The sequence below is a fragment of the Zalophus californianus genome, chromosome 1 (genome assembly GCF_009762305.2).
Source record: "Zalophus californianus isolate mZalCal1 chromosome 1, mZalCal1.pri.v2, whole genome shotgun sequence".
NCBI lineage: Eukaryota > Metazoa > Chordata > Mammalia > Carnivora > Otariidae > Zalophus > Zalophus californianus.
The window spans coordinates 196,816,417-196,888,505 of NC_045595.1; the positions used below are offsets into that span (position 1 = coordinate 196,816,417).

Below are 72,089 nucleotides of genomic sequence, written 5' to 3' on the forward strand. Positions count from 1 at the left end.
GTGACAACTGTGAAAAAGGTTTTCCTTTTGTTTCCATGCCTATATTTTTAATATTTTGCATTGTGATTCCATTCTGCTCTTCAAGATTTCTTCTTTAATGCTACATGGCAGTTTTAGCTTCCTTGCCCTTTAGCTCTGGAGAATGGTGTGTGTGTCTCAGTATGTTACCAGGCAGGGTGGAGGGTGTGACCTTGCATGTACCAAACACTGTGTAGAGAATCGTTGCCCAGAAAGTAGATTATAAGAGGGCAAAATCTGGTCACGAGAGTGCTCGGAACAGGAATCTCAAGCAAGAGATGACAAGCAGCCACTGAAAATGGATCTGTTGAACATTTAAGGATCCCTAGGCTATTGAAACTGACAAAGGATCTTCCCATGAAAGGTAGAAATTTACCGCCATCAACAGGAAGAGGATCCAAGCTGTGTTATGTTTTAGCTGCATTGAAAAGGGAAAGGTGATGCCGGAGGACATGAGAATTTGGGAGCATTCAGGTTTCATCATAGAACGACCTTAAGATTCAACAAGAATATTGAAACTCAGGTAGCCATCTGCCCCCAATGTCTCCCACCACTTGCCTGCATTTCCCCGGAAATAGAAGTATCAGAGTCCCCTGTTCCTGCTGGGATTGCTTTACTGAAGAGATACAGAGACCATTTACTTAATAGATCAGTTCACTTCATTTACTGACCAACATGCTCTTTTGAAATAACATTCTGGGGCACCTGGGTGGCTCAGTTTGTTAAGCGACTGCCTTCGGCTCAGGTCATGATCCTGGAGTCCCAGGATCGAGTCCCATATCGGGCTCCCTGCTTGGCAGGGAGTCTGCTTCTCCCTCTAACCCTCTTCCCTCTCGTGCTCTCTATCTCTCGTTCTCTCTCTCTCAAATAAATAAATAAAAATCTTAAAAAAAAAAAAAAACCAAGAAATAACATTCTGCAATTGGACTAGAAAGCTTATGGATGAAGAAAAACTTTTTAGGCAAATTATCAATTCAAAGCTTTTGATCTGTGCTTGTTTTTGAGTTTTCATCTACCATGTTGCTTTCGTCTACCAGTGATCCTGCCTGGCAGTTTAGCTACAGATTCCAAATCCTTTTTTTCTTGACATTTTCAGTGGTTTGTGGTTCCCTGTAAACAGTAAGGAAGGTGTGGGAACAATAGGAACCTGGGAATAAGCCAGTGATACCAAATCATGTTCTTAAATATCCACATAACAATAAAGAGGTATGTTTCCAGGAAAGTGGGTTGCTATTTATATTCACTCCAGTGTTAAATCACCCAAGAAAGGAACTTGTATTTCATGAATTGGAAAGAAAAAAAAAAAACACAAAACACAATGCTTTTGTTTTGTGTTGTTTTAGTTTACAAAACCCCTCCTTTAGTTAGTCACTGTTTAGATGCTAATAAAATGCTTAAAATTTTCCAATATTACTTGCTAATTAGGAGGACGATCATCATGATATATATATAATAGTGCACTTTAATCTGATTTCATTAAATATCTTGAAATGTATAATGCTTAATAGTCTGACCAAGGTAATTTGAAAATCTCTTCCATATTACTGTTTAACTAACTCTTCCCTCTCCATTTCTGTGGTAAGGAGATAATACCCTTTATTATGTGTTAAGAAAATACCAGAATAAATCAATTTTAAAATATTTATATTTTAAATAATTTGGAATCTGCTTTGGTTTCCTTTTGCTTCAAAATGCTCCTGTTTTAACTATTTTATGATCAGGATAGGAAAGATGCAATTTTACATTAATAGATTCCCTATCTTACTTGACTAATATTTATTTACAAATTCAAAGCAAATATAAAGGAACTAAAAATATTAGCACATGTGGATGACAGAAATTTGGAATTTGTACCAGATGCACTTTGCTATTTCTCTGTAAGTCTTTCCCCTCCCCTTGTCTTCCTGGCTGACAGAGCTGCAGCGTAGACCAAATGACCACTTCTACCCTCTAGTTAGCCACACCCTGAAGGAGGTTACCCCATCCTCAGCCTGATCAAGTTTTAATCTTGGGACTCCATTGTCCTGGAAAATATTTAATTTAAAAATTGATATGTGATTTTCCTTTCTACAAAAAGTCATTTGGGGGAGCCCTTTGATTAAAACAAATATTTTTGACAAGAATTACCATGAGGGAATGAGCTTGAGGCTAAAGCCAAGGTTCTGAGGACAGGTGAGCCTTCAGTAATATTGCTAAGCAAATGAACTAACAAGCCCTGCAACTGTTCTCTCCCAGACTTCATGTTCTATAAGATAAGTTCCAGTCAAGCTTTTTAAGACTTTTTTCTGTTATTTGAAATGGGAGCATCTTTATGAAAACTTATATATATATATATACACGAATAGATACGCATATAAATACAAATAAATGAAAAAACTGCAGTACTTATTTATATATATACAAAATATACATATATATTGCATTTATTTTTCATGATTTCAAGGAAATAATATCTGGTTATATATTGTATTGCTCCACTTCAAACTGTGTTTACAACAATTTCTCAATGTTTGAAGAAAAGGTATTAAACTCAAATGAACAGATAAATTTACTTTCTAACTTAAAGTTTACTGAAAAACATGTTTGTCAGCAAAATCCTTCTTAGAGCACCAGAATATTCTGCAAACTATGTTGAACTTCAAGTAATAAAGCTCAGAATAAATGTGTGACTACACTGAAGTACAGACTATCTGGCTCCTCTATAATTTGTGATGTCCTTTTGTTTCTGTTATTGTTGTAGTATTTGAGGGGGGAGCCTTGTTTCTTTGTTTAGTATATGTTTCAAAATTGTCTTCTTTCCGAACTGTGATCCTTGCAGTTGCATTATGTCTACTGAAAGTCCATTTCAAGTGCAGGAAGAAAAAAAAAAAGACATCTAATTCAAATGTTTCATAAAGTTATACCTTAAATGATTAATTTAAAATCACATTTATTAGACTCAAATACCTGTTTTGAACGTTTTCATAGCTTAGCATCATCTTTTTTTTTGCACCATCTTTTTAATTTTTTGTCTTGGAAAAAATTATAAGAGATAGAAAATGAGGTGATTTCAGGCAGAAATGAAAACTTCAAAGAGGTTATTGATCTCTTCACATCACATCACAATCACATGATTTGTGGACCAGAAAAACTACTGGCAATCAAGAGCAAGTTCAGGGTAATCTAAGAGAATAAAAGTTGGACAAAGTCTGCAAATGGAGAGTCAGAATTCCCAAATAAGACTCAGATGTAACATCCTTGCAATGCAATTCCAGAAGCCATCATACTTGCAGATGTGGCCTAACCCAAATGAGCACTCGTTGGATGGTCGGTTCATAGACTGTAGCCCTGCCAGCCTTGCTTTCAGTGGAGAGAGCTTTGCCATCCCCTTGAAGGCTAAATCTAAGTGCCCTCCAAGAACCCGAGAAAAGCAATACATATCAGGTATGCCAGACTATTTCATTTTTTGTAGATTAATAAATAAATTTTACAAGTCTCCTAATTCGCCATAGTACCAAATGTTTTTGCTTCTCCAGGTGAATTTCATAAGATTGATCTCAACAGCTACCTAAGTTCCCAAATCTCAGTTTTCACATAGTGTTCAGAGTTCAATAACAGTTGGCCGGCAAGAACCCAATATTTAAAATACAGAGGTATAAAGCAATCAAATTCTTTTGACTATCTGACTAAATGTGACATACTTTGATTAATACCACCACTGCATGGGGCCCCCGGGGGGCTCAGTTGGTTAAACTTCTGACTTTTTTTTTTTTTTTTTTTTACCATTACACATTTATTAGAATGGGAAGACAGCCTGGCAATACCAAGGGCTGGCAAGGATGTGAAACAATGGAATCTCCCCTACAGTGCTGGTGGGAATATAAATTGACACATCCGTTCTGAAAAATAGTTTAGCAGTCTTCCATAAAGTTAATAATACATTGACCAGTGACACAATAATTACACTCTTGGGTATTTATCTCAAAGACGTAAAAACTTACATTCACACAAAAACCTGTACACAAAAATTCATAGCAGGCCCAAACTGAAACAACACAATTTGCTTTCAGTGGTTGAATAGATAAGCAAACTGTGGTTTGCTTATGACAACAGAATGACATGACAACAGAATACTACTCAACAATAAAAAGGAACTATTGAAATACAACTGTGACTTGGGTATATCTCAAGGCATAAACTTCTGACTCTTGATTTCAGATCAGGTCATGATCTCAGAGTAGTGGGATCAAGCTCTACATCAGGCTCCATGCTCAACAGGGACTCTGCTTGAGATTCTCCCTCTCCCTCTGTTCCTCCCCCTGCCCTCTCTCCCTCTATCTCTTGTAACTCTAAAATAAATAAAATCTTAAAAAACATACCACCACTGCATGTCCAAAAGCCTAACACATTGCAGTGTTTGACTTCCTATATCATTTATTCATTCACTCACTCATTAAATCAGCAATATTTATTGACCTTTCCATGTGCCAGAAGCCAGGAATGTATAGTAGCAAGAAAGATAGAATTTCTGTCCTCAAATTTTAGAGTCCAGAGAAAGTGACAAGAATTCACATTCATGTAATTTATTACTGATTTATAAGATGCACTGGTCTAAGTTTTTTACACATATCTTCTGATTTATCTTTCAATCAGCCTCTATGTTATTATTAGTATTTTTTAAGTTTTTATTTAAATTCCAGTTAGTTAACATACAGTGTAATATTAGTTTCAGATGTATAATTTAGTGATTCAGCACTTCCATACAACACCCAGTGCTCATCACAAGTGCCTTCCTTAAACCCCATCACTTATTTCCCCCATCCCGCAGCCACCCTTCCTCTGGTTAACCATCAGTTTGTTCTCTATAGTTAAGAGTCTGTTTCTTGGTTGCCTCTCTCTCTTTTTCCCTACGATTCTTTGTTTTGTTTCTTAAATTTCAAATATGAGTGAAACCATATGGTATTTGTCTTTCTCAGACTGACTTATTTTGCTCAGCATCATGTTCTCTAGCTACATCTCCTTCACTGCAAAGGGCAAGATTTCATTCTTTTTGATGGCTGAGTGATATTCCATTGTATATATACACCACATCTTCTTTATCCATTCATCAGTCAATGGATATTTGGGCTCTTTCCATAAGTTGGCTATTGTGAATAATGTTGCTATATACATTGGGGTGCATGTATCCCTTTGAATTAGTATTTTTGTACTTGGATAAATACCTAGGAGTGCAATTGCTGGATCAAAGGGTCGTTCTATTTTTAACTTTTTGAGGAACCTCCATACTGTTTCCAGAGTGACTGTACCAGTTTGCATTCCCCCCAAGAGTGTAAGAGGATTCCCCTTTCTCTGCATCCTCGCCAACACCTGTTGTTTTCTGTGTTGTTAATTTTAGCCACTCTGATAGGTGTGTAACCATATGTTATAAATGAAAAAACTGATGCTTACAGACCTAAGATAACCCAGACAGATTTGCCAAGGAACAAATCACTGAATCAAAACTTGAAACCTAGTCCATTTTACCATAAAGTCTATGCTTTTAAGCGAAAACAATGGCTCTGACTATATATCCACTCAACAAATATTAACTGAGCCAACTAAGGAGCAAACATTATCATTTTCCAGAGAAAAAGAGTAGAGGGAAAGACAAGATCCCTGCCTCTAGAGAGTCATTCATCTCATAGGAAAGACAGACCATTAAAAAGTATACCAGTAAATCATTCAAGTCAAAGTAGAGATAACTTCTATAAAATACATAAAGCAGGGCGAGTGCATAGGGAGGGAAGAGAATGATTGTCTGGAAAGTACTCTCTGAGAAAATGACATAAGATCTGAGACATGGATGATTTGAAAAAACAATCATGCAAAGATCTGGGAGAAGCATCCATAAGTCCAGAAAATCGAAGAGCAAATGCAAAGGTCCTGAGATGGGACCAAGCTTATTGTGCCTGAGGATCATCAAGAATAAGGATTGGCAAACTGTGTTTTGTGGGCCAGTCTGGCCCACGGCCTGTTTTTGTACAGCTCATTCATTATAAATGGATTTTATATTTTAAGTGGTTGAAGAAAATACAAGTACAATACATATAATATTTTGTGATACATAAAAATTATAGGAGATTCCATTTCAATCCTGAAAAGCTTTTATTGGAACACAGCCATGTTCATTTGTTTACATATTGTCTATCACTGCTTGTGGGCTACAGTGGCGGAATGGAGAAGTTGTAACAAAGACCATATGACTTAAAAAAACTAATATATTTACTATCTGTTTCTTGGAGAGAAAAAAAGAAATATGATGAAGAGGGTCAGTGTGAATGAAGGCAATTGCATAAGGAGGAAAGAAAGGCATAGGAGATGTATGAATAGGGCAGACATAAGGCAGCTCATGCAGGGTCTTGCAGGCCACAATAAAGGGCTTTAGATTTGGCCGTTATTGAAAGGAGCATTTGGAAGGTACTGAATAGGGAATTTGACTAAAATTTTAAAAAGGCCCCTAGATGTTTTGTTAAGGAGTGGGGCAGCAAGGGAAGAGTAAGAATGAAAGCACAGAAAGCCGTCTGTGGTATTGTGCCATTTAGGGGAGATGTGATGGTGTCTTAAACTGGGGCAGTAGCAGAGCAGTTGGGTGAAGCGTCCATTTAGAGTGGACAGGATTTTTTGATGACCAACAAGTCAGATGTCAGGAACAAAGAGAAAGCAGGGAGGACTCTGAAGTTTCTAGCCTTATCAGTGCGACAACTTTTGGAGCTTTTTACCAAGATGGGGAAAACTGCAGAGTTGCTGGTTTAAAGGGAGAATCAAAAACTCTGTTTTAGACATAATAAACCTGACGTGGCTGTTAAACCTCCAACAGTTAATGCCAATTAGTCTAAAGAACATAAGAGTCTGAAATTCAGCAAAGAGATTAAAATTGCAAACATACCGTTTTGCATCACTCTGTTGATGGAATTAAAGCCATGGGGCTAGATGGGATCACTTGGTAATGTGCTATGTAGGTAGAGTAGAGAAGACAGCAGAGCACCGAACCCAAAAGATGCTCCATTTTTCAGAGTTCCAAAGGTCAGGAGCATAACTACTTGACCAGCGAGGTAGGAAGAGAACCATGAAAGTATTTCGTGGAGGAGGAGTTGTCAGATACTTCTTAGAAAATAAACAATATAATAGTTCTTAAGCTTTAAATTACTGTCTTAAAAAAATAAATAAAACCTTATCTTCTTATCATTATTTTCTCTCCATGGTGATCTGGTTTTCGTCTTCCTAACAAAGACCCCAAAATAATTTTTTAAATTATTATATTTTAGTGAATACAAAACTATGAACAAGATCAGAAAACTATCATTCCATGAGTTTAGGAGATTCAGAAATTTTTCATTTAACTACCTTTACAAAGACAAGCAAGGAAGCTTAGGTTCCATTCAATAACAAAACCTACTCTTGATTAAGTGACTTTTTTTTGTTTGTTTTGTTTTCTTTTTTCAATTTTTTATAATTTTTATTCTTATGTTAATCACCATACATTACATCATTAGTTTTTGATGTAGTGTTCCATAATTCATTGTTTGTGCATAACACCCAGTGCTCCACGCATAATGTGCCCTCTTTAATATGCATCACCAGGCTAACACATCCCCTCCTCCCCTCTAGAACCCTCAGTTTGTTTTTCAGAGTCCATCGTCTCTAATGGTTCGTCTGCCCCTCCGACTTATTCCCCTTCATTCTTCCCCTCCTGCTATCTTCTTCTTCTTTTTTTTAAACATATATTGCATTATTTGTTTCAGAAGTACACATCTGGTGATTCATCAGTGTTGTACAATTCACAGCACTCACCATAGCACATACCCTCCCCAATGTCCATCACCCAGCCACCAAATCCCTCCCACACCCCACCACTCCAGCAACACTCAGTTTGTTTCCTGAGATTAAGAATTCCTCATATCAGTGAGGTCATATGATACATGTCTTTCTCTGATTGACTTATTTCACTCAGCATAACACCCTCCAGTTCCATCCATGTCATTGCAAATGGCAAGATCTCATTCCTTTTGATGGCTGCATAATATTCCATTGTGTATATATACCACCTCTTCTTTATCCATTCATCTGTCGATGGACATCTTGGCTCTTTCCACAGTTTGGCTATTGTGGACACTGCTGCTATAAACATTGGGGTGCACGTACCCCTTCGGATCCCTACATTTGTATCTTTGGGGTAAATACCCAGTAGTGCAATCCTGGATTGTATGGTAGCTCTATTTTCAACTGTTTGAGGAACCTCCATACTGTTTTCCAGAGTGGTTGCACCAGCTTGCATTCCCACCAGCAGTGTAGGAGGGTTCCCCTTTCTCCGCATCCCCTCCAACATCTGTCGTTTCCTGACTTATTAATTTTAGCCATTCTGACTGGTGGGAGGTGGTATCACATTGAGGTTTTGATTTGGATTTTCCTGATGCCAAGCGATGTTGAGCACTTTTTCATGTGTCTGTTGGCCATTTGGATGTCTTGTTTGGAAAAATGTCTGTTCATGTCTTCTGCCCATTTCTTGATTGGATTATTTGTTCTTTGGGTGTTGAATTTGATAAGTTCTTTATAGATTTTGGATAGTAACCCTTTATCTGAGATGTCATTTGCAAATATTTTCTCCCATTCTGTCGGTTGTCTTTTGGTTTTGTGGACTGTTTCTTTTGCTGTGCAAAAGCTTTTTATCTTGATGAAATCCCAATAGTTCATTTTGCCCTTGCTTCCCTTGCCTTTGGCGATGTTTCTAGGAAGAAGTTGCTGCGGCTGAGATCACAGAGGTTGCTACCTGTGTTCTCCTTTAGGATTTTGATGGACTCCTATCTCACGTTTAGGTCTTTCAACCATTTGGAGGTTATTATTGTGTGTGGTGTAAGGAAATGGTCCAGTTTCTTTCTTCTGCTTGTGGCTGTCCAATTTTCCCAACACCATTTGTTGAAGAGACTATCTTTTTTCCATTGGACATTCTTTACTGCTTTGTCAAAGATGAGTTGACCATAGACTTGAGGGTCCATTTCTGGGCTCTCTATTCTGTTCCATTGATCTATGTGTCTGTTTTTGTGCCAGTACCATACTGTCTTCATGATGACAGCTTTGTAATAGAGCTTGAAGTCCGGAATTGTGATGCCGCCAGCTTTGCTTTTCTTTTTCAATATTCCTCTGGCTATTCGGGGTCTCTTCTTGTTCCATACAAATTTTAGGATTATTTGTTCCATTTCTTTGAAAAAAGTGGATGGTATTTTGATGGGGATTGCATTGAATGTGTAGATTGCTCTAGGTAGCATTGACATCTTCACAATGTTTGTTCTTCCAATCCATGAGCATGGAACGTTTTTCCATTTCTTTGTGTCTTCTTCAATTTCCTTCATGAGTATTTTATAGTTTTCTGAGTACAGATCCTTTGCCTCTTTGGTTAAATTTATTCCTAGGTATCTTATGGTTTTGGGTGCAATTGTAAATGGGATTGACTCCTTGATTTGTCTCTCTTCTGTCTTGTTGTTGGTGTATGGGAATGCCACTGATTTCTGTGCATTGATTTTATATCCTGCCACTTTACTGAATTCCTGTATGAGTTCTAGCAGTTTTGGGGTGGAGTCTTTTGGGTTTTCCACATACAGTATCATATCATCTGCAAAGAGTGAGAGTTTGACTTCCTCTTTGCCAAATAGGATGCATTTGATTTCTTTTTGTTGTCTGATGACTATGGCTAGGACTTGTAATACTATATCGAATAGCAGTGGTGATAGTGGACATCCCTGCCGCGTTCCTGACCTTAGGGGAAAAGCTCTCAGCTTTTCCCCATTGAGAATGATATTCGCTGTAGGTTTTTCATAGATGGCTTTTATGATATTGAGGTATGTACCCTCTATCCCTATACTCTGAAGAGTTTTGATCAAGAAAGATGCTGTACTTTGTCAAATGCTTTTTCTGCATCTATTGAGAGGATCATATGATTCTTGTTCTTTCTTTTGCTAATGTATTGTATCATGTTGATTGATTTGCGGATGTTGAACCTACCTTGCAGCCCAGGAATAAATCCCACCTGGTCGTGGTGAATAATCCTTTTAATGTGCTGTTGGATCCTATTGGCTAGTATTTTGGTGAGAATTTTTGCATCCATGTTCATCAAGGATATTGGTCTGTAATTCTCCTTTTTCATGGGGTCTTTGTCTGGTTTGGGGATCAAGGTAATGGTGGCCTCATAAAATGAGTTTGGAAGTTTTCCTTTCATTTCTATTTTTTGGAACAGTTTCAGGAGAATAGGTATTAATTCTTCTTTAAATGTCTGATAGAATTCCCCTGGGATGCCATCTGGCCCTGGGTTTTTGTTTGTTGGGAGATTTTTGATGACTGCTTCAATTTCCTTAGTGGTTATAGGTCTGTTCAGGTTTTCTATTTCTTCCAGGTTCAATTTTGGTAGTTGATACATCTCTAGGAATGCACCCATTTCTTCCAGGTTATCTAATTTGCTGGCATATAGCTGCTCATAATATGTTCTTATAATTGTTTGTATTTCTTTGGTGTTGGTTGTGATCTCTCCTCTTTCATTCATGATTTTGTTGATTTGGGTCATTTCTCTTTTCTTTTTGATAAGTCTGGGCAGGGGTTTATCAATCTTGTTAATTCTTTCAAAGAACCAGCTCCTAATTTCGTTGATCTGTTCTACTGTTCTTTTGGTTTCTATTTCATTGATTTCTGCTTTGATCTTTATTATTTCTCTTCTCCTGCTGGGTTTAGGCTTTATTTGCTGTTTTTTCTCTAGCTCCTTTAGGTGTAGGGTTAGGTTGTGTATTTGAGACCTTTCTTGTTTCTTGAGAAAGGCTTGTATTGCTATATACTTTCCTCTCAGGACTGCCTTTGCTGTATCCCAAAGATTTTGGACAGTTGTGTTTTCATTTTCATTGGTTTCCATGAATTTTTTAAATTCTTCTTTAATTTCCTGGTTGACCCATTCATTCTTTAGTAGGATGCTCTTTAGCCTCCATGTATTTGAGTTCTTTCCGACTTTCCTCTTGTGATTGAGTTCTAGTTTCAAAGCATTGTGGTCTGAAAATATGCACGGAATAATCCCAGTCTTTTGGTACTGGTTGAGACCTGATTTATGACCTAGGATGTGATCAATTCTGGAGAATGTTCCATGGACACTAGAGAAGAATGTGTATTCTGCTGCTTTGGGATGGAATGTTCTGAATATGTCTGTAAAGTCCATTTGGTCCAGTGTTTCATTTAAAATCTTTATTTCCTTATTGATCTTTTGCTTAGATGATCTGTCCATTTCAGCCAGGGGGGTGTTAAAGTCCCCCACTACTATTGTATTGTTGTTAATGTGTTTCTTTGCTTTTGTTATTAATTGCCTTATATAATTGGCTGCTCCCATGTTAGGGGCATAGATATTTACAATTGTTAAATCTTCTTGTCATCTCTTATTACAGTCTTTGTTTTAAAATCTAATTTTTATGCTATAAGGATTGCCACCCCTGCTTTCTTTTGGTGTCCATTAGCATGGTAAATTGTTTCCCACCCCCTCACTTTCAATCTGGGGGTGTCTTTGGGTCTAAAATGAGTCGCTTGCAGACAGCATATTGATGGGTCTTGTTTTTTAATCCAATCTGATAGCCTGTGTCTTTTGATTGGGGCATTGAGCCCGTTTACATTCAGGGTAACTATTGAAAGGTAAGAATTTAGTGCCATTGTATTGCCTGTAAGGTGACTGTTACTGTATATGGTCTGTGTTGCTTTCTGATCTATGCTGCTTTTAGGCTCTCTCTTTGTTTAGAGGACCCCTTTCAATATTTCTTGGAGGGCTGGTTTTGTGTTTGCAAATTCCTTTAGTTTTTGTTTGTCCTGGAAGCTTTTTATCTCTCCTTCTATTATCAATGACAGCCTAGCTGGATATAGTATTCTTGGCTGCATATTTTTCTCATTTAGTGCTCTGAAGATATCATGCCAGTCCTTTCTGGCCTGTCAGGTCTCTGTGGATAGGTCTGTTGCGAATCTAATGTTTCTACCATTGTAGGTTACAGATCTCTTCTCCGGAGCTGCTTTCAGGATTTTCTCTTTGTCTCTGAGACTCGTAAGTTTTACTATTAGATGTCGGGGTGTTGACCTATTTTTATTGATTTTGAGGGGGGGTTCTCTGTGCCTCCTGGATTTTGATGCCTGTTTCCTTCCCCAAATTAGAGAAGTTCTCTGCTATAATTTGCTCCAATATACCTTCTGCCCCTCTCTCTCTTTCTTCTTCTTCTGGAATCCCAATTATTCTAATGTTGTTTCATCTTATCGTATCGCTTATCTCTCGAATTCTGCCCTCGTGATCCTGTAGTTATTTATCTCTCTTTTTCTCAGTCTCTTTATTTTCCATCATTTGGTCTTCTATATCACTGATCCTCTCTTCTGCCTCATTTATCCTAGCAGTTAGTGCCCCCATTTTTGATTGCACCTCATTAATAGCCTTTTTGATTTCGACTTGGTTAGATTTTAGTTCTTTTATTTCTCCAGAAAGTGTTTCTCTAATAACTTCCACACTTTTTTCAAGGCCAGCTAGTATCTTTAAAGTCATGATTCTGAACTCTAGGTCCGACATTGTACTAATGTCTGTATTGAGTAGGTCCCTGGCAGACGGTACTACCTCTTGTTCTTTTTGCTGAGGTGATTTTTTTCATCTTGTCATTTTGTCCAGAGAATAGATGAATGAGTGAACAGAATGCTAACAGGTTAACAATGTCTCCAGCAAATATACTCTATACAAATCAGAAAAGACCTTCCAGAAACTGGTCGCTCTTCTGTTCAGAGTGTTGTTACTATTTTTATCTTCGATCTCCTGTTGAGTTTGTAGGTGTTCAGAATGGTTTGATCCCTATTCAGCTGAATTCCTGAGACCAGACGAAATCCAGGTCTCGTACTCCTCTGCCATCTTGCTTCACCCCCGATTAAGTGACATTTTTTAAAAAAACATAGCAAAGACAAATAACTCAATTTGCTGGGCAAGTCAATATCCTACAGACATGCCCATTACATATCCAGCACATTTTTACTGCTACTTTGCCAAGAATCTGAAAAATGGAGAAGTGACTAAAGAAAGGTGTAATATTTGAAAGCTCCAGAAAAGTCCCAATAGTTCATTTTAGCCCTGCTTCCCTTGCCTTTGGTGATGTGTCTAGGAAGAAGTTGCTATGGCTGAGGTTGAAGAGATTGCCTCCTAAAGTCCCCTCTGCTATCAACATCCCCTACTAGTGAATAACCTCAGTGTGCATCACTATTGCTCCTAAGGGGTCCTGGTAAGTGTTCTGCTATTGCATAAGGAACTAAGGGACAGTAAAGTAAATGATCCAGGCTCTTATGGAATTTGAAGAATTTAGCAACTCTGTATTTTGTAGCTGAGTAAATATAAATGTGTGTGTGTGTGTGTGTGTGTATGCATGCTTCTTTTTTCCATTACAATTTTGTTTGATTTTTATGGAGAAAAACATTGTCCCATCCCAGTTCTAAAAATTCAATCAATCTTCAAGATCATTTATAACTGAGGCATCTGGTGGCTCAGTCAGTTAAGCACCTGAGTCTTGATTTTGGCTCAGGTCATGATCTCAGGGTCCTGGAATCAAGCCCCATGTCAGGCTCCATGCTCAGCTCAGAGTCTGCTTGTCCCTCTTCCTCTGCCCCTCCCCCCCTTTCTAAAATAAATAACATCTTTTTAAAAAAATAAATAAACTACTAATCATAACTTTTTTAAAAAATATTTTAACCCTTTATTTAAAAATCCACAGAAAAAAATCCACAAAATATTTCTTTAGAATATTAAGTACTTGAAACACCATGGTTTATTTACTTTATATTCTCAAAACTCTTTAACGAATATATTTGTAGTTACCATGTAACAATTACTTACAATATGGGAAACAAATTACATTTTGCTTCTGTGCTTTCATCAACCCAATGCACAGACTTAAGATTTACAGATTATTTTTATTTTTTTATTTTTTTATTATGTTAATTACCATACATTACATCATTAGTTTTTGATGTAGTGTTCCATGATTCATTGTTTGTGTATATAACTTTTGAGTCACTTGCCATGTTAATTAGCATTTTAACGACATTAGTCTCTACCATTTATAAATATTTAAAGGAGGAAAGATAGCTAGCTTTCATGGTTGCTTTACTATAGCCAGGAGAATGAGCTATACAATATTTAATGGTTCAATGTACTAAAAATAATGCCTGAAACTCCTCTCTCAATGTATTTCACTCTATACCCATCAATCATAGGATTATATCTGATAAACATTAGATTAAAAATAATCTTTTGCAGGGACACCTCAATGGCTCAGTAAGTAGAGCATGCAAATTCTTGATTTTGGGGTCATGAGTTCAAGTCTCACACTGGGTGTAGAGATTACTTTAAAAAATAAAAAAGAAAAAGAAATCTTCTACAAAATAACCATTAAGCAAGTGATTTCCAAGAAAAATCAAACATGTACTGTTATTAAGTAAAACAGAAAAATGTTAAGTCAAGATAAATTCCCTTTATTGTTTCTGCCCATTACAGGAAAGGAATTATATTTGTTAGTGAGTTCTGTTCTCTTCAGAACTGCATTTATTATCTAGAGTCTTCTGTGATCACCAAAGTTGGTACGTAGAGTGGAAGTCAGCATTCAGAATCGATTACATGACTTCTAAGAGGCAGACTCTGTACTAAATGTTGAATAATTAGAGACAAAGGCTCAGTTCCTGCCCTGAAAGAATTGACATTCCTTTGGGGAAAACACTCAAGCCCTATAAGCCAGAACGGAAGGTCACATAATAATTCCCAAAGAAAATGGGTTGAGTCTCCCTAGTCCAGTGTTAGACACACTCATCTCAGTGGCTAAGTAAACAGAAATAACAGTTCTTCATTCAGACTGTATTGAAATGCCAGATAAATAGATACCTTGCCAAGTGTTTTAAACACTTTAGTACTAATCCTCAAACCAGCTTTTGGTTTATGAATGTGAGGTCCTAGAGGGAGAAAATATTTAATATCTCATTCAAGGTTACATATATAGAATTACAGGTTAGGATTCAACATCCCATCATATCACCCCACTTCCTCATCCATGCCTGCCTGGCATAAAAGCCAGCTTCTTCCTTCTAAAAAGCACAATGCCCCACCCCCCCCCATTGCTGATTCAATTTATTTCAACCAACAAAAGTAATGGAAAAAGATCAAACATAGATTAAACATTTGTCTGATGGGGTGCCTGGGTGGCTCAGTCAGTTAAGCGTCTGCCTTCAGCTCAGATCATGATCCCAGGGTCCTGGGATTGAGTCCCACATCAGGCTCCCTGCTCAGTGGGGAATCTGATTCTCCCTCAAACTCTCCCCCCTGCTCGTGCTCTCTCTCTCTCATGGTCTCTCTCAAATAAATAAATATAATTTAAAAAATTAAAATAAACATTTGTCTGATTATCTTCCTAAGTGTTTAAGTCTCTTTCTTTCAGATAGCTATTAATCTTTCATTAAAGTTCTACTCCAACTATCTTCTGACCATCATGTATACTCACACATCCCATGTAGGTGAAATTTATAAAATGAGGAGGATGAATTTCAAAATCAGGGTGTATTTTTTTTATTTAAATACAATTTAGTTAATACATAATGTATTATTAGTTTCAGGGGTAGATTTTAATGATTCCTCAGTTGCATATAACACCCAGTGCTCATTATATCAAGTGCCTTCCTAAATGCCCCTCACCCAATTACCCCAACCCCCCCCACCTCTCCTCCAGCAACCCTGTTTCTTTCGAATAGTTAAAAGTCTCTTATGGTTTATCTCCCTCTCTGTTTTTGTCTTATTTTATTTTTCCTTCCCTTCCCCTATGCTCATCTGTTTTGTTTCTTAAATTTCACATATGAGTGAAATCTTATGATATTTGTCTTTCTCTGACTAATTTATTTCACTTAACATAATACCCTCCTAGTTCCATCCACGTTGTTGCAATAAATAAATAAATAAATAATAAAATAAAATGGTAAAAAAAAATCAGGGTGTATTATAAATAATCCTTGCAGTAAAATGTCTCCCTCTGATTTTAATTCTCTATAATTCTATCATAACTTCTTCTACAACTTCCCATCCTCTGATAGAGTTTAATATCTTTGTCTTTAAACCAGTTTGTGAATTCATGTCATTCATAAACAGACTTGTGTCTTGAGTAGGTCTGGGGCAATTGCATGACCCTACAGTGGGTCACCCTGGACCTCAAGCTTGCAGGGTGTTGAAGGCATAGGGCATTGCAACTTCTATCTCCTCCCTGAATATCACTAAAATTCAATTACTAAATTTCTGTCTTCAATGATACTCTATGGGGCCTTTGAAAAATGTGACCATAGATCTTCACAGTTCACACTGATGATCTTGACTGTACCCTGTACTTATTCGGTTACCCAGGCCTCTATATATACTTCTTGGCACAAGGCAAGTTACAGATGCTCAGATGTTTGATAACCTTTCTATTTTACTGAGATTTTTAAAAAAAGATTCCATCTTATTTGTCTTTGCATTTTTAAAGGATAATACAAAGTATGACACGTGATAGATAATAACTATCTATTTAGTGGAAATTGGTGAAATATCTCAGTTTGTATTATCTAATTATAGTGGCCTTTACAGAAGGATTCGGAAGGAAGAACAGGCCTTCTGGAATTCTAATATGTTGCCAACACCCCCTCTCACTTAGTAATTCTCATATGTGGACCACAATTCTTTAGGCTAGGTTTATCAAGAATAACAAAAAGTAATAAGAATAACTTATTATGTGCTAGGTGTCTAATAACACATGTGATCTTCATAATACTATAAGAGGTAATATGATCTCCATTACAGAGAAAAAAACGGGGCACAGGGCAGTTCTAGAAATTTGTTCAAGACCTACAATAATGAAATGTAGAATTGGAATTTGAATTCAGCAGTTTGGTTTCAGAGTCCAAGGGAAGTTTAGTTGGAAAATTTAAAATAACTTTCCCAAACATGTAGGGATCACAAATAGAGAGTATCTCCCTCCATTTCTCCAGGAGAGTTTTTGGACAAACCAGAACTGGAGTATTAGAGTTATTATACAGTTACAGAAGTAGTTAAGCCTTCATTAATAAAATATTGATACTATAGTTAAATAATGTCATGTCTTTTAAAATATTAATTTTTTCAGAAACATAAACTTTACATTGTAATTGATAGAGTGTAGAATTTACATATTAGATATATAAAACATATCAAAATGAAGAAGCTGAGGTACAGCTTTGAAGTCCCAATGCCTACTCACCCATTGTCTCTTATAAACTACCAAAGAAAGACCATTAGCTGAATTCATTCACAAAATACACAGCATGGTCCTTTTATTGCAGACATCTTCACAGTCAATTCAGCCCTATGAGGAAAGGGCCATCAATCAATCAACCAGACAGTTAATCAAAACACACACTGAAAGATCTATCAAGTGAGGGTTCTGAAAAGAATTTAAGTTTGATTATTTGAACACTAAAAATACCTGGATTTTAAGTGGTGAGTTTCTTTCAAATAGAAGATGGAGCTCTCTTTTTTTTTTCTATAAAATAGATGGTCCTATTTAATTCAAAACGGGGCCAGCCAATCAATCAACTTTCTGAAAAGCAATTCATCCTAAATGTTTATAAATAACCAAGTTTAAAAAGGAGATAGTACAATAACAGTGTTCATTTTGTTCTTTTAAAATTTCTGCAGAAATGTGTTACATACAGAATGGTGAGAACTTTAAATGAATCCAAACCACTAAAACCAATTATACTTCAAAGAAGATGAGGTAAAATTGTACCGGCCTACTTGACTTCTCTTGTCACTTACCATAAATTCAGGCAGCAAAATTTGTGCTTTTACCTGAAGTCTCAAATTTTTGTGTCTCTTTCTTAAAGCAATATCCAAAGTTTGACTAAGCGTTACACTGCCGGGAAGAAAAAAAAAATCATCTTAAACCTCATCAATTCTTACAAGCTAACATCACATTATAAATATTTTTTGGATAACAAACTTTTTGTTTGCAAGTCAATAAGATCACAGACATTTATAAATACCTATCCAAATAAACTCTAAACTCCATCATACCTCACTTCTGATAAGGACAATATACATTCCTAAAATCAATTGAATGATTGTCCCCAAACCAGGGGATACTTAGAATTAGAGGTAAAGAGCATATAAGATTTTAAAAGATAATTAATGTGGAAAGTGAAATACATTCATCACTAAGCAATTCCAATCTACTTTTTAAAAAAAAATTTGAATAATTTAATTTTTGTAACTTAATGACAATAACATGTGATGGATTTCAATCTGATTCTCAGAATAATCTTGCAAAACTAGCCTCAAGAATTACCAAAAGAGCTCTTTTTCACTGGCACGTTGGAGGTTGTAGCCTGCATGAGGATGAAGATGAACATCTCTTTCCCAGATCCTGACTGCCAGAAACTCACTGAAGTGGACGATGAGCACAAACTTCGTACCTTTTATGAGAAGTGTATGGCCACAGAAGTTGCTGCTGATTCTCTGGGTGAAGAATGGAAGGGTCATGTGGTCTGAATCAGTGGTGGCAATGAAAAGCAAGGCTTCCCCATGAAGCAGTGTGTCTTGACCCAAGGTTGTGTCTGCCTGCTGCTGAGTAAGGGGCATTCCTGCTACAGAACAAGGAAGACTAGAGAAAGAAAGCACATATCTGTTCAGGGTTGAATTGTGGATGCCAATTTCAATGTTTTCAACTTGGTCACCGTAAAAAAAAAAAAAAAAAAGCATGGAGGATATTCACCAATACTGCTGTGCTTTGTCACCTGGGGCTCCAAAGAGCTAGCAGCATCCATAAACATTTCAATCTCTCTAAAGAAGATGTTCTCCACCACTAAGTTGTGAGAAAACCCCTAAACAAAGAAGAACTCTGGAAACAAAGTGCCCAAGATTCAACGTCTTGTTACTCCATATGTCCTCCAGCACAAACTTTGGTGTATTGCTCTAAAGAAACAGGGCACTAAGAAAAATAAGGAAGAGGCTGCAGAATATATTGAACTTTTGGCCAAGAGAATGTATGAGGCCAAAGAAAAACTCCAAGAACAGATTACCAAGAGACAGAAGCTGTCCTCTCTGAGAGCTTTTACCTCTAAGTCTGAGTCCAATCAAAAATGAGATTTTCTGGGAGGAGAAAGATGGCGGAGGAGTAGGAGACCTAAATTTTGTCTGGTCCCAGGAATTCAGCTATATAGAGATCAAACCATTTTGAACACCTACGAACTCAACAAGAGATCGAAGAAAAAAAATAGCAGCAACTCCCTGAACAGAAAAGTGACCACTTTCTGGAAGAGTCTATCCCTTCATCATAGCTAACCTTATTTTTGGTACATATATATAAGATGTTCTCTCTTTAAAATTTTGGGATACAGTTTCTTCAAACAGACCAAAATATACCCTAAATCTCTGGTGTATGGCTTAGTTCTAGTCTCCTGCCTGATCACATTCTCTCCCTTTCTTTTTTTTAAATCCTCTTCTTTCTTTTTTCAACCAACCTCAGATCAATTCCTTTTATAAAATCTTTTATAATTTTCATCTTTATACTCATATTCCATCCCTTCATCGTGTTTACCCTTATTTTTGTACATATATGTTTTTCTTTCTTTAAAATTTTGGGAGGCACTTTCTTCTAACAGACCAAAATATGCCCAAAACCTAGTGTGTGGCACTGATCTATGCACCAGCCTGATCATATTTGATCATATTCTGTTTTTTTGCTTGTTTGTTTGTTTGTTTGTTTTTATCTTTTTCGTTTTCTTTCTTTCCCTTTCTTTTCCCCGGTTTCAGGTTTCCTCTGACTAGTTTAGTGTATATTTTTGTGGGGTCATTGTTACCCTGTTAGCATTTTGTTCTTTCATTCATCTGTGCTCCTCTGGACAAAAGGACAAGATAGAAAAAAAATCACCTCAGAAAAAAGAAAAAGAGGCAGTACCGACTGCCAGGGACCTAATCAATATGGACATTGTACGATGTCAGAACTAGAGTTCAGAATGACGATTATGAAGATACCAGCTGGGCTTGAAAAAGCATGGAAGATATTAGAGAAACCCTTTCTGGAGAAATAAAAGAACTAAAATCTAACCAAGTCGAAATCAAAAAGGCTATTAATGAGGTGCAAACAAAAATGGGGGCACTAACTGCTAGGATAAATGAGGCAGAAGAGAGAATCAGCGATATAGAAGATCAAATGATGGAAAATAAAGAAGCTGAGAAAAAGAGAGATAAACAACTACAGGATCACGAGGGCAGAATTCGAGAGATAAGTGATACCCTAAGATGAAACAATATTAGAATAACTGGGATCCCAGAAGAAGAAGAAAGAGGGGGGGGGCAGAAGGTATATTGGAGCAAATTATAGCAGAGAACTTCCCTAATTTGGGGAAGGAAACAGGCATCAAAATCCAGGAGGCACAGAGAACCCCCCTCAAAATCAATAAAAATAGGTCAACACCCCGACATCTAATAGTAAAACTTACGAGTCTCAGAGACAAAGAGAAAATCCTGAAAGCAGCTCGGGAGAAGAGATCTGTAACCTACAATGGTAGAAACATTAGATTCGCAACAGACCTATCCACAGAGACCTGGCAGGCCAGAAAGGACTGGCATGATATCTTCAGAGCACTAAATGAGAAAAATATGCAACCAAGAATACTATATCCAGCTAGGCTGTCATTGAAAATAGGAGAGATAAAAAGCTTCCAGGACAAACAAAAACTAAAGGAATTTGCAAACACAAAACCAGCCCTCCAAGAAATATTGAAAGGGGTCCTCTAAGCAAAGAGAGAGCCTAAAAGTAACATAGACCAGAAAGGAACACAGACAATATACGGTAAGAGTCACCTTACAGGCAATACAATGGCACCAAATTCATATTTTTCAATAGTTACCCAAAATGTAAATGGGCTCAATGCCCCAATCAAAAGACTCAGGGTAACAGATTGGATAAAAAAAAACAAGACCCATCAATATGTTGTATGTAAGAGACTCATTTTAGACCCAAAGACACCCCCAGCTTGAAAGTGAAGGGGTGGAAAGCCATTTACCATGCTAATGGACACCAAAAGAAAGCAAGGGTGGCAATCCTTATAGCAGAAAAATTAGATTTAAACCAAAGACTATAATAAGAGATGAGGAAGGACACTATATCATACTTAAAGGGTCTATGCAACAAGATCTAACAATTGTAAATATCTATGCCCCTAACATGGGAGCAGCCAATTGTATAAGGCAATTAATAACAAAAGCAAAGAAACACATCAACAATACAATAATAGTGGAAGACTTTAACACCCCTCTCACTGAAATGGACAGATCATTTAAGCAAAAGATCAACAAGGAAATAAAGACTTTAAATGACACACTGGACCAAATGGACTTCATAGATATATTCAGAACATTCCATCCCAAAGCAACAGAATGCACATTCTTCTCTAGTGCCCATGAAACATTCTCCAGAATAGATCACATCTTAGGTAACATATCAGGTCTCAACTGGTACCAAAAGATTGGGATCATTCCCTGCATATTTTCAGACCACAATGCTTTGAAACTAGAGCTCAATCACAAGAGGAAAGCCGGAAAGAACTCAAATACATGGAGGCTAAAGAGCATCCTACTAAAGAATGAATGGGTCAACCAGGAAATTAAAGAAGAATTTAAAAAATTCATGGAAACCAATGAAAATGAAAACACAACTGTTCAAAATCCTTGGGATGCAGCAAAGGCAGTCCTGAGAGGAAAGTATATAGCAATACAAACCTTTCTCAAGAAACAAGAAAGTTCTCAAATACACAACCTAAACCTACACCTAAAGGAGCTGGAGAAAGAACAGCAAATAAAGCCTAAACCCAGCAGTAGAAGAGAAATAATAAAGATCAGAGCAGAAATCAATGAAATTGAAACCAAAAGAACAGTAGAACAGATCAATGAAACTAGGAACTGGTTCTTTGAAAGAATTAATAAGATTGATAAACCCCTGGCCAGACTTACCAAAAGGAAAGGGAAATGACCCAAATAAATAAAATCATGAATGAAAGGGGAGAGATCACAACCAACACCAAAGAAACACAAACAATTATAAGAACATATTATGGGCAACTGTATGTCAGCAAATTAGATAATCTGGAAGAAATGGATGCATTCCTAGAGATGTACAAACTACCAAAACTGAACCAGGAAGAAATAGAAAACCTGAACAGACCTATAACCACAAAGGAAATTGAACGAGTAATCAAAAATCTCCCAAAAAACAAGAGCCCAGGGCCAGATGGCTTCCCAGGGGAATTCTACCAAACATTTAGAGAAGAATTAATACCTATTCTTCTGAAACTGTTCCAAAAAATAGAAATGGAAGGAAAACTTCCAAACTCATTTTATGAGGCCACCATTAGCTTGATCCCAAAACCAAAGACCCCGTCAAAAAGAATTACAGACCAATATCCTTGATGAACATGGATGCAAAAATTCTCACCAAAATACTAGCCAATAGGATCCAACAGCACATTAAAAGGATTATTCACCACGACCAAGTGGGATTTATCCCTGAGCTGCAAGGTGGGTTCAACATCTGCAAATCAATCAATGTGATACAATACATTAATAAAAGAAAAAACAAGAACCATATGATCCTCTCAATAGATGCAGAAAAAGCATTTGACAAAGTACAGCAGCCTTTCTTGATTAAAACTCTTCAGAATGTAAGGATAGAGGGTACCCACCTCAATATCATAAAAGTCATCTATGAAAAAGCCACAGCGAATATAATTCTCAATGGGGAAAAACTGAGAGCTTTTCCCCTAAGGTCAGGAACATGGTAGGGCTGTCCGCTACCACCACTGCTATTCAACATAGTATTAGAAGTCCTAGCCACAGAAATCAGACAACAAAAAGAAATCAAAGGCATCCGAATCGGCAAAGAAGAAGTCAAACTCTCACTCTTTGCAGATGATATGACACTTTATGTGGAAAACCCAAAAGACTCCATCCCAAAACTGCTAGAACTCATACAGGAATTCAGTAAAGTGGCAGGATATAAAATCAATGCACAGAAATCAGTGCCATTCCTATACACCATCAACAAGACAGAAGAAAGAGAAATTAAGGAGTCAATCCCATTTACAATTGCACCCAAAACCATAAGATACCTAGGAATAAATCTAACCAAAGAGGCAAAGAATCTGTACTCAGAAAACTATAAAATACTCATGAAAGAGAGTGAGGAAGACACAAAGAAATGGAAAAACGTTCCATGCTCATGGATTGGAAAAACAAATATTGTGAAGATGTCAATGCTACCTAGAGCAATGTACACATTTAAAGCAATCTTTATCAAAATACCATCCACTTTTTTTAAAGAAATGGAACAAATAATCCTAAAATTGGTATGGAACCAGAAAAGACCCCAAATAGCCAGAGGAATGTTGAAAAAGAAAAGCAAAGGTGGTGGCATCACAATTCCGGACTTCAAGCTCTATTACAAAGCTGTCATCATCAAGACAGTATGGTACTGGCACAAACACAGACACATAGATCAATGGAACAGAATAGAGAGCCCAGAAATGGACCCTGAACTCCATGGTCAACTAATCCTCGACAAAGCAGGAAAGAATGTCCAATGGCAAAAAGACAGTCTCTTCAACAAATGGTGTTGGGAAAATTGGACAGCCACGTGCAGAAGAATGAAACTGGACCATTTCCTTACACCACACACAAAAATAGACTCAAAATGGTTGAAAGACTTAAATGTGAGACAGAAGTCCATCAAAATCCTAAAGGAGAACACAGGCAGCAACCTCTTAGACCTCAGCCGCGGCAACTTCTTCCTAGAAATATCGCCAAAGGCAAGGGAAGCAAGGGCAAAAATGAACTATTGGGACTTCATCAAGATAAAAAGCTTTTGCAGAGCAAAAGAAACAGTCCACAAAACCAAAAGACAACCGACAGAATGGGAGAAGATATTTGCAAATGACATCTCAGATAAAGGGCTAGTATCCAAAATCTATAAAGAACTTATCAAACTCAACACCCAAAGAACAAATGAGCCAATCCAGAAATGGGCAGAAGACATGAACAGACATTTTTCCAAAGAAGACAGCCTATTGGCCAACAGACACATGAAAAAGTGCTCAACATCGCTTGGCATCAGGGAAATCCAAATCAAAACCTCAATGTGATACCACCTCCCACCAGTCAGAATGGCTAAAATTAACAAGTCAGGAAATGACAGATGTTAGCAGAGATGCAGAGAAAGGGGAACCCTCCTACACTGTTGGTGGGAATGCAAGCTGGTGCAGCCACTCTGGAAAACAGTATAGAGGTTCCTCAAACAGTTGAAAATAGAGCTACCTTACAACCCAGCAATTGCACTACTGGGTATTTACCCCAAAGATACAAATGTAGGTATCTGAAGGGGTACGTGCACACTGATGTTTATAGCAGCAATGTGCACAATAGCCAAACTATGGAAAGAGCCAAGATGTCCATAGACAGATGAACGGATAAAGAAGAAGTGGTATATATACACAATGGAATATTATGCAGCCATCAAAAGGAATGAGATCTTGCCATTTGCAGTGACGTGGATGGAACTGGAGGGTTTATGCTGAGTGAAATAAGTCAATCAGAGAGAGACGTGTATCATATGACCTCACTGATATGAGGAATTCTTAATCTCAGGAAACAAACTGAGGTTTGCAGGAGTGGTGGGGGGTGGGAGGGATGGGGTGGCTGGGTGATGGACATTGGGAAGGGTATGTGCTATGGTGAGCACTGTGAATTGTGTAAGATGAATCACAGACCTGTACCTCTGAAACAAATAATATATTATATGTTAAAAAAAAAAAAAGAAGAAGAAGATAGGAGAAAGGGAATAATTTAGGGGGGATATTGGAGGGGGAAACGAACCATGAGAGACTATGGACTCTGAGAAACAAACTGAGGGTTCTAGAGGGGAGGGCAGTGGGGCAATGGGTTAGCCTGGTGATGGGTATTAAAGCGGGAAGGTACTGAATGGAGCACTGGGTGTTATATGCAAACAATGAATCATGAAACACTACATCAAAAACTAATGATGTAATGTATAGTGATTAACCTAACATAATAAAAAAATTAAAAATAGGTAAAAAAAAAAAAAAGAAAATGGCTAGATGCCTCTGAGAGGCATGTGTTTTCTTCCAAGCCTGAAACTTCCCTTGAAAAGCTGCCTAAGAAAAAGTAAAATGCTATCACTTACCATTCATTTAATTCATTAAAATGGGAGGCAGAATAGTGATGCAGTTGAAAGCATGACCTCTAGCATCAGAAGTCTGGGTTCTATCCCTGGCTTCACCATTTAGAAGCTCTAAAATCTTGGCCAAATTAGATTCTCTGTGCCTCTGACAAAATGGAGCTATTAACAGCTCTTACCACATATGAATAATAAGTAAGTTAAACCATGCAGTTCACTTAGAAGAGTGCCTTCTACTTAGTAATGGTCGAGAAGTGTTGACTATTAATATTAATGTAGATTTTTCCAGCAGCCATTCTCTTCCTCTGCCTTTACCGTTTAGCAGTTTGACTCAGCCTTATAGCATCAAACCAACAGTCCCACTAGGACTTCGGACTTTGTTCAAGACCGATAATCTTTTAGTTACATAACTCAGCCTACTCACTAGTGCCAAATATTTATCATGTTCTCATTATCCCCCAGCCTCCTGCCTGCTTTATTCCTGGATCCCAAATACACCAGGACAAATATGTGTATATACACTTGTATCCCTCCCTCTGTCCTTTCTTCCCAAATTCAAATCTCAATGCGACTCCATTCTACTCACTAGCAAACATGCTTCACACTTTCTTGAGCCAATATGCAATCTCTATAATTGCCCTGTTAAAAATGTCCTCTGGACAGCCACATGATAGGAATATATCAACCTTTATCTTCCATTTCTCCTTCAATAGCCATTTATTTTCTTACTTTCCCAAATGATACCTTCACACCCATTCTTCATCCTCAATCTTCTCTGTTTGCTTTTTTCTTCAATCAGATCACACTACTGCTCGAGACTGCACACCCTAAACATATTTCCTTAAGTCTGTTACCCTCTCTAGCTAATATCACAATGTCACATTTCTCAAAAGTGTGGTCTAAATTCCCCACCTCCACTTCTTCACCTACAAATACCTTTACATCTGACTTATGTTTCCATAGTATTTTGGATGCTTTCTTTCAAACAAAAAGTATAGGACTCTTGGAAGGGCAACAGGTGTGGGGTGTGCATGTGTGTTTGTATTCCTCATCGTCCTATGTCTCTATAACATTTGATATTGTGTCCTCTGCTTTATTGTTGAGATGCTTTTTGCATTGTGACACTGCACTTTTCTCTCCCTTTCTGCCTCTTGGACTCAAAGTGAATAGGTTGCCTTCAATTGGCTCATTTTCTTGCTTAAATGATTTGCTCTTTTGCTGAAACTTCCATTATCATTTTAGGTTATCATTTGTAACTGTTTTGATTTATGTATGGCTTTTGCTTCCAATTGTTAAAAAAGTATTTAATTTATTTTGAGAAGCATTCTGTTTGCCACATTTCTCAATCTCTTTAGCCTCCTCCTAATGAAGGATGACCTATATGTGGTAATGAATCACCTTGTTCTTGACTTGATCTGAGTGTCCTGTGGAAGATGTGACCCAGAACTGTTACAGCTCCCATCCTGAATTTCCTTTTTTCCAGCGTCATTGAGGTATAATTGACAAATATAATTATATATATTTAAAGTGTACAATGTGATTATTTCATATATGTGTACATTGTAAAATATTTACCATAATCAAGTGAACTAACATATATATCACCTCGCACAGTTACCTTTTTGGGTGTGTATGGTGAGAATTCTTAAACTATACTCAACAAATTTTAGAGTTCTTATCATCTAAAAACCAGAATCCTGACTCTAGGCCCTAATCTTAGATCCCAAAGAATGCTTCTTAACAGGTTTTTGATAACATACCTGGAGAATTGGCAGAGCTGGTATGGCTGCTAAAATGTTCTATGTCCTATGTTCTATGAAATCATGGGTATTTATTTTAATATATGTGAACTTGTACAAGGTTGTGAGATTATGTAAGCTATTGATTTCATCTTTTGTTAATCGAGTAGAAAAATACATATATAAATGTATATCTACCAGGCATTGACTATAGGATTCTCATAGAAACACAAAATTTTATTGCAATATTAATGAGAGAGAAACCATTGAGTCCCATTTTACAAAATGAGGAGACGTTTTCCAAAGTTGTACTTTTAGTTAATTTTCTGAGGCTTACCTCTGTTTCATATGACTCAGTTTCTTGTACTGACTACTAAACAGACTGACCACCTTTAAAGTGAATATTGTAAGGTTTCTCAAGGAAACTTTTAATTATATTTTGAAATAATATGCTTCTTTCATGTAAAGATGAATATCAATGTTTTAGCATGCAAAGGGAAACTGCAGTCAATATATGAATTTTTATTCTATACATCCCTTTTTTAAGGAATACCTTTTATGCCTTTATTGAGGTATAATTTAGATACTATAAACAGCGCCTATTCTTAAAGGCATACAGCTTGGTGAATTTTGGCAAATGTATACACCCATGTAACCACCATATCAAAATATAGACCACTTCCATTCCACACAGAAGTTCCCATGTGGCACTGCCACATTTAAATTTAATCAACAAAACTGTCAAAAACAGAGGAAGAAAAGTGTGGGATAAAACTTACTCATTGCAAAAGAAAGTCGAGTCAGCATACAATAGAAAATCAGAAACAAACATTTATTTGGGCCATATATTAGAGCTGAAGAAAAGAATAGCAAGAGAGAATAAAGCTTACCTGAGTAACCTAACAATCAAGGGAAAGACGAAAAAGACATCATTATCTAACACTAGAAAATATATCAATGTAGTATAAGAAACAACTTTTCTTACCCCTCCCCCCACTTTGGGAGTGCCATTAGTCACTGGGAACGAAGTAATAAATGATATGGTCAACAACAATTTTAATTGAAATGCAGGCATTTGACTTTCTCATATTTTTTTTTTTTTTAGTAAAATCCAAGGGCATAGTGTTGGGAAGCATGAACCAGGGACGTAAAGGGACTGTCCAGTTATGTGGTCTGGTTATCAAGTTTCATGGGGATTTGAATTAAGATAAGGAGAAAGCATCGTCTTTAGGCCGTTTCTTTTAAATAAAGCATTGCCTCAGTGGGCTGTGTGACAGAAGTGGGTCACGCACAATTTAATATCCTGGTTGCCAGGTATGTGGGCAGGATTCTCCCCCACCACAATGGAAGTGGGCAGTGGGAATATCTGAAAGGAGATACTTTTCTCTGAAAGCAGTGGTTTGTGTGCTCACACACTCTTACCTGCTTCCCAGGAGCAGAAACAAAATGCTACCCCATAAAACAGGGAAGAGGTTCTTTTGACATTCCTGTGACTGCTGCTTGCATTTTGAAGAGAAACGAATGTGTCTCAGTGAGCACAGGGCACCAACTGACAGTCAGTGGCCGATGTTTGGTTCTTTAAAGAAGGCAGGACATCTCATGGTCAAATCCAGTTGTCTTGGCTTCCTGGGTACCTGCATCCTTAGCAGTAGTCATGCCAGAGCAGGACTGACCCTTGTGTTCATTGGGTCCAGAGTACCATGAGTAAACTGAGCTTTATCTAAGAATATCAGTCACTTTATACTTCTTTATATACTTGAAAATTATTCCAGCTTCCTCTGAGAAATCCTGGTTGGCTGTTAGAGAGATACTAATCTGATTAATGATACCAATGAGTTACAGCTAATAGAATTTTCATTGAAAATAGCCACTGAATCCAGGATGCTGAGAGGAGAATTAACAGATGTTAAAAGAGGGAACCACTTGTTTAAAAAAAAAATCTTTGTCCAAATGGATTAAAAATGTCTTTTGCAATCCCAGTTAGGAAAAAAAAAGGTCAGACAACTTCTTTGAGTAGGCAGCTCAGTGTTTTCATGTGCCATAAATGCAAGTAGGAAAACAGTGGTATAAATAATGTCTCTAGTCAAGGAATTTTTCAAACAAAAGAACAGTAAAATGAACAGTATCACTGATAATAATATTCTTCTCTTTCCTAAGTTAGAATATTTGCAATAGAAAGAATGTTTTGTGTGTTAGGATTCATGTTCTTAAAGTTAAGCCCGGCTTAGATGAGAAAATTAATCAAATTTGCAAGTTATTCTCGGTTTTGCAGTCTGGTTGCTTGAAAGTCTCTGAATAAACAAATCTGTGTCTCTACCTAAAATAGTAAATAAACCCTTGATATATTATATTATTAAAACTGCAGTATGGAGGATAAAAACTAATCCTTGGGATTAGACACTGAAATTCATAATAAAATATTTTTTTCCAGTAGCATTGTGGTTATAATTACAACAGCAATAATAGTGCATTGTTAACAGAAAAAAATTGTTCCCTAGTGGTGGTCTCTACTTTAGGTTGGATGGAAATTTTTATGCCTTTGAGGGGCAAAGAATTCATTATTCAGATGTATAACATCAGAAATTCAAGTTGTAGAATGATATTTTACCTAGATTATCCATTTGTCTCACAACTGGGAATTAGTAAAGTGTGGTTCATCCATTCTGAAACATTATAAAATCATTAAAAATTATTATTACAATGTACACAAGTTTGAGTAACTTTGACAATGTTTATCCTTTCTTTTTCAGCAAAAATAATCTACAAAGCTCATATTAACAATGACTAACTCTGAAAAATAAGGGACTTTTCTTTTTGCCATCTGTTCAAAGTCTACCACAATAAGCATGTATTATTAATATCAAAATTAAACCTATACAGTATAACACAAACATTCAACACTTTGTATTTTGTAAATGCAGGTTTGTTCCAGATTCCAATCCATTCAACACATGTTTTCCTTTAGAAATTGTCCCTACATCTCTTAATCTGGAGCTTGCAATTTACATAAGACTGAATATGCTGGTAGCTGCAGAAGGGGGCCTGGCTGAGGAGCACACTGCAGCAGAAATCTGGTTGTGTCTCGGTTTAAAAAAATTGGGCGACTACTGAGCCACATCTGCTCAGGGGGAGGTATGTGCATTCTTGTGGGGAGGGGAGAGTTTTAATTTGCACAAAGAAGCAACACGCATTAGCAAGGGTCTTAACAAATGAGTTTTCTATATGGAATGATATTTTTCTTTCTAAGCAATTTAGATGATAATTTCCATAACTGAGAAGCCATTTCTGGACAGAATTCCTAATTCTGGGGGTGAGGAGGAGGGTTACAAATGCAAATGAAAAAGGTAGCCATCTACCGTGGGTTTCAAGTTATTTGGACTCTGGATATGATGCTAGGTGAATGTGACTGAAGGCATCAAATATGTTTTTGAGTGTTTTAATCAACTGCATGGTCAAGACTAACCTGTGTGCTTAACCGGCAGAACCAAACTCTAAGAGATAGATGGGAGGAGCTCCAGAATGGGGCAAGCAAGGGATGGGAGACAATCAGTGAAGATGTAGAAGAAATAGCCATCCAAAATAATGCAAGTGAACAAAGCCTTAAAAGTTTTAAACTTTGTGTTTACATAGAAATGATGCTATTTAGAAGGAACAAATCTGTATTTTTTTATTTTTTTTAACTTAACAAGGATTTATTCACAGGAATACATGTAAGTAGAGAAAAATAACAGAAAAGCTAAACAAATGAAATGAGGAGGATCCAAACCAACTTTCACTCTGTAGCTGTTTACTTGCACCCTGTGTGCATATATCTAGGGCACAGAGGGCCACCAACATGCACCAATACAGTGTAGGAACCCTGCATTACATCCATTAACTTAAACATATCTTTAAGATCATGATTTGAACAAAAAAAAAGAAAGCTTAGAAGGCAATACGTTGAGTGGGAATAAACATTGAAATAGAGCAATCATGTCTTCAACTTCTACAATTGTCTTTATGTGCCGACTAAAATTTATGCAGCCTCTTACAGATCTTTTACCATGTACTGTAAGTTTTAGCAGTTCTGATAACATCACTAGTAGTATATAACCATGCAGAAAGCACATCACCCTGACAGCACATCGGCAAAGATTCTGCACAGGTATATCAGCTTTCCACTTTGTGCAGGTTACACACGATACAATATCAATCTTACTCCTAACAAGATCCTAAAAAGGTATTTCAAGGCCTAGCTGTAAACTACAGTACTTTATATCTATATTCTTAATAAAAATAAAAAATCCACAAATCTTAAAAAGGAATTTTAAATGCAGGGCTATATTGAATTGGTAAACTGCAACACAAACTGGCGCAACAGAGGTAAATGAATACCAGTCTCACTCTATGTGATGCAAGCATGCTACTTTCCCACTAATTTAAAGTACTTTCAATCACTATGAGCCAGAATGCATGCCTGAACCTTAAACTGCACTTTAAAAAGAACGTCTTGGCCTAGAAATTAAATCTAATGACGTACAACCACCAAATTATATGCACTACATTAATGTTATAATGCAAAATCAAGATGTCAATCTTTAGTCTGATATGCCCAACCCCATTTATTCCTCCCTCCCTGCCCGCCCCACAAAGGTAAAAGGAGTGACTCATTTGGCATTTCACAGGGTGCTTCATTGTTTAAATTTGTTTTGTTTTATTTCCAACTTTTTTGGGGGTACCTTAAATTGTAACTTCCAAGAACCTGCTTCTACTATGGGTAGGCAAGCTGATTTTAATTCTATTAGCTTCATTTGTGTAGTTCTTCATCAGCATGCAAAAACAAGGCCCCAACACGTGGGAAAATTTATAAAAATCTTTAAATTAAGAGGCAAAAAAAGCTTCTTTACTGTTTGTAACCCCCATTCTTAGGTTTCCTTTATTGTGCGCTATAGAATTTTTCCTCTTTCTTATTATTCCTATGCATCATTTATGTGGTCCTTGTTTTGGTACAATTCCCCCTACTATTCCAGGATGTACTGTTTTGTGAGTAGACTGAATAGGTTTTGTTTTTGTTTTTGTTATGTTTTGTTTTGTTTTGTTTTGTTTGCTTCTTCACAACCAGTGCAGAGTTGTAATTGGAGACATATTTCCACCCACAAAGGCTCCAGATGTTAAAACGTTTCCCAACATCGACTTAATACAGTGATGGCAACACCTGCCTCCCGCCCCTGCCAGTAGGGTTGGGATTGTACTGTATTCCCTACTGGTTTACCCTTCCCCCCTGTAAAGGGTAACATTTTCCCTGGGTGCAGAGGCTCCCTCATAGTCTCCAAGACTGAAGGACCTCTAATTATGGGACTGCAGCTTAAGTGTATGAGATTAAACGCCGTAAAAAGCTGCAAGACACTCTTTTAAGGGAAGCGGAAACTGGTCAGAGAAACGCCTCCAATTTTCATCCCCAACTTGATTTTTAAATCCATGAAGGATCTTACAGAACATGTCTCTCAGATCATCTTTTGGGTTAATCCACGATGCAACAGCATCACGAGAAAATATAAACTCTTGGATTACTCCACTGGGATTCACACTGATCATGGTACAAATCCCACGAAATGCTGAATCCTTTTCCTCACTGTCTGTTATGTTTCTCAGAGGGTGCACCAGGATCTTATAAGCTGCTGTAGCATGGGGGCCACCTCTTGAGGACAGACGTAACCAAGACGACCAATTGTTATTGCTGTATTCTCTAACAACGTCTTTGGTGTGTTGGGTCTGTTAATGATTTCTACAAGCTGGTGCAACACCATAGGAATACAAGGCTGCATCTCTATACCCATTTGAATGGAGATTTCTCCAATTGCCCATGTGGCATTATTGCACTCTGAAATGAACTCTGGATTTAGGTTGGTTCCCAGTATAGGCATGAAATCAGCTATACAAGGCTTAACATGCTGAAAGCAAGCTTTCCTCGGGTCACCTAACAGGGCGAAGGAACTCTGTCGAACTTCTGGCATTTTATCCTGCATGCATTGAAACATTAGCGTTAGAATGTTACTTAGGGCTACTAGCTGTTCAATGTTGCCTCCAAGTCCTTCAGCCAGGCCACTGAGTAAATCAAGAGCCACTATCAGAAAATCTTTATCAGGAGCCTCATATTGATCTGGTTGAGCATTGTTCAGCATGGCTTGTGCAAGAGTCTTCTGTACTAGGTTTACACAACGCTGGTACACAGGTTCACAGTATGGAAGGAAACCAGACTGCAGGGCTGTGGCAACTGAAGATAGGCACTCAAGTAAAGGGAAGAGATCTTTATCTTCATCCTTTAACATGTTCCATTTCTGGATCAGTGGAGGCATTAGCATCTGAACATATTCCGGTTTGTTTAAATGATGTCCTACTGAATCTGCTAAAGTTCCTACGGCATCATAAAGAATGAGCAGGTTCTTATGCTGGTATTTACTAAACGCGAAGACCAAGGTATCAAGTATATGAGCAAGGTAAGGAACAAGTTCCGTACAAGCCTCCTCTTCTAAGGTAGCAAAGGCACTGCAGGCAGCTTCTTGTACTCTCTTGTTGCTGTCCAGGATTCGCTTTAGCAATTCTGTCATTAATGGCTTCAGGTACGTATCGGGGGGCTGGCTGACTACCCAGTGTGCATAGCGGCTAAGAGTCCAGCACGTTATGGAACGCACAAGAGATTTTTTATCAGAGAGGCACTGAATAAGGTGAGGAATGAGCTCAGGCAGGTATGGAATCATGCCTTGCATACAACCTTCAGCAATTGCTCCTAAAACCAAGATGCCGGATTCTTTAACAACCCATTCATGATGAAAAAGTAATTCTTTCAAAAGGGGCAAAATGTGTGGCAAAAGCTCATCACGATACACATTTGCAAGAACATCTAGGGCAGCAGCAGAACATTTTCTTAAATTCCAGTCAGAAATTGTATCATCATCATCAATTTCATCATCGTCGTCATCTGCCTCTTCAATTCCATCTTCATCATGCTGCTGAGCCACTGTCCTTGATCGATGAAAACGTGGCCTTATATCCTGTTCACTATCAGGAATTGTTTCATCTTCTTCAACATCACCCTTAAGTAGGATAATATCTATATCTGAGTACTCCATGCCATTCACTAATACAGGAATCAATTTAGGAAGATGCCTTACGAGTGAGTACATCTTTGCATATGGGTTGCTCAGCCAAAGTGAGCCAGAATTCACAGGCTTATAAAGCCACATTTTCATCTTGATCTTGCGTCCTCTGTAGCATGTACTCAACTATGTTATGCATGTGAGGAAGCAGGCGATCCATTTGAACTTCAAGCAACATCACAAGTGCCCGGCACACATTTTTCCGTACCTCTGGTTCTTCGTCACCAGCCAATGCAAAGAGGTTCTCAATAAAAGAATCAATGTGCAACATCAGAGCTTGAGTCCTACTGATGATAAACTGATTGACACATGCAACAGCATGAGACCTTATTTTTGGACTACTGTGCTTGAAGAACTGTAAAAATTTGGGGATCATGATGTCAAGAGGACGATCTAACACATCACTATCTAAAATCTCAGCAGAATCTTCACAGATCTTCTGAAGGGCGCCAGATGCTCCTTCACAAGTGTTGTAATCTTCAGAATCCAATAGGCTACAGAGTTTCGGTAGGAGGTCAGGCCAATTCTGCAATTCTCCTTTGGAGGCTATAGTTGAAATCAAAATACCTACAGTGGCTCTAATCAAAGGAGAGGAGTCACCAATATTGTTTAAACATTCACTCTTAATAAAGTCTGTCACACCATTTGGGAAGTTCTGAAAATGTGCTTTCACGCTATTCTTCAAAATGAGACCACTCAATGATCTTGTGGGTTCATCTTCAGATTTTAATTTTGTAAGAACAAAAATTAGGTAGTTATTAAAATCTGGCTATTGATTGAGTTGTTCCAGTTTTTGTTGCACGGTTCTCTGGATGGTGGTGCTGGGGACTGGGACTCCTTCAGCAGCTGCAGGATTTGCTGAAGCCCTTGCTCGTCAGGTTTCCACTCATACTCCATCTTGGTTTGCTGCTTGGGGTGCCCCAAAAGAAGTCTCGGACGGCGAAACCCCGGGGAACTGATCCTAGCAGCTCGGCCGCCAACGTCTGGTGCTGCTGCTGCCGCCGCGGCCGCCGACCGCAAGGACGGAATAAATCTATTTTTAAAGAATCCTGCCTGCAGTGTTCAAAAATGTTTCTTCATTCCAACAAACTTAAAATATAGAAAATAATACATTCGTTTGACGGCACATTTCAAAACATTTATATTTTCCAGGTAATGACTGCAAATATTTTAAAAGAACATCATAAAACTCATTAGACAGGCTGTGAAACATAGAGAAGTTTAGGAATGATTAAAGTCACCATTTTTCTCCTTCCTATAACTCTTCAGCTGACTAAGAAGAAGTGGATTCAAAATTTATATAAAAGTTCAGTAGGAGCACCTGGGTGGTGCAGTGGGTTGAGTGACCAACTCTTGGTTTCCGCTCAAGTCCTGATCTCAGGATCCTGAGATGGAGCCCCACATCGGGCTCTGTACTCAGCACCAAGTCTACTTAAGTTTCCGTCTCTCTCTCTGCCTCTCCCTCCTTCTCTCTCTCAAATAAATAAATAAATCTTTTAAAATTTTTTTAAAAATAAAAATTCAGTTATGAAATATTTGCCCTTATTCTCCAATATAAAAAATAGAGATATTCCCAATGTTTGCCTCTTTGCTTTAATATATTTTCTGGAAGGAAGAGTACTTTGAAAAACAGCATTTAACGTAATGCTCAGAGTGCAAGGAAACTCTCAGACCTATGCCCATTCACAACCATGGTTTTGATGCAAATTCTGTTTATTATAAGAATTATGTTAAAATATCTCCCTTATGCAAACCCTTAACCATTCTAACCTTTCTAACTCATTTATATACCTTTTGCAAGAATCCTTTCCTAATATTTTCAACCACATCTTGATTGAAATTCTGAGGATGGCATGCAGGTAGCAACATGCTCATTTCCAATTTGTTGACTTTATCTGGTTTCTTTTGAGAACTCTCAGTTATTATAGGCATCACACAAAATGTTGGATGCCACCCAATGGTGCATTGTACTCTTTGCTTGCGAAGGCACCATTTTACAGTAGGTGTAAATAAAAATTGATTAGAAAGTTACCATCTGGAACTTCATATCTGTCTTCAATGAATAACCTTCATGACTTGCAGACTATAACAGTCTGGCATTCTATGAAAATATTCAAAAGGCAAAGTCAAGTTATATTTTTGACTGCATAAATCTCTTGCAGTTTTCATTTCAATTGACTTGTAAAGTGTATAAAAAGTGAAAATATTGCAATGAGGTTTAACAAGTAAATGGTAAATTATGCACTCTCTCAGCTACTAGGCAAATTTGCAATGCTGTGGAACATTTAGCACTTTCTCTTGGATAGCACTTGACATTTCATATGCAGATGAGTCAATAGCTTTAGTGAACTTTTGCCTAACCTATGACTTAATACACAAAATAAGCAATGAAAATTGTCCAATTGCTTAACCAATCTGTATGTAGGAGAAAAGCCAATTGACTACTTTATATGGAACACCATTTCCAGTCATGTCACTCAGGGTATTCCTACTCAAGGGTGAGCAAAGAAATGCTCATTTTTATTTCAAATTAAAATGTTTCATGCATTCAATTAATTCTTCACATGAAAAGTGACTATAAGATCCCAAGCAAACAAATGAATATAGTTTTCCTGTCACAATTAATGGATAGCACTTTATTATCTTGCAACAGTTCCCAGTCATCGGCATTAATTCTGGCTGCGTCAAAAGACAAGAATCATTTTCCAATTTTTAAGAAGTTGAAATCAGCCAAACCAAAATTACTGTCATTGCAAAATAATTTATTTTTTATCTAAATCTATTTTTCTTCTGGTTTACAGATCTTGATGCAGAATCAGCTTATATCCGGGGATCAATTTGAAATTATATATCTAAGTTGCCATAGGCACACAACTTTAACATTTTCAGCATTAATTCCATACTCAATTACTTAGACTTTGAAGTCCATATTCTTCTAAGTTGATTTCAAACATCTTGACACTATAATAAAATAGAATAGTAAAGGTAAGAGAAATCAGGTTTCTCTTTTCAAGAAAAAATTTAAAAAGTTAAAAGGAAAATAAAGGAACAGAGAGAGAGAAAGTGGCAGGCATCAGACTCTTCCAGTTTCATTCTCAGTAACGATGTTGTTCCGGTCGGGGGGCTCTGTTGCCCTAAGTTCTTCCAATACGTCAACGCACATCCCCAGGCCATTAATTTGTTTATCATCATTCGTGCCTCACATCACATTTCTTTCTACCCTCCCTCACTGCAGCACCTCTTTGGGTCCCAATAACTGTATTTATCACCATTCCTTCTCTTTTCTCCCATTCTTGCTTTACAGATCTCCCAGGGGATAAAAGGCCTCCATATAGCACTTTGAATTTTTGACTGTCTTATCAAATTATATCACCATTTAATTAGAAAAGGGGAGGACAGGTTCAGGATAATAAGTATTTGTATTTCAGGAAAGTCGATGGGAGAAGAGTAATTTCCTGGTTTCAGAGCAGACCAAAGAAAACATCATTCCCCCAAAGGTCAGGCTAGCACACAAAGCTTAAAAAAAATAACAATCATAATTTACTGCTAAATTGATGATATGGTTCATATATGTTGGGTCATATGCATCCTATGAGTATTTCTCTAAATATGATTATTATTGACTTGGTTTTCCTTACCATTAATAGTGATAAAATTTAGAAGTTCATACCAAACAACAATAGGGAACTAAGAAAAATATCATTACTTGAAATTACTAGCTATTATATAATAAGTTCATATATTTAATAAAAAGGATTGCATGGAGCACTGGGTGTTTTACACCAACAATGAATCATGGAACACTACATCAAAAACTAATGGTGTACTGTATGGTGACTAACATAACATAAAATTTTTTTAATTTCATTTTAATCAGAAAAAAAAAGGATAGCAGGACTACATCAAACTAAAAAGCATCTGCACAGTAAAAAAACCCATAACAAAAAGAAAAGGCAAACTATAGAATGGGAGAAAATATTTGCAAATCATCACTGATGAGGGATTAATATTCAAAAGATATAAAGAATGCATATAGCTCAATAGCAAAAAAAGGAAAAAAACCCCAAACAGTCCAATTTTAAAATGGACAGAGGATCTAAATAGACATTTTTACAAAGGCATACAAATGGCGAAGAAGTACATAAAAAGGTGCTTAATATCACTAATTATCAGGGAAATTCAAATCAAAACCACAATAAAATAGAACCCCACAGAGACACCTGGGTGACTCAGTCATTAAGCGTCTGCCTCTCTCTCTCTGTCAAATAAATAAATAAAAATTTTAATATATATATATATATATATATATATATATATATATATATATATATATAACCCCACACTGTTAGGATTTCTATTACCAAGAAGACAAGAAATAACAAGTGTTGGTGAGGATGTGGAGTGAAGGGAACCCTCATACAGTATTGGTGGGAATGTAAATTGGTGTAGCTACTATGGAAAACAATATAAAAATTCCTCAAGAAATTAAAAATAGAACTACCATATGGTCTAGTAATTCCATTTCTGGGTATTTATCCAAGAGAAATAAAAACACTAACTTGAAAAGATATCTGTACTCCCATATTCATTGCAGCTTTATTTACAATAGCCAAGACACAGAAGCAACCTAAGTGTCCATTCATGGATGAATGGATAAAGAAAAGGTGGCATATATATACACAATGGAATATCATTCAGCCATAAAAAAGAAGGAAATCTTGCCATTTGCAACAACATGGAGGACGTTGAGAGCATTATGTTAAATGAAATAAGTCAGAGAAGGACAAATACTGTATGATCTCACTTATATATGGAATCTAAAAAAAAAAACACGAATGCACAGGTACAGAGAACAAATTGGTTGTTGCCAAAGGCAGGAGCTGGAGTGGGCAAAATGGGGGAAGGGGTCAAATGGTACAAATTTCCACTTATTTAAATAAGTCATGAGGATTTAACATACAGCATGGTAACTATAATTAATAATACTGTGTTGTATATTTTTATCTAAATTCCAGTTAATTAACATATGGTATATTAGTTTTAGGTGTGCAATTTAGTGGTTCAATACTTACATAAGACACCTGGTGCTCATCACAAGTACACTCCCTAATCCCCATCACCTATTTAATCCATTTCCCCTCTGGTAACCATCAATTTATTCTCTATACTTAAGAGTCTGTTTCTTGGTTTGTGGGTCTCTCTCTCTCTCTTCTTTCCCCTATGATCATTTATTTTGTTTCTTAAATTCCACATATGAGTGAAATCATATGGTATTTGTCTTTCTCTGACTGACTGATTTCACTTAGCATAATACCCTCTAGCTCCATCCATGTCATTGCAAATGGCAAGATTACATCCTCTTTTTAAAAGATTTTTATTTATTTATTTATTTATTTTAGAGTGAGAGACAGAGTGCAAGCGGGTGGAGGGGCAGAGGGAGAGGGTGAAAGAATCTCAAGCAGACTCCCCACTGAGCACAAAGCCCAGCACAGGGCTCTATCTCATGACCCTGAGATCATGACCTGAGCCAAGGGCTGAGTAATATTCCATTTTGTGTGTGTGTGTGTGTGTGTGTGTGTGTGTGTACATATATACCACATCTGTACAACAAAAGAAGCCATCAACAAAACCAAAAGACAATCTATGGAATGGGAGAAGATATTTTCAAATGACATATCTGATAAAGTGTTAGTACCCAAAATATATAAAGAACTTATAAAGTTCAACACCCAAAAAACAAATAATCCAGGTATAAAATGGGCAGAAGACATAGATATTTTTCCAAAGGAGACATACAGATGGTCAACAGACACATGAAAAGATGCTCAACATCACTCATCATCAGGGAAATATAAATCAAAACTAAAATGAGATATCACCTCACACCAGTCAGAATGGCTAAAATTAACAACACAAGAAACAACAGGTGTTGGTGAGGATGCAGATGAAAGGCAACCCTCTTACACTCTTGAGGGGAATACAAACTGGTGCAGCCACTCTGGAAAACAGTATGGAGGTTCCTCAAAAAGTTAAAAATAGAACTACCCTGTGACCCAGCAATTGCAGTTCTAGGTATTTACCCAAAGGATACAAAAACACTAATTTAAAGGCACCCATGCTCCCCAATGTTTATAGCGGCACTATCAACAATAACCAAATTATGGGAAGAGCCCAAATGTCCATTGACTGACAAATGGATAAAGATGTATTGTATATTTGAAAGTTCCTAAGGGAGTAGATCTTAAAAGTTCTCATCACAAGAAAAAGAAATCTGTAACTATATGTGATGATGGATGTTTACCACTTACTCTGGTGATCATTTTGCAATATATATAAATATTGAATCATTATGTCTTATAATGGAAACTAATATTGTATGTCAATTGTACCTCAATGTTTTTTAAAAAGCAAGATCAAAAAAAGTAAACAAAATCTTTTTTTTTTAATTTGAGGTCTTCATTGACCCTAAACTTCCCCAACATTGAAAATCTTTTTTAAAGACCATATCTTACAATATTGTACACAACGAAATTCCAATCACAATTCATCCATTAGTTTTAAAAACTTTGCTGTTCCTTTGGCCACCTACACAAGGAAAATTGAAAACTGAGGGAAAAGAATGGGTGTGATAAATCAGAATTCCTTGTCAATACAGGGTTAGGAGGTAAGATCTAGAAAGGCAGCCACCAAGTGGGAAGTCTAATGGACAGGGAAGGTTTGACAGGAAGGACTGGATGCAGGTGTTACAGCAGAAAATGTTCAAAGGAAATTGAGGACTAAGACTTGGCAGCAGCCCAACTAGAAATCAAGTTTTCCCACGTGTAAGTGAAGTTTGGTAACAGAGGAACCAGAGGAGTCTATATTTGGAGCAAAAGGCAAGCAGATATCAAGACTTTGAGATGGGATTTATTTCCTAGAAGAAAGCTGAGAATGGTCAAGGCAAAGGCCTAGTACTCTGAGAGGATCCAGAGAAATATACTTATTTGACTGAAATGAGAATTAGGTCATCATACCTTTAAATGTTGGACTGCCTGGTCAAATTGTACCACAATCTAGTTGGAGAAAGGAGAGACAGAAGATAGGAATGAAATATTTGGAAGTTGGGCCAAAGTTAGCCTGAGTAATAATCTGCACAGAAGAACCAAACACGTGATAAATATTAACAGGATAGGAAAAATGCAGAAGGGAGTATTAAGAATGAGCTTCAATTTCAGAACTAATACGGGAACACAAGTCTTAAATCAGTGGTGATCCCCGCTGCAGTCTAATCAGGGAAGTGTTTAATACCTAATTCCCCTCACCATTGAGTCAGGGACCTGTGGTTGCATATGAATTCCTGCCTAAACAGATCTTGGTGCTGGGTGGGCAAAGCCTAACAGAGATCATTGAACACTTTTATTCTTTGACTACAACTATTTTTTCAGAAGTGAGTAAGTTAATATGTAAAAGATTTGTGAATCTTTTCATAAATAAGGGCCTGATTATGATTTACATCATCCACAAGGCAAGATAGAGACTAAAATTTTATTTGTGCCTCTTATTCTCTTTCTGGGAGTTTTGTGGGTACCTGAAGATTATGACTATTCAAAATTTTACTTACCTACAGAGGAATAAATTAAAGATGAAAACACAAAATGCAACAATATCCTTGTTTCCAAAGGCGTCACTTCTTCCATCTACTTTCAATAATTTGTGAAGCCTTAATAAAAAAATGTAAACCATCTTTTTTATTGGGGAAAAGGACAATATTTGTAAAAGGGTTGACAAGTGAAAAGATGAGATTTCATAAGCTATCGTTCAAACAGGGTATTTTTAAGAACTAGCCAATTTATAACATATCCAGATCTAAAACAGGACACTTTATTGATAAAGTCAATTACTCAGTGTAAGGATTTCCCACAATATATAAAATTGGGCTTATTTTGATGCAAATGATAGAAACCCTGACTAAAACTATCTTAAGCAAAAAGTGAGTTTATGGGTTTGTGTTACTGGCTGAATATAAGTAGTGTGATTTGGATCTGGTTTCTTACCTGTTCTTGGGCCACATCAGCTTGCTCCTCAATCTTAGATAGATCCTTCCTTTATGGCTACATGATGGTGGCTGGTTGATTTCCAACCAACAGGTAAGAGGAAGCTTTCTTGCTAAGAGTTCCTGCGCAGCTCATATGATTCATATGTAAAATTTAGTTTTGGTTACATGCTCACCTCTAAATAAAATTGCTTTTGGCATAAGTCACTTTTGCAGACTTTGAAAATGAGAATGGAGCTCCAGCTAGGCTACATGGAGTGATGGGCAGGGTGATCCCCCAACTAGATTTAGAGGTTGTCAAGGTAACAAACAAACAAAAATATATCACTTGCTTACAATCATTGAATAGTTCTGTTGAAGCCAAAATCAGAGAAGAAAGTAAAATATTTAGTTCTAATAATGTAAAAAATGCCAACACCTTAAGTATTTTTATCTACTTCTTTTATATTAATGAATCAAAGATAACCCCATTATCAACTAAAATAAATATTTTTATTTCACCTTGAAATGGTTTTTAAAATACTTAAAATTTCAGATTGTAACTTTTAAAAAATACGCAAAGATTGAACCATTTGTCGTCATTTTTGCATTGTATGTTTGATGTAGGATAGTACATGCTTTAGGGATAATTAGGGAACATAGTAGATTTTGCTGCTCCTATCATCTTTATAAGCTATATGCTAATGAACATTTATGCCAATATTCTGTATTGAGATGTGGCAAGGAAAATAGGGAAGAAGGAAACCAGTATGACATAGATTTTATTTAAGCATCTAAAACTGAACCTAGATTGGTTATCTAGGCGTGGAAACACTCACCTGCATTTCCATCAGAGTACAAGAAGCACTGGTGTCATTTGGAAATGGACCAAGTTGGATACTTAGGTACATCTACAATTAAGCAGTAATGATTCTAATTTAGGATAATTTCAAGCCAGCTACTTATATTGAACACTGGCTAATCTTTATATTAACAATCAACCAGTTCCATACTCTTTTTCTTATTAACCTATTTTGTTCCCTGGTTATATTCCTGGACTCTAAGATCATGAAGAAGGGATTCCCATTTGCACATGCCTCTAAATACAAATGCTTCAATCTCCTCTCAGGTGTTATATTCTTTAAAGGATGCAAAAAATAAGTTAACATTTTTCCAATAGCACAAACCTAACTTACCCTGCGGAGAAGAAATATTGAAGAATAAGATGAAATTGTATCATTTTAGAAGCACTCATTACTGAATATGCCCAGAAGTCTCTGCATGCACTCTATCACTTTATTTAGATGCTCTGTTTAAAGCTTTAAAATATGAAAGAAAATGACATGCTTGCAAAACATAAGAAACTGAACATTGTTAACTGATTCACTATGTGATGTAAACTTTCTATGGGTAGATATATATGGGTAGATATGTATATATGTGATACAGATACACACACACACACACGCACACACGCACACACGCACACACGCACACAAGCACATTGAATTTCACTTTTGCTCTGTGATCACTACAGTATATAGAAATAGCTTTTTTGAGTAACTAAAAATATCCAATGCAAAATATTAAAATTCTTCAGATTAAAAATAATAATATAAGCATGCATATACATAAATATAGATAACTATATATACATGCATAAATATGTATATGTGACCATATACTGTATGTATACATATAAAATATATATGTGTGTGAGTGTAAATATAAAATTTATTTTCTGTTATGTGCCTGGCAGTACATAAGTTTCCTAGTAAATCAAGTATGGGTTAGCCCGACTCTCTGGTCTACTTTTCTTTGTTTTAGATCAAATGGCTATTCCAGACAAACAAAAATCTCTAAACTGAACTGCTCTTGGCACCCACATGAATTCAGCTAGCCATTTTCTCAAACCAGGTATATCTTGACTACATATGCTTGCATCGTATTGGAAGTATGTTCTGATGTAAAATGTTTCCATGCCACAGAAGTTAAAGGCCACTTCCTTTAATTAAATCCACCTTTAACAGCTTTATTGAGATATAATTTACATACCACACAGTTCACCCATTAAAAATGTATCACTCAGGGGCACCTGGGTGGCTCAGTCATTGAGTGTCTGCCTTCGGCTCAGGTCATGATCGAGCCCCGCCTCGGGCTCCCTGCTCGGCGGGAAGCCTGCTTCTCCCTCTCCCACTCCCCCTGCTTGTGTTCCCTCTCTCACTGTGTCTCTCTCTGTCAAATAAATGGATAAAATCTTAAAAAAAAAAAAAAAAAAGTACCACTCAATGGTTTTCAGTGTGTTCACATATTTCTGAACCATGATCAATTTACTCCCCATTTCCTCAGTCCCTGTTAGCCTGAGCAACTTTTAAGCTTTCTGTCTCTATTAATTTGCCTATTCTGAATATTTAATATAAATGGAATCATACAATACGGGGCCTTTTGTGACTTGTTTCTCTCACCTAAGCATGTTTTCAAGGTCCATCCATGCTGGAGTATGTGTCATACAGCATTTCTTCTCATTGACAAATAGTACTCCATCATATGAAAATACCACATATTCTTAAATGCGTTCATCATAGACATTTGGGTTGTTTCTTTCTTTAGACTATTAATATGCTGCTATGAACATACATGTACTTGTTTTTATTAATCTTAGCATATTTAGGAGTGGAATTGCTGGTTCATATGGTCACTCTATGTTTAACATTCTGAGGGATCTAAGAACTGTTTTCCAAAGAGGCTGCACTACTTTATATTCCTATTAGCAGTATACGAGGGTTGTGGTTTCTCCATATCCTCACCAACACTTATCTGTCTTTTTTATTATAGCCATCCTCGTTGGTGTGAAATAGTATCTTATTGGGTTTTTTTAAAGTTTTTATTTAAATTGCATTTAGCTGGGGCGCCTGGGTGGCTCAGTCGTTAAGAGTCTGCCTTCAGCTCAGGTCATGGTCCCAGGGTCCTGGGATCGAGCCCCACATTGGGCTCCCTGCTCAGCAGGAAGCCTGCTTCTCCCTCTCCCACTCCCCCTGCTTGTGTTCCCTCTCTCGCTGTGTCTCTCTCTGTCAAATAAATAAATAAAATCTTTTTAAAAATTGCATTTACTTAACATTCAGTATAATATTAGTTTCAGGTGTACAATTTAGTGATTTTTACCACTTCTGTACATCACCTGGTGCTCATCACAACAGGTGCGCTCCTTAAACCCCATCACTTATTTAACCCATCCCCCGATCCACCTCCCCTCTGGTAACCATCAGCTTGTTCTCTATAGTTAAGAATCTGTTTTTGGTTTGCCTCTCTCTCTCTCTTTTTTTCCCCTTTGCTTGTTTTGTTTCTTAAACACTACGAGGTATTTATCCAAATAAAAAATACTAATTCAAAGGGATGCATGCACCCTGATGTTTGTAGCAGCATTATCTACAATAGCCAAAATACGGAAATAGCCCAGTGTCCATTGACTGATGAGTGGATAAGGAGTGGAGTGTGTGTGTGTGTGTATGGAATGGCAAGAATGAAATCTTGCCATTTGCAATGACATCGATGGAGCTAGAGAGTATTATGCTAAGCGAAATAAGTCACTCAGAGAAAAACAATTACCCTATGATTTCTTTGTTTAAGATTTTATTTATTTATTTGAAAGAGAGAGCACGCACACACAATCACACACACACACATATGTGCGCGCACAAGTGGGGGGCAGGGCAGAGGGAGAGGGACAGGCAGACTCCCTACTGAGTGCAGAGCACTCCATCCCAGGACCCTGAGATCATGACCTGAGCTGAAGTCAGATACTTAACCGACTCAACCATCCAGGCGCCCCTACCCTATAATTTCTTATTGTGTTTTATATTGGCACTTCCCTGATGGCTGAAGATGTTGAACATATTTTAATTTGTTTATTGACAATTTGTGTGTGTATGTATTCTTTGAAGAAATATTTATTCAGCTACACTGTCCATTTTTAATTGAGTGACGTCTTTTTTATTGTTGCTTTCTAAGAGTTCTTTATATATTATAGATACAAGTTTTCTATCAAATATATGACTTGCAAATATTTTCTCCCATTCTGTGGCTTATCTTTTTTACTTTCTTGCTAGTATCCTTAGAAGCACAAAAGTTTTTAATTTTGATGAAATCCGGTTCATTTCTCTCTTATTTTGTGGTTTGCGCTTTTGATGTCATATCTAAGGAATCATTGCTTAATTTAAAGTCACAAAGATTTATGCCTGTGTTTTAAGAGTTTTATAGTTTTAGCTCTTATTTTTAGGTCTTTGATGCATTTTTATCTAGTTTATGTAAATGGTATCAAGGGTCCAACTTGATTCTTCTGCATGTAAATATCCAGTTGTCCCAGGACTACTTATTGAAAAGACTATTCTTTTCCCCAGTGAATTATCTTAGCATCACTGTGAAAATTAATTGGTTATAAATGTGAGAGGTTATTCTGGACTCTCAATTCTATCCCGTTGGTTTATATGCCTATCTTTATGTCAGCATCACACTGTCTTGATTACTATAGCTTTGTGATAAGTTCTAAAGTATGAAAATGTGAGACCCTAACTTTGTATTTCAAGATTGCTGTGATAATTCTAGCTCCCTTGAATTTCCATGTGAATTTAGGATCAGTTTGTCATTTTCTGCAAAGTAGCTAGCTATGATCTTGATAAAGACTGCATTGGATCTGTAAATCAATCTGGGAACATTGCCAGCAAAGCAATATTAACTCTTTCAATCCATGAACGTATAATGTTTTTCTTTTTATTTGGATCTTCATTTTCTTTCAACTATGCTCTGTAGTTTTCAAAGTATAAGTTTTGTACTTATTTTGTTTTATTTCTACATGTGTTCTATTCTTTTTGATGATATAAATACAATCGTGTTCCTAATTCCATTTTTGGAATGAAACTTCATTGCAACTATATAGAAATAGAGGTTTTTTTACACATTAATCTTGAATCCTGCAAATTTGCTGAACTTTTTTATTAAGTCTAGAGATTTTTAGTGGATTCCTTAGGATTTTCTATGTATAAGGTCATGTCATCTGCAAAAGGAGATCATTTTTATTCTTCCTTTCCAATCTGGCTAGCTTTCTTTTTACCGTTTTATTGCCTAATTGTCCTACCTACAACCCCCAGTACAGTGTTGAATAGAAATGGTGACAGTCAACATCCTTGTCTTCTTCTGGATCTCAGGAAAAATAATTCAGCCTTTCACTACTAAATATAATGTTGGCTGTGGGATTTTTGTAGATGTCTTTTACCAGGAAGTTTATTAATTGTTAATGAAGGTAATATATATGCTAAGGAAAAAGGGTCTAGCTGGTAGCTCTGAGTTTAAATGGTAGAATAAAAGAAGCAGTATATTTAAAATCTAATAAAATTAAGATTTTTTTTCACATATATTCAGTGAAATCTCGCTCTGGGTTTAATGCATATCATTACCCCTACTTAGGTGATAAGTAAAGCAACTCTCAGAGAATTTATGAAACTTGCCAGAATTTGCCCAAAATCATGAATACTATATCAATGCCAGGATTTAATCCACAGACACTTAGGGTCCAGGAAAAACACAGGCCAGTGTGAATTAGTGATATTAGGCTTGATAAAAATGCTTTTTATAAAAAAAAGAAAAAAGAAAAAAGATTCTTCTTATTGATACAGACAATTTAAAGATAATTTGCTCCTTTTGCTATTATTCTTTCAGGATGTTTGAGCTTTTTCGATTAAACTACAACTTTTTTAAGTTTAATTAAACTTTAACAAGTTTAATTTACACTCCCATTATGGTAGAGATATGCAAGTACTTTTTAATCATCTCCTTCAGCTCTTTCTGCTCCAAAACATGCAATGATATTCAAGTGTGCTTTTAATGGGAAAAAAATTGTATGTTTTCAACAAAAAAAAATGCTTGACTTTCAGTGGTGTATTTTTTAACAGTTGTAGTTTATCTAATTCAAAGATAGAATTAATCCTAGGCATTCCAGCAATTTTTGGCCATTGTCGAAACACACATACACACAGAAACATACACACACACACACACACACACACACACACACACAGAAACATGCATCTCTTTACTTAACAATGGTCTTAATGCATTCAGATACAAGGCTTTTGGGCAGAAGACAGTGCTGAAAATCATTCTGGAAAAAAATGAGTTTCCTCCTAGTAAAGAGATGATTTTTAAGTCAGTGTACTTATGGCCATACTATTATGTGTATCCTTAAAAAGTGGTAGAATGTAATTTGAGGCCAAAGCTGATAAATCAGAAAGTCATCTGCCTGATAGGGCAAATGGAATTTTTTCAAATGGTATTTGGAAAAGGAGCAAAATATTTGGAATTCGGCACTGTACAAAGGTAAAGAATATTCTCCTAAGGAGAAATTGCAAGTAGAACAAGGAAAGGCCATCTGCGTGTCACCTTTTTAGCTGCCAGCTCATTACACTGCATGACAAAAATCACATGGAGATTTCAACCTAGCATATACACTCGCTCTGTATTGGGCAGTATCTCTTGCTGTTAGTTTCCTGAACAGAATTCTGATGTGATGAGTCTTTCCTTCTACTATTTAAAATAGATAGGTAGATAGATGATAGAGATATGGATGATAGATAGATGACAGATAGATACATAGATACATAGATAGATACATAGAGAGTTAGATGATAGAGATAATATGTCACTATGACTGGATATCACTACAATAAAGGAGAAGACTTGGACATCCCAATATCTGCTAAGACTACAACTATATTTCAGAATTTATTTCTTTATACTTTCTTTTTTTAAAATTTTTTATTGTTATGTTAATCACCATATATTATATCATTTGTTTTGGTGTAGTGTTCCATGATTCATTGTTTGTTCATAACACCCAGTGCTCCATGCAGAACGTGCCCTCTTTAATATCCATCACCAGGCTAACCCATCCCCCCACCCTCCTCCCCTCTAGAACCCTCAGTTTGTTTTTCAGAGTCCATCATCTCTCCTGGTTCGTCTCCCCCTCTGACTTACTCCCCTTCATTCTTCCTCTCCTGCTATCTTCTTCTTTTTCTTTTTTCTTAAAATATGTTGCGTTATTTGTTTCAGAAGTACAGATCTCTTTATACTTTCAATTCTATTGAATAAGTGGCAGGACATCCAGATTCACTTAAAACATACATTTCAAGAAACCAATAATCTTTGATTTATGTTCCTGAAATTACGTTTCATTTCTATCTCTTAAACCAAGTTTTGAGTTTCTTTCTTAAATTTACCCTGCACTGAACATTCATCATATTCTCATGGAGCTATATCCAGAGTCTTTTATGGTGATTCAAAGTGACTGTAGCAGAAACCTCACACATATTGACTCTGTTTAACTAATATTAGAGACCTATTGAGGGAATTAGTGAATTTCCAGTGGATATGTGATGAGAAAATATGAAATATTTTTAAGCTGCTATTTAAATTCCAGTTAGTTAACATACAGTGTAATATTAGTCTCAGTTGTACAATACAGTGATTTCACACTTTCATACAACACCCAGTGCTCATCATAACAGGTACACCACTTAATCCCCATCACCTGTTTCCCCCATCCCCCACCCACCTCCCCTCTGGTAACCGTCAGTTTGTTCTCTATAGTTAAGAGTCTGTTTCTCGGTTTGTCTTCCTCTCTTTTTTTCCCTTTGCTCATTTGTTTTCACCTTTCAAAACTGAATGCTACAGTATAGCTTTTGTGAAAAAAATATAAATCCATAATTCTGGAAAGAGGCGCATGGGCACCATATGGGACATACCCCTGAGGTGGGCATTTTCTACTAGCTATGAAGCTATTCCATAGTTGAATGCAATGCCCCAAGGTGGGCAAGCGTCCTCCCACATGGTTACAGTGTCTCTCTCTCTCACATGAAATCAAAATACTTTGCGAATGATAAACTGTTGAATTGAGCTGAAGTAGCTCAGGTTTACCTTCTTCGCCCTCTGATGATTCCCTGTGCCAAAAACAGTTTTCAGAGCCCCAAAACTGGTGTAGTGCATGGTACATACACTGACCTCAGGAATGATGCTATGCAGCACATTGCTGTCTTTCATGAACATAATTGAAATCTTTCCCTATAAAAATTGGCTCTGGAAATGCAATAAACAAAGAACAGAAGAGCCAAATTTGAATACATGCAGAGGATTTTTCATTCTAAGAAACAATCTGTACTCTACAGCTTGATTTATCTCTCACCATAATCCTCTTAGCTAAAGAAACAAGATAAATGAATAATGTTTGAGAAAATGTTGTTTTTTGCACAGTGAGTACAATAACAAATATCAGAATGAAAGTGAAAACAAAAATTGTCACAGATCTAAGAACCTAACAGCTTCAAAATAGATTTTAAAATAGATTACTCTTGCAAAGTGTACAATCGATTTGAAAATATTACTGGAAGTTTTAAAAATATCCCAGTGATTGTACTGAGTAACATTATTTGTAGGAATTTTTCTAAAATGTAATCTGTGTCCCAAAGACATTTTAAAAATATCTTCTTAATAGCAGGAAATCAAAACCAAACAAATGATCAATAAAGGAGATTGTTTATCTCTGTGTAATATTATGACCATTAAAATCAGTAATAAGATGTACAAATACTAAGTGAAAAGCAGTATTTAAATATATTGATATTGATATGCTTAGAAACAATGTTTACAGTGGTTTAGTTGTAGAATCATGGGGAGTTTCATAAACTATGTTTATTCTCAGAAAATGTATGATAAAAATGTTCATTGTTTTATAGTGTAAACCAAATTGCACAAGAAATATACCATCTGAAAGTGTATGTAATATTTTATTTTTGAAGTATATCCTCCGCGAGAGAAAGGATTTTCATTTTGTTCATATTTGCATCCCAAGTGCCTAGGACAGTGTCCAGCCCGTAGAAAGAGTTAAGTAAATACTGTCTGCATGAACATAATCTATTGTTCAGTCAGGGATAAAATAGGCCTCTCACTTCTCCCCTTCTGGAATTGTGCAGGATTTCAGTAACTAGTTTTACTTCTTATAAAGATGCTACCATTTCACACATCACTTCTCTCTAGTGAGAGGGGAGGAACGCCATGGGCCTCCAATTCTTACTTATGTAGATTTTTATCTTTCCAAAATATAAAAGAAATGCATTTCATTTTAGTTGAATTTCATTTTAGAAATGACACATCTTATGAAAGAGTATATCATGGTCAAGTATAAACTAACACGTTTGACTATATTGAATTCACCATTATGACTTTGTCTCTTCATCTGCCCTTACTAAAAATAACATCATAGCCTGTCCATAGTGGTGTGACCTTAGATAGTAATTTGAAAAATCTATCCTGTGACCATCTATCTCTAAATATAAAAGTAATAAATTCTCCTTAAACCGACATCATGTAATGAAATAAGACTTTTTAAAGCACAGCACACACACACAATTTTTCCTGAGTTGTTCAGAAGAAAAAGAGAAATGGTCCTTATTATTCCAATGAAATAACATAAGCTGTATAATGTTATTATCATAACAAGTATGTGTTCAGCAAAATTAACCTGTGCTCTGAGGATTTCCCTTCAAGGAATATTTTTTTAATAACATTTCTCTCATTGGAATACCTTCCTTTCAAAAGCACAGAGACTGCTAAATTTATTCATTACTTCTACAATTTGAAACACTGGCTCCAAGAAACTGAAAGGAAACATGAATACAATTTATGGGAAAAGGAAAAACGAAAAGAAGTTGACCTAGTTATGTCTGAATTATTACACCAGCTGCTCTCTGTGCAATATTTGACATCATTGTGAAAACCAAACCTCTCAGCTGTGGGCACAGAGGCGTGGCTACCAAAGCAGAGCTTAAGCCAAGAAGCTTTGTGCGATAAGCAAAAGCCTACATATGAAACACACACAATGCTCCAAGTTGTTTCAGAAAACTTAGTGGTCAACCCACAAAAGGCATAAGGGAAAGGTGAATCTTGAACTGCAATCTAATTAAGTTACTACAGTGCAGAAAAACAGAGCTTTCTTTGGTACCTAGTTCTGTAAGGTCGCAATCACCCACAAGGATTTCCCAAGAGGAAGACAGCTCTTTTAAGAAAAAGGAATGTCCTGGGACACCTCAGTTACTCTGTTGGCTAAGCATCTGACTCTTGGTTTCAGCTCAGGTCATGATCTCAGGGTGGTGGAATTGAGCCCCATGTTGGGTAATGTGTTCAGAAGAGAGTCTACTTGGGCTTCTCTCCCTCTCCTTTTATGTCTCCCCCTGCTCGCTCTCTCTCACTCTCTCTCTAAAATAAAATGAATAAATAAAATCTTTAAAAAAATAAAGAAATGTCTCCCTTTTCTTAATAAGCTTAATAATAGCATAGGAGAAAAAAATAAAAGATGGAATGTAGTCACTATTGTCTCACAATAGCATTGAACTCTGTCAGACCCCTTTTATTTTTTTATTTATTCTTAAAAACAAGAATTAGAGAACACCTGAACTCTATCTCTGAAACTAATAATGCAATATATGTTAATTAATTGAATTTAAATTAAAAATTTTTAAAAAACAAGAATTGGAAACTTACCGGCTGTAAGCACAGACTCCTCAAGTTAAAGATTTATAGTTTGAAACTTTATTTTCTGCAAGAGCAATGGGAGTCTTTCTTCCACATTTATATTCACCAGAGGCAGGTAAAATTCAAGAAGTCAGTATTACTGTATCATATTCCAAAACTTCCTAATTTAGTGATCTATTCATTGATTCATTCAACAAATATTTACAAAGTGTCTATATAGGCTAAAACCTGTTCTGCACTAGGGATACAGTAATTAAAAAAAACAAATAAAATGCCTGCTCTTATGGATTACACGTGGTCAAATAAAACAAAAATGATAATAGGTAAATTACATAGTTGTTATAAGGAAGTAAGCCTTATTAAAAAAAAATAAATAAGAAGCAGAATAGAGTCCAGAAATAGATCCACATAGTAGATAAAGTCAACTGATCATTGACATAAGGAGCAAAGATATAGTCTTTTTCAATATATGGTGCTGGGACAACTGGACATCCATACACCAAAAAAATGAAGTAGGCCAGACCTTACACTTTCAAAAAAAATAACTCAAAATGGATAATGAACCAAAATGTAAAACACAAAATTATAAAATTCCTAGAAGATAACATAGGAGGAAACCCAGATGAACTTCAGCATGGTGATCTTTAAATACGCCAAAGGCTGGGCACCTGGGTGGCTCATCAGTTAAGCGCCTGCCTTCAGCGATCAAGTCATGATCGAGCTCCAAATTGGGCTCCCTGCTCAGTGGGGAGTCTGCTTCTCCCTCTCCTGCTCTCCCTGCTTGTGCTCTCTCTCCTCTCTGTCAAAGAAATAAACAAATCTTTTTAAAAATAAATAAATAAATACGCCAAAGGCACAACCCATGAAAAAGAATTATTGGTAAGAGGGACTTCATCAAAATTAAAAACTTCTGCTCAGTGAAAGATAATGTCAAAAGAACAAGAACACAAACTACAGACCAGGAGAAGATATTTGCAATACATACATCTGATAAAGGACTGTTATCCAAAAGATCTAAAGAACTTTTTAAAACTCAACAATAGGAAAATGAACCTGATATTAAAATGGGCCAAAGGCTTTAACAGACACCTCACTAAAGAAGAAATATAGATGGCAAAAAGAGCATTTGAAAAGATGGTCCACATCATACATCATCAGGGAAATTCAAATTCAAACAACAATGAGGTACCTCTATGAGCTTGTTAGAATAGCCAAAACCCAGAATGCTGACAGCACCAAATGTTGATGAGGTTGTGGAGCAACAGATGCTATTGTTGGCGGGAATGAAAAATGGTACAACCATTTTGGAAAACATTTTGGCAGTTTCTTACAAAACTAAACATACTCTTACCCTATGATCCAGCAATCACATGCCTTGGTATTTACCCAAATGACCTGAAAACTTATGCTCCATACAAAACCTGCACACATATGTTTATAGCAGCTCTTTTCATCATTGTCAAAGCTTGGGACCAGCCAAGATGTCCTTCAGTAGGGGAGTGGATAAACTATATTACATCCAGACACTGGACTATTATTTAACTCTAAACTTAACCAAAAAGAAATGAGCTATCTAATCATGAAAAGATGTGGAGAAACCTTAAATGGACATTTCTATGTGAAGGAATCAATCTGAAAAGGCTACATACTAGATGATTCCAACTATATGATACTCTGGAAAAAGCAAAAGTATGGAGACAGTTTAAAGACCAAGGGTGAGGGAGGAATGTGTGAGTAGGTAGAGCACAGAGGATGTTTAGGGCAGTGAAATTGCTCTGCAGGATACCATAATGATAGACGCATGTCATCATACATATGTCCAAACCCATAGAAGGTACAACAGGAAGAGTGAGCCATAATGTTGTAAACCATGAACTGCGTGATAATGATGTGTCCACATAAGTTCATGAATTGGAATAAATACATCGCTCTGGTGGAGGATATTGATAATGGGGGAAGCCATACATGTGTGGAAGTAGAGAGTATATGTGATATCTCCATACCTTTCCCTTAATTTTGCTATGAACATTGAACCACTTTTTAAAGAGCGGTTTTGGTTTAAAACATAATAATAAGTACAAAGGCAGAACAGAAGGAGGGCTTGGAATGTTAAAAAGGAATGGCTACGGTGATGCTCACCGAGAACGTGACATTTGGACAAGAAAACAAAGGAAGGCATGGAATAAGCCATGTCTTGTCTGATGGAAAAATAGCCCAGGCAGAGGACACAGCTAATACAAAGCCCATGGGGTAGGAACATGCTGGCATTTTGAGGAACAGCAAGAAACCCAGGTGCAGGCACCAAGAAATGAGCAAGTGAGAGAGGACAGAGAGACCGAGAAGGAAAAGCAACAGAGCCCAGATCATACAGGACTTTGTAGACATTGTATCATGATGAGAAAGTTCCTTCTACTCCAGGTTCTCTGAGAAGCACTAAATAAAGAAATCCGTTGTTTTCCTATGAATAGTCAGATATGACTAAACGTTTACATCCATCAGGAGAATCTAGGTCATGCTTGACAATTAACAACCCCAAATGCAGTGACTTAGAACTATAGCGGTTTTGCTAAACCTTGCTCTGCTGTGCATCATCCTTTTTCAGGATTCCACACCGCATCACAGGGCTCTGACAATGGCTGAGACAGAAAAAAAAGGGGGGGGGGATAGCAAATCATGCACTAGACATTAAATCCCACCTGCAAGTGACACCCATCACTTCCACACCCATTTTAATGATCAAAGTAAATCCCATGTCCACACCTAACTTTGGGGCATGCCAGGAGGAAACATTTTTGCACTAATAAATAACCATAATATTAATTATAAGGTTTTTTAAGATTTATTTATTTATTTGAGAAAGAGAGAGAGAGCATGTGTGAGCGGGGGGGTTGCAGAGAGAGAGGGAGAGAGAATCCTCAAGCAGACTCCCTGCTGAGCTCAGAGCCCAATATAGGGCTTGATCTCACAACCCTGAGATCATGATCTGAGCCGAAACAAAGAGTCAGATGCTTAACTGACTGAGCCACCCAGGTGCCCCTATTAGTTTTCTATAGGGTAAAAAGTCATTACACTTTTCATCATTACCCTGATCTGATACCAATAGTGAGTAAACATATGCAATGTTACTTTTGATACTTAGATAACATCTTTAATAACTATTATGTTCATATTTCTCTCTAAATAAAAACAAATTTGTTTAGTTTCCCCATCTTCTGTATATCACAAGGTTTCACAGGAAATTAAGTTACTCTTGAGAGCTGTATTTTTTTCTGTCCATAATTTTTTCTTTTTTTAGGGAAGTCGGCAATAAATGCCATCTGAACACAGCCTTTTATCATCAAATGTTTTAATTTCTTAATCATCTGTTCTGGCAAAATACAGTTTTCCTTCAGTGTTTATTTTTCCTGCCCTGAGAACTGTTTGTTTCTGGCATCTGTGCTTCTGCCTTTTTCTGTTAACACAGAGGCAAGTGAAGCTTTAGGGGTTTGGCGATGCCTCCATCTGCTACAAATCCATTGCTCTTGCCATGTTTTATTGCTCCGTTTTGGGAAAGAGGTTGTTAAAAGAGTAATGCGCTGACTGGGAATGGATGTCCAGAGGGTAAAAATTAGTATTTTCTCATCAAACCAGAGAAGACTGCTCCGTGTTGGGGAAGAAGATGCATCATTTGACCTCTGGAAGCTCTTTGGACAAGCGCTTCCCAGAAAAAGAAAGTTTCTCAATTGAAAAGTTTGCTGAGGGGGCAGCTGGGTGGCTCAGTCGGTTAAGCGGCTGCCTCCAGCTCAGGTCATGATCCCAGGGTCCTGGGATCCAGCTCCCCCACTGGGCTCCATGCTCAGCAGAGAGCCTGCTTTTTCCTCTGCCTCTGCCCCCCACTCAAGCTTGCTCTCTCTCTCTATCAAATAAATAAAATATTTTTAAAAAAAAGTTTGCTGAGGATATGTGCACTCCAGTTCAAGCACTTGAGATTTAAGATATATTAGGCTTCTTCCTTCAGCCTTAGTCTTATATTCCATTTTGGCATTTGGAGTGCTTATGACATATTTAACCAACTCTTCATTAGACACCCACCTGGTTTTAAATACGCTGATCATTCACTCTGCCTCTCAAATATATTTTGTTCTCCTCTTTTGTACTGTTAGCACTTTTCATTTGTGACTTAACCATTCTCAGTCCAGTCTTTTCCACTACTATACAGATAGATGGCAAACCTACCTTTCAGGAATTATTTAAAATCATTTATCTCATATTTTCCATTTCCCCTCTGTGCATTTACCCCATATCATTTGGTTTTCTATTTCAGCCAGAGGAAGATTCAACACTTATTTTTTAGCTCCTCCTCAAGAGGGCATTTTAACTGATTTTCCAGAGATATTATTTTTGTTAAAGTAAACTCTACACCCAGTGTGGGGCTCAAACTTGCAACCCTGAGATCTATTGACTAAGCCAACCAGGCACCCCGGGTGATTTTCCAGAGATTTGAGGATAATTTGCAACAAAGCATATTCATCCTGAACTGCAAAGTAACCTAGGGGTTTAACTTTGTATTTTTTTATTGTTTTCATAAGAGAATAAAGCAGAAAAACCTCAAAACATTATTCCTCAATAAATATTCAATCACATCTGTAGAGGATGAACAAAACTTCAGAGTAAATATGGAATGTATATGTGTATTATTTTATAACATATTTCATTTTAATCTTTTAAAAACTATTACATCATGTTTTTTAGCATTTATCCTCAAAAATGCCTGACAACCACCAGAGAATTTCATACCAACTTTGACTCATCCTAGGAAAATTGTTCATCTTACAAAAAATACATGCCATTTTTACTGGCTTGCTCCTTTCCTACACTCGTGACTTCATTCATGTGCTGCGTGATGGAAGGGAACATCATCCCTGACTTCACAGCTTGAGCAATGTGGCTTCCCTGTCATGTGGGGACTCATGGAATCATTCTTCCTTTAGACTTTCTTCAAAGATAAGTGGAGAAGTCCCTCCACTATGTTAAACCTGCATATGGGCCTCACATAATTTCACCAGGTAGGATTACATCTCCTATTGAGAGAAAACTGATAGAGTTCATTCTCCTCCACGGACTTCTCCCTGGCCATCCTCTCTGCCTTGCTATCTTCCTTTCTCTTTTAGGGATTTATTCAAAATTCAACTCAGGAATACATCTCTTATCATGTCTGAAAATTGCTAAATTCCATTTCCCATGATGCAAACACCAACCCCATGCTGCCAATTTTTTCACTATACTTAACGTCATCTGTGTCAGGTCAGGTCTTTCTGGTAGCAGGCTCCAAGACAGAGTTGGAAGCACAAGAAATTAATTGGGAGTATTGACTGTGGAAGGTAAAAGAGAGAGGGAGCAGGAACAGGTAGATGCATGCAGGTCTGACACGTGTGGGAGGAGAAGGAGAAAGAGAGAGGACTAAGCCAGAGCTTCAGATTCAAATACAACTCTGAGAAGTTCTCCATTAGCCCAACATAGGGTTCCAGAACAAAGATGGCCCCTTAAGGGAGGACTGTGGTAGGCAGAAATGGCTATGCCCTACTCCCCAGAACTGCCCAGTCATTGGCTAGAGCTGTCCATCTGTGGCTTCAGAGCTGAGGAGGATTCTAAGGGCACTGTTTCTGGAAGCTGTAGGCTGACTGCACTTCATGCAGCAGATTTTCTCCTAAAGGGAGATCTGAGTGGCGCATACCCAAGGCTGCCACATCTTCTGAGTATACATTATGTATTATTTAAAATTTTTGTCTGTCTTTCCCAGTAGCACCTAGTAGGTTCTCAAACAAATCTGTTAAATAAATGAATGAATGAATAAAAACAAGTCCAGTAGATAGGACATTTTTTAATTCATTAGGGAAATATGCCACATGATAAAATGATGCAGTGCATCTTGATTAGCTTAACCTCTGGTTTATTTTTATAAATAAAATAAATGTTGAAGGAACAGCCATTATTGAGATCAATAGATTTTGAGCTTCCTTAGGACAGGTACCTAAGTATCATTTTTATATTTCCACTGTCTTGCACATTGCTTGATACAAACTCAATAAAGTTTGACAAATGTGGAAATTAATAAGTGATATTCCAATATTGCAATGAAAATATCACTTCCTTTTTAAAGATGCAAGTACAGTGGTAACTTTGGAGGCTTTTACTCCTGTATCGTATTTCTTTTCATGTGTAATACCATAATATTTCACAGTTTCGGGTATATACTGGATCAATTGTAGAAGTCATCCCTCCAAAAGAGATGTAATACTACCCCAGGAAGCTAAACCACATCTTATCTATACATGTAATTGGGGACCAAAAGAGCAAGTTTCCTCTTAGAGGAAAATGAAATCTCTGGGGGATAATATACTTAAATAGACAAAACTTATGAAGTGGTTTAAATCATACTGCATGTGGATTACATGGTAAAGAAAGATAGCTGATGGTATTCAAAGGTCTCATAGCCTCAGGCCAGCTGTGTTCAATTAAACTGGGCTTCTTGAGAAGGGAAAATGATATCAGTAAGAAGCCTATGGGGAGGTTTAGTGAATGCACTGAGAATTCACTGATAGATAGTGCACTGAGCTTACCAAATAAGATAAGGACTAAGAGTGGACCTGAAAACTGAACTGTATATTTGTAGGCTGGGCATTGCCGGGTTCAGCTGTACGGAGGACTGTGTGTAGAAGCAGATGGGCCAAACATGAATGGTGGAGAGCATACAACACTCTAGAACTCTGGGACTGACAGGAAATTCATCACCAGAAAGAAGGAATAAATTATCATTTCTAAAGTACACTGTGTTCCTGCTTTTTTGATGAATAATGGAGAAGCTGGGAATGCAAGTAAGTTTATTGACATATTCCGTTCTCCTATACACAGTTCTTTATACACTCAGCCAACATTAACTTGTGTATCATGCAGCGTTCTCCAGAAAAACAGAAAGTACATATATAATATAACAGAAATTAAATATATAGATAATTATATATGTAGTATGTATTATATATAATAGAAATTGATTCATACAATTATGGAGGCTTACAAGTCCCATGATGGGCCATCAGCAAGGTGGAGAACCACGAAAGCCAGTGGTATACTTTCAGTTGAAACCCAACGGCCTGAGGACCAGAGGAGCCAATGGTGTAAATTCCAGTCCAGGTCCAAAAACCAGAGAACCAGGATCACAGACGCCCGAGGACAGAAGACAGACGTCTCAGCTCAAGCAAAGAACCTGTTCTCTTTTCCTCTGTCTTTTTGTTCGATATAGGCCCTCAAAAAATTGTGTAATGGTCACCTGCATCAGTGAAGGAATCTTCATTCAGCCTACAGATTCAGGGACTAATCTCTGCTGAAAACACCTTCACAGACACACCCAGAAATCATGTTTTACCGGCTTTTTGGGGCATCCCTCAGCCCAGTCAAGTTGACACGTAAATTAACCATCATAACTTGTAAGATGTCATTTTAATGATGACCTGAATGTCCTAAGACTTCAAGTTTATAATGAAATATGGTCATTTTTTTCACTTGATGAATTATATTAGTCATTTTGGGTTTTTTATTTTTTATTAGCATTTTGAATCCACATGTAAGAAATTCAATTTAAAAAGTTTTAAAATATCCACATATTCTTTTAACTTGAAACTATGGGAATTTGCAGACTGGATTTTTCTATCTATATCTATAATGGTTTCTTAAAAATAAAAACACGTATAAAGTTTCCCTCAAAACTGAAGACAAAATACATTAATTTTAATTCAGATTATTTGCATTTTATAATGACATTAGTCATTTGGAAAGCCTAAAATCGGAGAAGTTCTTCCCTCATTAAATGAACTTTTTCTCAAGACACATTTAGTATACTATTTAAAGAATGCAACTTCAATTTTTAGCTTTGTCTACCATGAATAATAGTACCAGCTGAATTCACTTCCATCTCTGCCTCAGGCACATTGTGAATCTGAAGACCTTGCAATTTCTCATTCTTTTTAAGTTAAAAATGGACTTGAAATGTCATAAGAATTTCAAACCTAGATAGAAACTGTCTAACCTCGCTCCCAGAATGCCACTATGTCCTATGTAAGATTCAACTGGAGAAATCTTTCAAATTATCTTTATAAATCTGTGGTTTAAAATGGCCCACTTAAAAAGAATGAACATTATTAATCAGATTAAACAGAATCACAGGAAATTTGAAGAAACTAATTTAACAAATCTTCGTTTGGGGGAGGTGGAGATAACAGATGAAGATAAAAAAAATCCATTATAGGGTATATATTAGTATAAAAATCTTGCTATTACAAATATTTTATAAAATTTGTCATTCTTGAAATAACAACTGAGAAGTTTACCATGGAGCAAATATTTAGATTTAAAGTGTTACCAAATAGGCAAGCATTTTATCAGATAAATATTTCACAAAAATCAACAATACCTAAAATCCCCATATATAAAAGGGCAAAAAATTGATACAAAGTAAGAAATATAGATTAAAACACATTTGGTGTAGTTTATCCAGAAGTAGCGTTCAGTTATAAAACAAAGGGAGGAGTAGGGTCTGGAAATTAAAGTAACTGGAAACACAGCTGAAATGATTGAAAGCACACTTGACTCTTCAACAAATGGTGTTGGGAAAATTGGACAGCCACATGCAGAAGAATGAAACTGGACCATTTCCTTACACCACACACAAAAATAGACTCAAAATGGTTGAAAGACTTAAATGTGAGACAGGAGTCCATCAAATTCCTAAAGGAGAACACAGGCAGCAACCTCTTTGACCTCAGCTGCGGCAACTTCTTCCTAGAAACATCGCCAAAGGCAAGGGAAGCAAGGGCAAAAATGAACTATTGGGACTTCATCAAGATAAAAAGCTTTTGCACAGCAAAAGAAACAGTCCACAAAACCAAAAGACAACCGACAGAATGCAAGAAAATATTTGCAAATGACATCTCAGATAAAGGGCTAGTATCCAAAATCTATAAAGAACTTATCAAACTCAACACCCAAAGAACAAATAATCCAGTCAAGAAATGGGCAGAAGACATAAACAGACATTTTTCCAAAGAAGACAGCCTATTGGCCAACAGACACATGAAAAAGTGCTCAACATCGCTTGGCATCAGGGAAATCCAAATCAAAACCTCAATGAGATATCACCTCACACCCGTCAGAATGGCTAAAATTAACAAGTCAGGAAAATGACAGATGTTGGCAGGGATGTGGAGGAAGGGGAACCCTCCTACACTGTTGGTGGGGATGCAAGCTGGTGCAGCCACTCTGGAAAACAGTACGGAGGTTCCTCAAAAAGTTGAAAATCGAGCTACCTTATGACCCAGTAATTGCACTACTGGGTATTTACCCCAAAGATACAAATGTAGGTATCTGAAGGGGTACATGCACCCTGATGTTTATAGCAGCAATGTCCACAATAGCCAAACTATGGAAAGAGCCAAGATGTCCATCGACAGATGACTGGATAAAGAAGATGTGAATACTAAATTCAAATTAAGCATACCTAAATGACCATTCAGCTGTTTGGCAAATAGTTTGCTGACCCAACAGACTTATTCCCCCATTGGAAAAAGAATCCGTCTTGATTCTTCCGGCTTTCTACTGGTTGTAAAACAGAATGATAAAGAATGTTTTGTTTAACTGGTTGTTGAATATAGAACTTAGATATTATAGATCACTTTCCTCTTTTTAGAATGTTTTGTATATGAAACTTAATAAAACTTAACATGCAAAATAAATAAATAAATAAATAAAATTTGCGGTTCATATTTAGTATCATTAGTAGTCATATAAATGGAAATGCAAGCAATTAAGATGTTATATTTTACTAACATATTTAGGAGTAGGCAAAAACTCTGGGCAGAAAGTCAAATACCAATGAGAATAAAATAAAACCACTACATTTCTGGGAAATTAGTACATTTATTTTGTGTACAACCAAGAAAAGGCAGCAAACCGTATAGTATCTACTTTAAGGAAAATAACCATAGTGTTCAAAGCACACCTATATACAATGAAGACAAGACGAATTTGATAAAAGGGAATATATAAAGTGGTTATAATGGTTGCTTTTGGAATTAAGAGGGCTTTTTTTCTATTTTAGTTACACATATTATCTTTAAATGGTCTTAATGTTTTCATAATTTTAAAATGATGATTATAAAGACATCACTGAAACATGAATATATTATTATTTAATATTAACTGAAAATATAATCTGAAGTGTGTAAAAATATGGAAAAAGAAGGTGGGATATTACACAGATAAAAGCATTATTAGCATTTTGGAAACAAAGGTTTCTTATTATTTTTAACTGTCTATGTTTGTTGTAACATCTTTTGAACAAGAAATGACATTGATAAATATGTATTTCCCAGATGCTAGATTTTATATGATTTGTCAGAAAATGTAAATGTTTTTTCAATAGACTCATTCACATCTTCTCATAGGTTGTTAGCTTTTGTGTATTAGTGCTACTTGACCCTGTAAGAACTCATTTATTTTTAATTTTATGGATTTCATCATTTTGCATGCCTTTGACTTGTGAAATGTGCAACATGAAATTTTTCTGGCTAAGCTTCCTCTACTTAAATGGCATATTTTTTTCTAGGAAAGCAAAAGGTTTACATCTTATTAACAAAAGTTGTAATGTTTTAGAGAAAGCAAAGGGTAACATGGAAAGACTGAATTCCAAAATGTCGATTCAGTATATTTGAGGCAAAATACAGCCTACACGAGATATTAGCTGCTATTTTTATGAAACCTTTATTAAGCCATAATTTCAAACACTTCAATTACTTAACAAAAAACATTTTCTGAGTCTTCTCCTCTGCCTGGCACTTTGCCACCATTCTCACATTTAATCCTCCATCCAGCCCTGAGAGGTGAGTTTATTATTATTCCCAATTCGTTTATGAAAAAAACATAGTCTTCAAGAGATTTAGTAATTTGTCCAGGAATGTGCAGGAAGTGAGCAGAGGACTGGGGGTCCAACCCAAGTCAGCCTGACCCTGGAGCTGGAGTCTTGACCTAAAACTCCCTTCCTCTCCTTAATGTTTCTCTGCCGTTTCTCTTGCTTATGTATGAGAAGCATCCAATCCCTCCTGCAATAACTGTCATGCCCTACAATGTACACTCAAAAGAGCGTGCACTCACTTACTCCTCCAACAAATCATCACTGAGCATCTTAATTTAATTTAGAGTGAAAGCTCCTTTCTTCCATGAGGTGGCTTCGGGATCGAAAGATTCTTGGGGGAGAAGCATCTGAGCATCTTCTTCCCCAGTTTACCTTTCTACTTTGCTTCTCTCATTTACCAGCTCAGGTTCTGACCCATCCAGGGTCAGACACAAGAAGTGAGAGGATTAGAAGAGATTGGGTACGATTTTAGGGAGCTGGTGCTGTCAGGCTCTATGAGAGTGTCCACGAGGTTTGCTAGACACTCAAGTAGCTCAGTTGGTTAAACAACTGCTTTTGGCTCAGGCCATGATCTTGGAGTCCCTGGATCGAGTCCCGCATCGGACTCCCTGCTCGGCAGGGAGTCTGCTTCTCTCTCTGACCCGCTCTCTCTCCTTCTCTCTCTCTCAAATGAATAAATAAAATCTTTAAAAAAAAAAAAGTGTTCATCTTTCTGAAGTGCTGAGGCAGTTTCTCCGATTCTTCCGCTGGGAACACTACCTTCTCGGTAGTGCGCCCTCTACTGGCTCTTCGTCTCAGTCCTGGGGCTTCTGGCACTCTCCTTTGTTGCTTGCTTTCCCGGAGGGTGCTTTTGGAGGCTCACTCAGCGTGAGTGCAAAAAACATAGACATTTGCTTCACCACCAGTAGAAGTCATCTCCATCACAATGCAAGCTGTCTCTTGCTCTTCCCTCTCTCTCTGACAGATCTAGATACACCTCCAGTGCAGCACCTTAGGTTGTCCAAACTCAGGTGACAACATCAGAACTCCCCACTCTCCTAGTGCTTTTCTTCATTATTTCTCTCTTAGCCTCAGATAAAGGGGGAATATCTCTTTATTTTTACCCACGTTGTGAGGGGAGAAGGAAGAAAGGCAGCAATTGGGAAGGACACACAGAATTTCAACAACTCTGCAAATAATTCTATTACTAAAGACTCCTTCTAATGTTTTTAATGCTGGTAGTTGGTAATCCCTAACAGTAGTCCCTGTTTATAAGTGAATACTCTGCACCTACTGTGTTGTTGTTCCCTTTGTCGCTCTAGGGACACTGAGATACTGAGAATTCCATTTTAATAAGCTAATACATATCACAGCCTCCTTCTTTCCAGTAACCCTCTCCTGTCTAGCATCCGTTTGCTCAATGACCCTAGTTCTTGACATTGCTGCTCTCACACCCTTCCCCTCATTTGGAATTGGCAGCACAAAGGTGAGGTTTTTTTTATTTTGTTGTATTTTCAGTACTTGGAACTACGAGTACCGTAGTACTTTTACTATGTTCTCAGTAAATATTAAAATAAAAGAATGACTCCCTCGCTAAACAAAAGGATTTGACTGTTTCCTCTTAGTCAAACTCTTCTAACCTATACTCCCTGTTCTTCTAGAACCTAACCAATGGCCTCAAACATTTGCTTGTAAGCACAAATAGGCTCAGTCTTCGAACACCCCTTTGAGAAATCATGGAGAAAGATTTCTCTACAATCACAACTGTTCCAGAAATGGAAATTATTAAATCATTGCCTTCATTACCAATGAGTTATCTGTTACTAGATATCTTTAAGCAATAACCAAATGTTGGCTATACTTTAGAACTAAATAAAATAAATAAATCTTAAAAAATATTACTCATTTTCCATAGTCATCTCAACTGGATTGAAAAGTGAAGTAATACATTACATGGGCAGGCAACCTCAAAAATGGCCTCCCATGATTCCTGCTTCCTGGTATTTCTCCCTTTCCTTGTATAATGTAGGTAGACCTAGTAAACTTCTTCCAAAGAATAAGAGATGACAAAAATGATGGGATATCAGTCCTGAGATTAGGTTACAAAAAGAATGGGACTTCTGTCTTGGGCTATCTCTCACTCTCTTGCTCACTCAAGGAGAGACCTACATGTCAAGGAACATGGCCCCTGGTTAAGAGAAAGCAAGGAACTGAGGCCTTCCCTTCCATACCTGTGAGTAACTAAATGCTGCCAACAACCGTGAGTGAAGTTAGAAGGAAATCCTGCTGTCCCACCTGCACCCCACATGTGGAGCCTTCAGAGGAGACCACAGCTCCATCCCACACCTTGACAGCAATTCCATGAAGGACCCCAGGTGACAGGTGTCCAGCTAAGCTACACCCAGATTGCCAACCCACAGAAACTGTGAAACCATAAACATTGTTTTAAGCTGCTATATGTTGGGGTAATTTGCTATCCAGCAATAAAGCTCATAAGTATTTATACATAAATATATAAATAAATCGTGATCCAACTATTTTGCTTAGTCTGTACAGCATATACATTTCCTTTCTAATTTATTAAGATTTATATTTTCAATAAGAGCTGAAACCAAAAAGATTTTATATTTGATTTGCAGGCTACCAGAACTTCCTATAAACAGAACGCCTGTTTAAGTTAATATTTCAAATAATAGATTGTTTAATCACAGAAAGATTAGTAATATTAATAATCCCTTAAATGCATCTAGGTATCTAGTGTTCTACTCAAAAGGTTTTTCCCATTTCGTGTTTCTCCAAGCCTCCGATAGTCCTATAATGTAGCTATTATTTTAAGTTTATTTATAGGCTAGAACAAACTTCAAAGACCATGATCTCATACTTCATGATTCACACATTTTATTTGTTTATCTGGAAAGCCCTGAACCCCACCTTTATCCAGCAAATTCTTCCCCAGGCTTCAAAACCCAAGTTTGACTCTCTCTTCCTCTTGCTTTGTCCCCCTGACTTTTGCAGAATTAATCTCTCCCATCATCTGCAGGCACATAGTCTTGGTAGAGCTTTTCACAGTATCATAATGACTTTTGCTTGGTGGAATCTACTTCACTGACTGTAAACTTCTATTAGGCAAGAGTGTTATTCTATAAACTCAACACATATTACAATATCTGATATAGAGCAGGTACTTAATAAATGACTCTTACATTAGTGAACAAAGTATTAAATTACACATTCTCAGTAAGAGTGATATCACTGCCAAGAAGCCAAAAATCGGCTTTTGGAGAGAGGATCGAACAAAATCTTATTTCTTTCATGCATAATATACAATTATGGATGTATTGCAGTGAATATGCATATATGCAATATATCTGTGAAATTAAAATTTCAATGGGAGTGGGATACTTAGAAAAAGATGTCTGAAAACTCTCCTTAGAAAGTCAATAATGAAAAAGGTTGGAAAACCCTGTATTGAATGAACTGTGTAGTTACAGAGGTGAAACCTGGACACAGATTTTCTGATTGGGTTTTTCTGATATACACATGCACGAGCACACAAGTACACACACATGTGTGTACATGCGCACATACACACACACACACACACACACATCCATTATTTAATAAACCCTAATGACATGGTTAATCTACTTTACATGGCCCATATAAAGTTTTATTTTTATATAAACACTTAAACATTTAAGCACAATCGTACAGACCAGGGTTTGCAGAGACTATTTTAACTATGTAGGGCGTAGACAATGGTAATTATTTTATTTGCTCAAGAGAAGTTCACCTCTTCCACGCTTATTTCCAGCCCATTAACAATCACCTGCAGTTCACAGTGCAAAACGGTCTCCCACTGTCAAGTCGTATTAACGCTTTCCTTAGCCTTTCTGAATCATCCCATGATTAAAAATCAATTGCGCTACAGCGGCAGTTGTCATCCATCTGGATCAGCTTCATCGTGACCGTGTGTCAAAACTCATGCCAAATACCTTAGAAAATTTGTCAAAATAATGGTAATGGCTGTTCAACATTCAGTGTACAAGAGATTTGTACAGCAGTCCCATCATAAAAAAATCAACACCACTGAATACACATTGTGCATGATTATTTGTAGAAGGCAAAACTAGGTATTTACTGTCTGGATCTAAAAATTCATGGGATCTTGAGCTAAACAAGGACAGAGAACACTTACAGCCTGTTTGTAAGAGCTGGAGGCCCAGCCTCTTTCTGTGAAGGCATAAAGTGTAGGTTTATGAAGAGGAACTTAAATGATTCTTTCTTAGTTCTCCAACAGACTTCAAAGAAAAAAAAAAAAAGGAAAAACCAACCCTATCCAGGCAATTCCTAAGCAGTTTCAAACATCTAGTGAAGTTTTAAACTTCCCATGCTGATTGTTAATAATTGATAACGTCGAGTGAAGGAATCACTTTCACACATGTATCTGTGTAAAAAGCTTACCCTTTCCTCCAAAAGGACATCTTCTGGCTGAAAATCGCAGAAATCAGAAACATCTCATTTTAATACTCTAAGCAGTTCTCTCTTTCCAGTGACTAAAAGGAAGTGTGGGGATTTGAAGGAAAGTGAAAATCAATGCTTTAAGTGTTTCAGAATTTCAGGTTTCTGCAAGAAAGCACGCCTTATTCTTGCTTTTCACGCTAAATCCCAATTTACTGCCATCGCTCTTTTCCTCCCACACCAGCCTACAGTCAGAGAAGCAGGCAGCTTCAAATACATACTCCGAGTGATGGGGTAGTAAAAAATTTCAAATATTAATATTTGGATGTGATGAACATTCCCTGGCCTGGAGCGAAGGAAAGAGAGAGAAGTAAAAGGTGAGTAGATGTTGTGGGTGCATGAGAAAGCACGCCTGCCCAGCCAAGCTTCTAGTCTGAGCAAGAAAGGAGGCTAGGCAGAAAGGGGTGGGGAATTTGGAAGTGGAAAGTACCTTTCGCTATTTGCCCGCTTGCCTGGGTGGAGGGCTAGGACGCAATAAAACCCCAGAGTAGAGCTGCCGGAGGGATGTATCCGGGCTGATCAGACTGAGAAAGCCTCGGAAAATTCCCCAGGTCTCAGCAGATCTGCAAAAGCAAAAGGTTTCCCCCGCACCTGACAGGAGCGTGAAAGGGATGCAGACTTTAAATCATGTCACAGAGGGTCCTGAAGGCCAGTATGGGGCCAGGGGGAGGTGGAATGATCTCCTTGAACTGACAAGGGGCTCGGAAATAAGTTGCAGGTTTATAAGAATAGAAAAGAAGAAAAACACAGTAGCGACCTGCATGGCCTAGTTTATTATCCAGATGGGATAATGGGTGTCCACAGGCTTCGAGGCAGGGCAGGCAGTGGTAGAGTGTTGAATGGCCCATCCACACCTCCTTGCCTGCCCCTCCCCTCCTTCCTTGCCAATCACCAGCTAATCTTTCCTTTCCCAAGGATTTTCACAATTCTTTCATGATCTTTTCTTTCCTTCCTTTGTTTAGGAGTAAACCCACGGATTCTTTCCTCTCCTGTTAGGCCCCCATGTGAAGGGAGAACATCAGATACACCTGCTCTCATTCATAACACTATGCTAGGGCTTTAATGCAGATAACTCCTCTTCCCCACTTACTTCAGTGACAGAGGTGGCTACATAATGATTCAGAAAGGCCAAAAAAAAAAAAAAAAAAAAGGGAAAAAGAAAGGGTAATAGTGAGCAGCACTATTTAGGCATGTTTTATGCCTAAGTGTTACAACCATAACAAGAGCTACAACCCAAGTGAGAGTCCAGGGATAAAAAAAAAAAACATAATTGTTTGTTTTAATTTGAAACTTTTCTTAAATAGTTTATATAAATTTCCAGAGGAAAAAAAATTTACTGTAGCCATCTTACTGAGAGAAGGCCATTTTGCCTAACAGGGGGGAAGATGTATATGTACTCTGAAACAAATATTATAACTTGTAGTAATATGAGCTCCCAGCAGCCTTTTTATACATTTTATATTTCACATGGAGAAATTTATTTCCTGATTACCCAGGTGGAGTAATTTTTCTTCCAATCCCCTTGTTGGGTCCCATGGTATAATTTTATATTTTCACAATTAAATTTTCCAGGTAAAAATAATTGTTGTTTCTGATAGAAGAAATAACAACTTTCTTAGCATTATTAAAGTCAGGGAACAATGGGTTTCTTCTGGACTATGAGTAAAAAGAACTCAGAAAGATTCCAATGGAATATCAGAAGATAATGAAGTGTTAGCAAATGCATCTGGCAACATCTCACAACTACCTACATGTTCATGAAGTCTTCACTTCCTCTTTTTTTTTTTTTTTTTTCTGTTTTCTGGTTGTTTCCTTCACGGAATGTTTCATTCATTGGTGTGGGTCAGATACCATGTCATCAATGGCTATGTCCCTACCATAAATTCATAGAGCAATCTATTATGCTCAAACAGGTGTAAAATACTCCACGGGTTTACTCATCACAGAAAGACTGGAGCATTCTACAGAATCTTTTGTTTACTTTCTCAGACATCCCACTCCCTATCAATTCCTAGAAAATTGTGTCTGACCTTAAGCCGTTTTTACTTTTTATCTTTGTTCTTTCATGTGCAGAGCATGATGGAGCTGAGCTACGTACTAGGACCAGGGAGTGTCCCTTCCCTCGCAGGCTTCCTGCGTAGTAGCTCTACACCTGTGAGCCAGTGCTCTCTCAGACTGTCTCTAAAGCATGTTAGGTAAAAAGACTGAGAATTTCTTTCTGGTCAGTTAAATAAATGTCTTGAACACTTTTTTTATTTCTCAATTTCTGTTTTAGATATCTAGTTCAGAAACTTCTAGCGTTCAGTTGTAAATTCGTATTGTAATTTTTAATACGGCAGCAGAATTTAATAGGAAAATGATGGATCTCAAAGATGACAGATTTTCTATGTTGACTTTTAGGAAAATTTTATTATATTACATAGAGAACTTTTCAGTGAATAAATTGATAAAATACAACCAGAAACATGAATTCGGTTACTCTAGGACCATCTGAATAGCTGAAGATTAACTCCAAGAAGCACCAAATAATAGTGACATCAACATTTATTGAGAACATGATATATACCTCCCACTCTTCTTAAAGGTAAAAATGTATTAGCTCATTTAGTCTTCACAATAAAACTATGAGATAGGTGTTATCATTTCCTTATTTTATTGATGAGGACAAAGAGAGAAGTTAAGTAAATTTCCCTTACACAGTTAGTAAGAGGCAGAAATGGACTCAAATCCCTACTAACTTGCTTCAGAGATTCTATGCTTACCTAGAGTGCCTCTAATATAGAACAAGTCTTACTGATGCATCAATAAGACCAATAAAACAAAAGGGATAGATAGATGATGATGATAGATAGATGATAGATGGTGATGATAGATAGATAGATAGATAGATAGATAGATAGATAGATAATAGATAGATAGATGATAGATAGATAGATAGATAGATAGATAGATAGATAGATAGATAATAGATAGATAGATGATAGATAGATAGATAATAGATGATAGATAGGTAGATAATAGATGACAGATAGATGATAAAGAGAGAGAGATCCCTGTTTCTGAGGCTGTACTTCAAACTAATACATACTTCAAGCTTCACATCAATCTCAGATATACTTTTTTTCATTCAAAACTATCTTCCCGTTATTACATCAGGAGCCCTGGATACACAGATAACCAAGAGGCAGATTCTTCATTTAGAAGTTCATAGTCTAGAAGGGAAGACAGACAAGAAAATAAATTACAATACCACAAAACAAAAACAACAAAAAGAAGCCAAAACTGAAAGGGAAAAATAGGAGTAGAAAATAGGAAGAGAAAAAATAAATCAGGTTTCTATAATGTTGCCATTATAAAATATCATTTAAAATGCATTTAAGGGATGCCTGGGTGGCTCAGTCAGTTAGGTGTCTGCCTTGGGCTCGGGTCATGATCCCAGGGTCCTGGGATCAAGGCACCATCGGGCTCCCTGCTCAGCAGAGAGTCTGCTTCTCCCTCTGCCTGCCGTTTCCCCTGCTTGTGCTCTCTCTCTCTCTCTCTGACAAATAAATAAATAAAATCTTTTTTAAATAAAATAAAATAACAAAATAAAATGCATTTAAATCTGCATATCTGAAATTTCTAGGCTGATTGAATAGGGAGTTTCCTTTTTCAATCTTTCTATTGGGCTGGGGACAGCAGACCTGGGCTGGTAAGAAGTGTGCAGATAGCGCAGGAGCTTGCTGTTAAAAACAAGACAACAGGCTCAAAATGGAGTTGCTTATGCTAAGCCCCATGTCACCAAACTGAGACTTAATTATAGTTTCTGCTCTCCCAGAAATGAAATCTTAAACCAGTCAATCGGGAATCTCCTGATCAGCACTAGTTAGGTAATCTACCTGATAG

The 72,089-nt window shown here is 36.9% G+C and overlaps 2 pseudogenes; one reads left to right on the forward strand and one right to left on the reverse strand.

The window, feature by feature from the left end:
* Positions 1 to 18,448: 18,448 nt before the first annotated feature.
* LOC118356008 lies at positions 18,449 to 19,195 on the forward strand (annotated as a pseudogene).
* A 13,165-nt stretch (positions 19,196 to 32,360) lies between these two features.
* On the reverse strand, positions 32,361 to 35,073 carry LOC113917954 (annotated as a pseudogene).
* Positions 35,074 to 72,089: the final 37,016 nt, after the last annotated feature.